The sequence below is a fragment of the Erpetoichthys calabaricus genome, chromosome 14, assembly GCF_900747795.2.
Source record: "Erpetoichthys calabaricus chromosome 14, fErpCal1.3, whole genome shotgun sequence".
Classification (NCBI taxonomy): domain Eukaryota; kingdom Metazoa; phylum Chordata; class Cladistia; order Polypteriformes; family Polypteridae; genus Erpetoichthys; species Erpetoichthys calabaricus.
This window is the reverse complement of record NC_041407.2, coordinates 79,167,360-79,239,448: the sequence shown is the minus strand read 5'-3', so window position 1 is coordinate 79,239,448 and position 72,089 is coordinate 79,167,360. Positions and strand designations below refer to the sequence as shown.

General features: G+C 38.5%; 1 protein-coding gene across 1 annotated transcript; it reads left to right on the top strand.

Annotated features, from left to right (window-relative positions):
- Positions 1 to 14,324: 14,324 nt before the first annotated feature.
- On the top strand, positions 14,325 to 53,086 carry LOC114664642 (platelet-activating factor acetylhydrolase 2, cytoplasmic-like). Its single transcript, XM_028818832.2, has 12 exons — positions 14,325 to 15,083; positions 27,888 to 28,102; positions 32,968 to 33,068; positions 33,926 to 34,076; positions 35,385 to 35,478; positions 36,185 to 36,253; positions 36,845 to 36,998; positions 40,872 to 40,985; positions 45,733 to 45,824; positions 48,323 to 48,493; positions 49,311 to 49,459; positions 50,895 to 53,086. Exons 3-12 carry the CDS (start codon positions 32,979 to 32,981, stop codon positions 50,987 to 50,989), a joined length of 1,179 nt encoding a protein of 392 aa, XP_028674665.1. The 5' UTR covers positions 14,325 to 15,083; positions 27,888 to 28,102; positions 32,968 to 32,978; the 3' UTR covers positions 50,990 to 53,086.
- The last annotated feature ends 19,003 nt before the right edge of the window (positions 53,087 to 72,089 follow it).

Sequence of the window (72,089 nt, the reverse complement as noted above, 5' to 3'; positions counted from 1 at the left end):
GTCCCGCAAGAGACACTTTAACTTGCTCCCAACTCTTAAAACAACGACAAGCAACAAGCAAAACACACAGCTTGCCGGCAGCAGAAACCCAGCAGATGATCTGACTGCTTCTCCTTGCGTGCGTTCAGCCACCCTAACCCCCGCTCCCACCCCCCTTCACAACACGAGCAGCAGAGACACGAAGTGGCAGAAGGACAGCTGCTGTACAGGCTTTAAAATGATCGACGGGCAGCATGACAGCAGCAACAGCAGCAGAAAGATAGCAGATGATCCAACAGCATCTCCTTAGCATGCATTCAAAAACAACAACGTAGCAGCGTTATACATCCTGCGAGAAAGAGATTTAACCACACCCAAGTATTGTTTTTACAACGGCACGCGAGACAAGGCATTGAGACATCATTTAAAACAAGTCCATGGACATCTAACCTAGCAGTTGTTGGATTGTTCTTGGAAGACATGCTTCATGTGCTCCCAGCTCTTAAAACAACGACATGCGACAAGCAAAACATGCAGCTCGCCAGCAGCAGAAAGCCAGCAGATGATCTGACGCTTCTCCTTAGTGTGCATCCAGCCGCACCCCTTTGGTAACGCGAGCAGCGTTATACGTCCTGCGAGAAAGAGATGTAACCACGCCTGGGGCCAGAAATAAAGGACAAGTATTGTTTTTACAAAACTTTTAAAGTAAAAGTGAAAATAATGCATATGCAACAATTCCCATGAAACTAACCATCTCTTTAAATTGTATATCCAGTAAACCAAACCCGGGGGGGTGGGCGAGCGAAGCAAGCAGGGGGCAGAGCCCCCTAGTGTATACGGTCATGACCGTAATTCGTTCCAAAACTCTGGTTGCAACCTGATTTGATCGTGACCCGAAGTAATTTCCCCCATAGGATTGTATGTAAATACAATTAATCCGTTCCGGACCGTATGAACTGTATGTAAATATATATTTTTTTAAAGATGTTTAAGCACAAAAATAGTTAATTATCCATATTACTAACCGAGAATGGTAAACCGGATGGACGCAGGGACATCCGGCCATGGGCCGTAGCCGCAAAAGACGTACTGCGCAAGCGCCCCCACAAAATCCCCCTTCCAAGCAACGGAAACCGGATGCAAAGCCCCTGCTTGGGCTCACTGTCCAGCTGCCTACCTGCGAGCATGCGCTCGCTCGCTCACACTGATTATTTCCACACTGCTTCCTGCTTACTTCCTCACTCCGCAACTTCCATCTTTTTTTTCTTTTTCCCCCCTTTAGCCGCCTTGCGCTTCTATTTATGAAGAGGACATGGCAGCTGGAGCACGGCGATTATTTATTTAAAACTGGCCTCTTGACGTGAACTGTGGACTCGCTATACCACAAAGTCCCTCTGCGTGATGCACGTCTGACTGAGGACAATGTACTGTACAGGGAGAGACTGAACACGTGCGTAAATCATCGGCGTGTACGAACCGGAAGGGAAGGGAAGGGAAACTGGCTTGTTCTTCACCCGAGTGTGTGGTCGTGGACAGATGCAAAAGTTTGGCGAACTTTTTGGTCGTAACCCGATTTGTACGTGGTCCAAGATGTTCGTGACCCAAAGTTCCACTGTATATATATAAAAAGATTAGTGAAATCATACGTTTTCATGTGACGTTTTCATGCAATGCTCACTTTTCTTGAAAACCATAAGTCATATAGTATACATCTAATATCATTTTTTTGTCTTCATTAGGAGAGTACAACAATGATTTATCGCACATACATCAAACAAATTACCTTATATACATCCGCTAATCACATTAGTAATTCAGTTGTGTGCTAGCAGTTGATAAATAAAGCCTATGTAATAGAATACGCTTACAAATTGTAAAACTGCATAAACATTTAATTGCCGACAATATCATGACTGATGATCATGCAGTAGAAGGCATATTCCTACCATGTATTAAATTAGATATTGATGATACATCAAGTAGATTACCATTCATCTTGCATAGATGACAATTTCCAATAATTTTGGCATTTGCTATAATTATAAGTAAATCTCAGGGCCAGAGTTTTGATCATGTTGGAATATACCTGTAGACTGATAGTGAGCAAAGCGAGCTATCGAGATGGGGCTGGGCTGTCATAGGCGGCCGGGGGGGGCACACCCCCTTATATATATCTTGTAAGAAATCACAAACAATCATAAAGGTTTGGGGTTTTTAGCCCCATATACTGTAAAGCAAAAAGGTCAGTGTTCTTTTTCCAAATTACAACAGACACATGAGGATTGGCAGACGGACAATTTATAAGGTGGGACCTGAAGTGAAACGATGAGATGCTGGGAAAAAATCGTGGTGGTGGATGGGAAAATGACGTCATCAGGAAGGGACCAGAGGGTAGAAAGGTACCCGGAAATAGCTGGTTTCCTTAGGCGTCCGGGTAAAATCACGGCGGCAGTGCTTCGTTTTTTCTGAGAAAATAAAAAAAGAGAGGTTAGTACCCTGCTGTTGTCCCCTGGCACGACTTGTTGCGGTGCGCGTCGGGTCCTTAAGCTGCTCCCCATGCACTCGTGCATGACAATCTATATATTTGCATATATCCATCTTCAATTATCCTTATGATATACAGTATATAAATTGTATTATTTTGCTTATTTTAACATGCATCTCTGGGTTACTTGTGAAAGCAACTCTTCGGCCATGTTTTGAATCACAACAGAGAAAGTGAAAGTATTAATGTAGACTTTCACCAGTTTATGAACCTCGCTCATAAATTGTACAGATCTTTTCACATTTCTGACCTACTAGTCCCAGAATGTGAAACAGAGATCCTACACCCCATTACCTGCATTAATTTTATATACCAGGGTGGATGTCTTGTTGATTATTAATCAATCAAAATCCTGCAGCAGGAATGCTTTACTCATAGACAATTACTGTATATGTAGCATATTCAAGAGTAAGCAGCTCCAGTGAACTACAGTAATAATATTAGCCCTGTTTAAAAAAAATAAATGAATAAAGCACTTGGTTACATTATACTTCTGATACAGCTGATTAACCAACAGCATTATATCTGGTTCCCACTGTTATAGGGAATTTCCCTGGCAAAGCTGTGTAACACAGCTAGCCCCTTATAAAGTTAAGTTAGGTTACGTATGGTGACAATTAACTGAACTGAATAACAAAGGAGTATATCAAAATTCCTTTGACTTCAAAGGGGCAGAAATTAAACTAAGGTTTCTGGATCTATGAAGTAGACTTGCTAACCATGGTACCCCCATCCATCCATTATCCAACCCGCTATATCCTAACAGGGTCACGGGGGTCTGCTGGAGCCAATCCCAGCCAACACTGGGCGCAAGGCAGAAAACAAACCCTGGGCAGGGTGCGCACACACACACACACACACACACATACTAGGGACAATCTAGAATCGCCAGTGCACCCAACCTGCATGTCTTTGGACTGTGGGAGGAAACCGGAGTACCCGGAGAAAACCCACGCAGACACAGGGAGAACATGTAAACTCCCCGCAGGGAGGACCCAGGAAGCGAACCCAGGTCTCCTAACTGCGAGGCAGCAGCGCTATCCACTGCGCCACCGTGCCGCCCTATGGTACCCCATTCTACCTGAAATACAGATGTCTTTTAGAAAAATTGTTGGTTCACTTTTTAAACCTTAGCAATGAAGGTGGATAAGGACCAAGAAACGTTACTAGAAATGCAGGTTTGTGCTCAGTCCAATGCCAGCTCACTATTGGGCCAATGTTCATTACTCAGAAACACAAAGCTACATGGGTCGCAAAAAGACCCAGCAAGCAGAAGCTTGTGTCCAATAGGATATTCTCGAGCATCCATTACCTTGAAACAGATAATGTGAATTTGATAGTGAATGGAAGGATGAATAAAAGCAGACAAAGGATCATATTTGGGACCTTGGCTATTTTCATATTTACTTAAGTAATTTGAGATGATGAAGGAGCACAAGCCTATCTTAGCAACAAATGGAGCAAAACAGGTTTGACTTTAACTTTAAATCCTTCCTCAGATGTTTTGAATTTTAAAAGAAAAAGATTTGTGGAATGGTATCAGGAAAAAACAAATCTGGGCAAGTAGAGTGAGCTTTGTAGAGCTTGAGCAACAAAAACGTTTCAGTTTACAGAAGGCTAACCAGGTGATTGCCATGTGCTGGCTTATCACAGTGACCTGTTTCCTGGTGTGGCCACACTCATTAGATTAGCTAAAACTTTGATGTTTAAAGAGACACAAGAAGCAAATCAAATTGTTTCAATAATAAAAGGTATTTTAACACCATTAGCAAATTCAAAAGTAAGAGTTGCTGTATTCCTAATATCTATGGATAATTGCTGTGGACATGCTAGAAACCTTGTGCAGACTATACATACAATAGTCTACAAGCAGGATCAGGTTATGAATCAGGTTATGAATGTTAATGGTACAATGTATACAAATGAGATGTAGAAGACCAGACCCATAGTCACTGCTGAGATCTAGAACATTCTAAGCAATGCTCATGCTCATTCAGGCTACAAGATCATGCACTCTTAATATAAGGTGGGATATTATCATCTTAAAAAGTGATGAAAAAGAATTTAGGGAGTTACGCAGACATGCAATTCTGAACTAATCAACCCCATGGTGTTTGTCTTGTATGGTACATATTAGTCAGTGGTCCACAAACAATACAAAGGACCCTCCCACCGCTATATATTTATCTGAATAATTTCTATTAAGGTACCCTTCACCCATAATTGCCCTTCTACTGTTTCTGTGTGCTGAAGAAACTACTTCTGAGCTCTGTTTTAGTGTATTATGAAGAAATGCAGAAACAAGATATAAAGGGTTGGGTATCAAAAAATACCCCATTTAATGTCCAGTTAAAAATAAAAGAAAATGAGAAATGATCTACTCCATTGTTATTCCGGGCTTCTCTGAGCTAAAAAGTTACCTTTCAGAGGGGGAGCTCTGTCCATTCAACAGCACATACACGATTGAACAAGGACTCCCGGTGTGGTAATTTAAGTACCTTGAGGAATCTATGAGGTGGGGCTAGCTGCGTCAGACCCGGAATTGATGTCACATGTCAGCTGGTGCCAGCTTCGCCTCCATTCTAGGGGAAATGGAAAATGTGTTAGTGGTATGGCTTCACCCTTTCTCTTACCCCTGTGTTGCCCCAACCCAGTACCCATTAGACACTTCCCAGGCTCATGAGTATAACAATATACAACCTTAATTGGGATAGCTTGATGAGGGGTTGGGGGTACCTCCACAGCAAACTCCATTGAGCATTGTCGCAGGTGTCAATCAAGCTCTCATGAAGAGAAAGCTCTCCCGAACTAGAGCTCTTTATTCCACAGATAGGAGTTTGTTATTGAATGCTGACTTTTGGTCTTGTGTGTTCTTAAATACCAAAGGAGACATAAGGTGGGACTATGGGAGTAGGAGGTGACAACTTTTCCACTGCACGCTTTGGAATTACTGACCTTACTTTAGTAGATCTCTGAAGATGCCCTCTAGGTGTTTGTGTCTGAAATATATTGTAACAACCTGGAGGTGTGAGACATGGAGGATTGGAATGAGTTGCTTTATGACTATTGCTGGTGAGCAGCCCTAACAGGGCTTTTGTTATCTTCAGTAGCCACTTCTGCCACATCACTCAGGTCTTCAACAGTGGCATGTGCTCCTAGCTGCTTTGTCCCTTTGTCCTCCAATACATGTTGCCCAGCTCCACCTCACTCTCCTCTCCCTGCTTGGGGTCAGAGGTAACCTGCATACCACACCTTCCCCTGGCTCTGTGAGCCCACCAAGGCTAGGGTCATTATCTAAGGCTTGCCAGTGGCCATGCATCAAGGACAATGGGCTTTGGAAGCCAGAAGATGTATTCAAAGTGCTCTCTAAGAACTGTGTCTGTGCTTTTATGCCAGTTGTTCCAGGTCTTGGCCACCTGAGAAGCATGTCCCTCTCTGGTCCAGACACAGGGATGCTACATGATATTTATAAAATGCATATGTACATATAATGTAGATTATATATTAATTACCTCATAAGAGCATGCTGCTGTGTTATATTACCCCCTCTAGCCTGCAATCCTAGTCCCATTCAGGCATCTCTACCATTAAATATAACCCTTTATCTTTGTGAAATGATCGTCTCTCATACATAAGGGATGACAAACTTGTCTCAGCATTTAAATAAAAGCTGAAGATTCTTTAATGAAGAATAATCTGATTATAGCAGCTGATTAGGCTGTCCACATCGTATCTTAATTTGGTGGTCATTTGTACAAAAGTTCTAGCTTGCTAATCATTATGAAATGTTGTGGACCGTACTCTATTGTGTCTACATTGTCACTACTCCCCAAGGAAAGTAACAACAGACATACTAGGAACATCTTCATTATATACAGTGCTCAACATTTAGTTATGATATTGCAGAATGGCTGGTGGGAACAGTGGCCAATTGTCTAGAAATGTGATTTTGTCTGATAAAACTGGTCAAGGCCCCCCATAGGTTTATTTTCTTCAAGAATGCTGTCGACCAGAGTTTTTCTTTTCCTCTCCTCTGTTGTCAACTGCCCATATCTCAGTTGTAGTGTTAATGCACTTTTTATTGTCATGGTTTGATTGTTTTAATTAAATAATTTATTATTTGTGCACATGCTCTGAGGCTGTACTCTGAAGAGTGCTACACAAAAATAAACTACAATGAACTAAAACATTGAATCTTTTCCATCAATGTAAATCATGTCATCTCTAACTGTGGAAGTGTTTCATATGTTAAAAAAAATAAAAGGACATACATTGCATTTAGAAAATATAGGACACAAAAGGTCATCTTCAGTTTTGCAACATTAATCATTTTCAGTGAATTTAGATGTTAAGTTATAAATATTATAAATAGTGCCAAGCATTTTCAAATGCCTTACCTTGATATACCAAATCTCTGTGCTAGTGTCTCAGTTCTTCTTTCCCCCAATGGCTGTTGCTGAAGATTGAATTTCAAAACACTAAACTTGTCCTAGTGCTTTTTAATTTTTTTTCCATTTATTAAAAATTGTCTCACGTTTCCATTTGTGAATTTGGGATCACAGATACCAACATCTCTGATCAAGAAAATCAAATTATTTCCTTTTATTACACCACATATTGTAACTCATATGACATTTTATGAGCTGAATGAGCCCAGAGGGACTTGCTATAACTACTGCTCCAAGGGAAAGTCATATTTTAGCATGAAATATTTGAATGTGTTTATTTTATTTCTTCATTTTAAAAGAAGATTAAGATAATCTGGACTGTGTTTGGGACAATTTTGTAAAAATTATGATTTTTATTAATTTTGATTACTTTCTTACCCAAGATTTTAAACTTTTTACATTTTATGAATAAAACATCTGCTCATGTATGCAGTTTTTTTTAATGTAATTCAGTATGCAATTTTGTGAATTTCCCCTTGGGATTAATAAAGTATCTATCTATCTATCTATCTATCTATCTATCTATCTATCTATCTATCTATCTATCTATCTATCTATCTATCTATCTATCTGGTTTTGACTGTGTAACATTTAGTTTAGAAAAGGGAATTTGCAAGTAAAGAAGAATTTATGTTCTTCAGTTCTGTTGAATATTTTTGAATATTTCACTGGCAATAAATATTCAGATTTTTGTTTCTGATGCACATTCTAATACAATTGACTTTTAAGGAATAAACAACATGTATAAAATCAGGCTTTTCAAATCCACCCTTCTACATTTTATTCAAATACAACTACTTCCTTCAAATCTTGATGCTTATTTTTATAGACAAAAAATATGAACTTAGATAATCCTTTACAAGTTAGTGTCTTCAACAATGAGAGTGCAGTGTGAATAAATCATAATATTTTCTGTCTTAAAACTCTCTACAACCCAGGCAATTCCCTTTCAAATCAATTTGTGAAGAATTGTGAAGATTTTTTTTTCTTTGCTGTACATTAGGAATTCAAGTATTACTTTATTTTAATGTCTAAATATTATACACAATCATTCAGTTCGATATTGTTAACTGTATGTTTAGTTGCATTTATTAAGCAAAGAAATTTCTATTTGCAAATACTAAACTATTCTCTGTCTTCTGCTCATGGCTCCAATGATCTTTTTCTCTTCCACGTTCCTTCCCTGCACATTCACGCTTCTGGTTCTGCCACACAACACTCACTTGTTGTCAGAGGCAACACCATCTGTGCTCACTTTCCCAAACTCCGTAAGCCAATCTAAGCCAGGATCCTTCGTTAAATCACTGACAGCCGTGTACACAGGCCAACAGATTTAAGCAGAGAAGCACACCTTTTAAGTTCCCCTCTTTATGTGTTATGTGATGACCTTTCTCTCTTTCATTCATTCACTCATACTCACACAAATAGAAATATATAGCATTCAATTGTAGGAAGATATGAGTAATACTGTACATATGACATGAGGAGTGAACCACAGCATGTGAACGCACATGCCAACCTCACTGCAGCCTATGGATCAAGCCCAACTTTGTTTGGCAGGCTGAAGCCCATGGGCTTCCACAGTGATGGCATCTGAATGCTGTGGTATCAGCAATAAAAGTCAAGTCAAGTCAAGTGGCTTTATTATCATGCCATCTCTACACAGTACTGCAGCATACAGTGGCATGAAAAACACAAAACAGGTGTAAGAGAGGTAAAAACCTATACTATAAATAAATGGATAAATAATAGGCAAGTGAATACATAGTAATAATTAAAAATAGATAATAAATAAATAAAAAACAACAACTAATCATAAAAACAAGAGTAGTAGTAAGTGTAACATATGTACTGCATATAAAAAAGCTACCAGGAGCAGATCTGAGGGCAGACGGGCAGCACAAAGTTCAGAGTCCCGACAGCCAGGGGATAGAAGCTGTTGCAGAACCTGGCAGAACTGGTTTGGATGCTTTTTCTGCCACTTTTGGAAGATGGAATAGGTGAGAGCAGTCCTTCACAATTCTATAGGCTTTGCTGATGTATTACTTCATAAAAATGTCTTGAAGGGAGGCCAGAATGGTCCCAGCTGAGACTGGAGATTGTGTATCACCAATGTTCAGCGCTGCCCCATTGTGAAGGCCGTGGTGAGGTGCACTTGGAAAGACTGATTGATGACTGGGTGTTAGCACCAGAAGCACACATTTGATTTTTCATACAGTATGTGCAAATTTTCCTAAAGTGGGAGAAACCTGGATTTTAGATAATTGACTAAGCATTGAGTGCATTTGCTTAGTCTGTTTGCTTTCCGGTTTATTATTGCAGTAATAAATGTGTCTAACAAAGCCTACCAGAGTAAAAGTAGCTACTGTATTTGTGTTTTAAAAAGTATTGAAATAAATTTGAAAATAACAGAAAACCTACACTCAAGTAAAGCAGAAATGTTCTCAAGACATACCCAAGTATGGTAACAAAGCATTTCTACTTTACAACATTGCTTTTTTGTTGGGGAATTTTGAAGAGTGGTCTTAAATAACCAATCAGTAATCCATGAATTGTATTCAGAAATAGTTATGTTGAGGCCTCTGGCTCAAGGGAAACTGGACATTTTAGGTCAAAACATAGTCTATCATCTTCCCTTCTCGACATAATTGAAAATCTTTTGTGCATGACATGTTTACCGGTTCTCCCCTAACCCCAAACACACACAGCATACAAAAGATAACGTTTCCAGGTGAAGTGCACGCTTGCCCCTATCTTGTTACTGTGTATTTTGGATTGAGAAATGGTTTATGGCTTTCCAGCGTAAACCAATGCATCTCCTTCCGAAGTTTTTCTGCCTTTACTCAGATAGTGACCGCATGCATTATGAAGTAACAAGAATGCTCGAAAGCATTTCAAGATAGTTAAAAAAATTGCAGTTTTATTTTTTTCCTTCTGGTCAGTACAAATGTGCCCCTAAAGCATCCAGCTTTTCAGCAAGGATCAGGGTCTTAGCTCCACTCTGTGATTGTTGCATTCTGCAACACGGATAAAAATACATGTTTGTTAAATAAACGCATTACCATTCCTCATGGATAAGAAGATCGGGGCTACTATTTATTGTGTATATATGGGACTGAAAGATCACGGACTGGGCGCCAGGAACCAGGCACTTAAAACCCCTGAAGCCCCCATTCCTGAGGTCACTGCATCTCTCCCCTAATGTTTCATAGGAAAGACATGGAGTAACCAACCTTCATTGTAGAATCTGGCAAATGTGATTGATTTTAAGGTAATTTAGAATTTAATAGTTTTGTATCCTGCGGTGGGTTGGCACCCTGCCCGGGATTGGTTCCTGCCTTGTGCCCTGTGTTGGCTGGGATTGGCTCCAGCAGACCCCCGTGACCCTGTGTTCGGATTTGGCGGGTTGGGAAATGGATGGATGGATAGTTTTGTATCACTTTACACTTGTACCAAGTGTGCTTTGCACCTGATAGCTGCTGAGATTCCTGAGCCATGCCTACCAGTCCAAGTGCAGTTATTCATGTTTTGGCTCAGCAGTTAAGCTGTAAAGTGCGACATGGCAAGTTTTAGTATAGGAGGAGATCAACTGGTGCTAAAAATTAATTTAATCTATTACAATGTAAACGGACCTGAATGGTGTCTTTCTCTCTTGAACATCAAGACAGTGGCATCAGACCCAATAGTGCCTGGAGCACCACAGTGGCTGCAAGTTTATGATCCAACCACTTTCTCCTTTAGTTACCAATTACTAATGCTAATAGAACTTACCATATTGACTTGACTTTGATTGACTTGCACTTTAATTGTTTCATTTTTTTTTCTTTAACAAACAGCAAAAGATTAATAACATACAAAGAGATCCAAAAGATGACCAAGTTAACTTAGATCCCATTTTCACCTACTGTATGTCTTTGGTACTATTGTCTCAATACAATATCTGAAAAGAAAAAAGTACAAGTCTAAGGATATTGATCTGCAGTGGTCTGCAAAGCCTTTGACTCTCTGAAAATAGAAAATCAGTTTTAGAAATGACCATTGTGGCATAATGAGAACACAAACAAGCCATAGAAATACAAAACAGGCTTCATTAAGAGCTAAATAAGAGACTGGGTGGAATGAAAATGGTGACCCTCCAGGACTGTTTGAGACCTCAGAGTTAGGTGGTCATCTGTTGGCTTGTTTTGCATCTAATTATGGCTACCAGTTAAGGCAAAAACAATTAAACAAATCAATTATAATTTAGGCAAAAGAGGTGTGCTAAATTAGCAGCATTAGCATTAATCCTAGTGAATAACCTGAAATGGTACAAAGGTAAGTGGTAAACTGGCAGAGGTTACAAAAAACAAGAAAAACTATGTCATTTTTAGAGCTGAACCAAAAGCCCTATCACAGCATCTTGCAGTTCCATGCAATACCCTCAGGTCTAAGGCTAGTTGACCAGGGGTTCAACCTACTGTAATATGAAGACCCAAACATACCTCCAGGTTATGTCAGATTTACCTTAGAAGAAACAATCAAGATGGTAGGCATTCAAAACATGGCTTGGCCAGCACAGTCTGTAGACATAAACCCCTTTGAACTGCTTTGGGAAGAGTTGGACAGAAGGGTGAAAGCAAAGCAACCTCAAACTGTAACACATTCTTGGGAACTTCTGTAACAATGCTGGGAAGAACTTTCAGATCAATATTTGTGTATGAGCCAATCTTAGAATGTTTAATATTAATATTAAAATGGACATGAATCATTGCTTAATTTGCTTAGAATGTGAGTTTCTCATAACTATATAGATAATGGATGATTCTGTTTAATCCCTAAATCTAACTTGTAATGGAATTTTCTTAGTTATCAGTTTTATCGAACTCCAGCAATAGAATTTTAGTCAGTCTTCAATTAGCTAAAAACATAACTGTTTGATTTACCTTGTTTTCAATGGAGTAACAATGGCATACAGTTTTCTGCCAGTTCATGTATCAATCATGTCTGCAAGTCTGACATATGAACATATGACTGTATGTTATACAAAGAACTTCAGAGAGACATAAGATATACAAGACTTGAACAGAAACATCTTATATAAGAACTTTTCATTTGTTTTATCCATTTTTCTCCTTATTTTTGTGTAAAATGTTTTGCTCTGAATTTTTACTAAACCTTTTAAAACAAAGACACTTGATATGTGGAATTATCTGCATATGTGCCGATGAGTCACACTCATGGCCTGAACTCCATTAGAAAGCAGTGGCTGCGAAAATTTTGAAAACCAGGTGAACACAGCTATATTTTGAATTCCATTGTAGAAAGAATTCTATAAGTGTGTTTGGCTTTTATATTTGCAAAAGTGGCTAATTTAATGAGTCAAAAATGTAGAACATATTTTGTTAAACAAAATGATTTCACAGGTTTTTTTTTATCTCAAGTTATTTATTTGTTCTATGCTTTAAATTTTGGAGTACAATGAAACATGAAATAAATTTCAATAAATACCAGAAAAATGACTGTGTTCTAAAACTTTTGACTAATGGTGTATGTACTGTAATTGTATATTATATACAGTATATATAATATATAAATACACATACTAGCTTGTAAACCAGTCCTCATATATATATATATATATATATATATATATATATATATATATATATATATATTATATTTACAGTATATATATGGATACAGTATGTATTTTTAAAATAATAACAATAGTAGAAGCCACATCATGCCTAATCTAATCTATCTAATTTGTACAACTTTGAATGTTGTGCTTGTAGTGCCCCTTGGTGGTGAAGAGAAATATTTTTATTTAGTTGCAATACTTCAGAATGATTTTTTTGTAGACCACTTCAAATATTGGCAGAGTCTTTTATTTTTTGAAGTATTACATTGCTCGCTACAGACACATTAACGTTCATCCATTAATTTTCTGAACTGCCTTTTTCGATTATACAGTCACAAGCAAAGTGTACTCCAGCAGTATCGGACATAATCTGGCACACTAAAAAGGTAATGTATGAAGAAAGAATAATCTGATCCTAGGAATTCTCAAGCTTTCAGTCATGATGTCATAGCTGTATACCTTGGAAAATAAAAGGAGGTGAATCAAAAAAATTTATGTTAGTGGAAAATCTTGCATGAGTCCAAGAACAAGCCTTCTAAACCATCTTTATGCCTGAGGTCATCCCCTGTGCCAAAGTTCTGTATACAGAGTAACCAATATGACTAAATACCAGGGCAGAGTCTGAGAAGCAGGCTTTATGGGAACAAGCTCAAGAAAAGGGTGCACCGGGCAAGAGGAGCTGAGACATACAAGGTTGCTGAGGAAATGCACTGAAGATACAGGTAGGTGCAACATTTGTCAGATATTTTAAAATGTATTCTACTATCTGTCTTCAGCATGTGACATGGCTAGTAAATTAAAAATGTTTAGACAGCATAGCGATGCCTAACTTTCCAGTCCTAGCCTGATCACTTTCTATATGGAGTCTACATTTTTTCCCCAGGTTTGCATGGTATTTCCTAGGAAGCTGATAGTTTTCTCCCAAAAATGTGCATGTTACAGTAACAGCTCATAGTAACTAACTCAGGACGAGTAAGTGTGCCTCACTTCTAACGTTGCAAAAGCTCCACATGACACTGTAATGGAATGAGTAGTTTCAGAAAATAGATGGGTGCATATTACACTTCTGTAAGCTGAGTATTTTCCTTCATAATACTGACACTTAGTTTCTGATGTTTGTCTTCTTATGTTGTCTGCTCAAAGACATACAGTATACAGTGCCCCTAACCAATCAACCGTAGCCGGTGTCCTCATAGATTTATTGTACTTGAGTGCAGAAGCAGAAAACTGGCACAGCACTGGAGTTTTAATTATTGTATTAAAATGGTGAAAGGGCAAGTTGGTGTTGGCTCATAAATTGATTTTGTATTGTCCCAATAGAGTCTTTCTAGAACGGACCAGCAATTTAGTTCTGATTGGCGGTTCCTACCGTCATCATTCTGTAGAAGACAATTTACATTGCCCAGGGCTCCTCACCTGAGTTCACTAGCTGTCCTCCTGAGGCTGACTTAACGCGGACTACAGTGCTAATTCCTGACAGAGGTTTATGTGACACATTATTTCTTAGACATATTCAAATAATAATAATAAAAAAAGCGCAGCCAAATGTCAACCCCATATAATCCTCGTTTCCTGCCAATCATATCATACCCCGCCTTTTTACTTGATTTTATTTTGTTTGTGGTACTTGTAGTTCGTTTTCTCCATCTTAGCGTATACTTAAAAGGTTGTACAACTACATTTCCCAGCGTGCCTTTCGCGAACTTCAGCTCGCCGCTTTCGGTGCAAAATCTATAGTGATGTGTGGTCATTTTCATAGGGTGGAAGTAGAGTTCCGCAAAAACGAAAACTTATATGTACAGTACTTTGTGGCAAAAACTGAAAGAACTGGCAAAGGCTTTTACAGTTGACCATTTATTTACTCGTTTAATTTTTCGTTTTCTTGCTCGCCGGTCTTTCCTTGTTCGTGTTTGGAATATAAGCAATCTGCAGAGCAAATGAGGTTCGCGGTTTAAATGCAGAAGGTGCACTTCTACGGTAAAGTCGGCTGGGGCACCGATGTCATCGTATTCTTTTGCTGTTTCACCAAAGGACCCGTCAGTCTGTTCTTTTATTTTGTTATAAAATAATCCATATCTTGTTTTGACCTGACATGAACTTTCAAGAGGATGCTTCTGACTCTCGATAGCTGAACATCTGGCGGAGGCTGCACACTTGAGGTCCTACTTCTAAGCTACTGTGCTTTTGGGGTGAAAATTGATAATTAACATTTTCTAATTGTAGCAGAATACGCGTATTTTTAATTTTCTTTTTAAAAGTTCTTGGTTGAAAAGAAAACATCGATTTTTAAGAGCATACCAAAGCATAATACCGAAATAGGTATCCAGGGACTTGCCCCTGAGTTTTCTTGATTTGCTTTTTCTCGTGTATATAGCGAGACAACTAGTTTACGTTTTTTCTAATGAACCCCTGGACTTTGTTCAGACCTAGTAACCTGCTACCCGGCAGTTTATTACCTTGGAGCAGCGCTCTGCCTGAGGATCCCAACAAGGTACGTTGAAGTGGGTGTTGCTTTTTCCTGGGGGGGTTACTTTATCTGTGACACAGGAAATGATTCCAAACACTGCTTGGGATCATCGCCTTCTTTTTCAAACTTTTAACTTAATATCTTATTGATCTGGAGCTCATTCGTTTTATTACATTGTTTCTGTTGTACAGTTTAGTTCTGAGAGAGACGTGGAAAACAGATTAATATTTCGGGCTTTCTGCCTGTGTATGAAACCATAGTGCCTCTTTTAATATTAAGCGTTAGGCTACATTTTAATATATCCAAAACGTTATTTGTACATGAATTTAATAATTTTTACCAAATCATACGGGCCAGTTCCTTGTGATAGAGAGCTTTAAAATATTGTTTAGCATTGGGAGTAATGAGTTCTATAAAGACTACCAACATTGAAAATCACAGGGCTACTATCTCTCCAGCATAACACTACAAAGCATCGAACTCGCAGGATCGAGTAAAGCCTAGAGATGGAGGATCCACGGTTTGCTTATGTTCTTTGTAGACGACCTCATTAAGTACACCCAAACAAGAGAATGATTATGAATGCCATATTGCTAATTAGAAGATGCGATGAGAGATTATCAATTGGACAATTTGCTGTGCTCCACCCGGTAGAAAGTGAAAGCAGCTCAGCTCACAAAACTCTCCAAAAATACAAAACACCAGGATCCCCTTGGTGCTTTCTTACTAGACCAGTACTACAGCTGTACAGGCTGCAGATGTAGAAAATTTTTATAATTCTAACTTAGGGCGCAAATGGTATGGTGGCTTTTAGGCGTTGATAGTTTGTGTCTTTGATTGCAGCTTAAGCTTTATTTTCAATCAGCAAAAACACTACTGAATTAAACACAAAAATGAATAATTAAAGTTAAATGTAAACTTAAAAGTGTTCTGTTAATTCTCAAACAGAGAAAGTTTTGGTTAAACCTTGCAAGTCCAGATCAAATAGTAAGTAAGGAAGATTCCTTCCCTCTGTCTTGATTGGAAATTCTTTGTAATTAATTAGACGTTAAATGAAAATATACAAACAAACATGCAGTATTATGCAGACATCTGGGCATGCCCAGAAATGTTCGTGTTTTTGATAGAAATTGATACTTTTTTATCAAGATACTGTTACATTTATTTTAAAATACAGCTAAGAACTAACTAGTTTTGCAAATGGTTATTCCTACTTGAAATGCCTTATATTAAATTTATTTTTCACTAGTAGGATACATATTACTGCAAAACCCCATTTTCAGTAGCTATTCCTTCAGTGTCTTGATGTTCAGCTCCTTCAGCGTATCCTTAATTAAATGCTACTTGGTTATTAGGGAAACCTTTGTAATTGTGTCAGTACTGCTGAAGCCTATTATTCTGTTCACTTGGTTTGCAAGGTACTGGCATTCCTAAAGTTCAGTCCTGAGTTCAGTAACGGCCAAAGTGAAGCAACTTTCTCAAGGAACATATCAGTCTATTGCTTTTTTTTTTTTTTTTTTTTTTTTTTTTTTTTTTTACATTTTATAGATTGCCAAAAAACTGAATATGTCATGCTGAAGATGTTTATTACTGTCATTAGAGAAAAGGGCAAGCTAGATCTGACCACAATAGGGAAAAAGGGGAAGACCTATATGCACAACTGAGTAAGGAGAACTGAGGATAAGGTCATCAGAGTCAGTATTTTGAGGAACAAATGCCTTACAGATTGTCAGTTGGCTTTTTCCTTAAATACCTGCCAAATACCAGCGTCGTCTGCAACATGGAAGAGATGAATTCAAGATGCTGAGCATAATGCACTATTCCAGTCATCTTTTGCCCAATCTCTGTGTTCTTTTGTTCATTGTAACCTTTTTTTTTATTTACCAGTCTTTCTTTGAATTTGTATGTCTTAAGCCAGCATCACAAAATTGTGTTTTCTCTGTTGCAGATGACACTGGTATTTGGTGTGTATTTATTGCATTCAATTGGATTCCAAGTGAATAACAAGTTTCAGCAGTGTTAATACACTTACAAATGTTTCTATAAATATCCAATTAGCATTTAAAATGCTTAATTTAAGATAAACAAAGGGACTGAAGATTAGGACAATAAAGGAATGGCTTCTGAAAATGGGGGATTTTTTAGTCATATCTGAATAATAATATATTTTTAAAAATCACTTATTTCAAACAGTAATAGACTTTAGCAACACTAGTAATGTTGGCTGTATTTTTAAATCAATTTAATGTAATTAAAGAAAGTATCAATTCAGAGTTCCATACCGGATTGGTTGAAGCCCGGGCTAACCACAGCCACGAACAGGGTGCTGGCAGAATCTGGGCTAATGTTGGCCGAAAAAGGAGAAGGGTGGGGAGGTGTGTCCAGAGGTGGAGGAGAAGAGGGGAGAGGTAAAGAGAATGGCAGTGAGGATAGGTACTTTGAATGTTGGCAGTATGACTGGTAAGGGGAGAGAGTTAGATGATATGATGCAGAGAAGGAAGTTGTGCATATTGTGCATGCAAGAGACCAAATGGAAGGGGAGTAAGGCCAAGTGTATCTAGGCGGTTTCAAATTGTTCTACCATGGCGTGGATGGGAGGAGAAATGGTGCAGTGATTATCCTGAAGGATCAGTATGTCAAGAGGGTTTTGGAGGTGAAAAGAGTGTCGGACAGAGTGATAATTATGAAGCAGGAAATTGAAGATGTGATGATGAATGTTGTTAGTGCATATGCCCTGCAAGGTGGGTGTGTAGTGGATGAGAAAGATTATTTCTGGAGTGAGTTGGAAGGAGCGGTGGAGAGCATACCCAAGGAAGAGAGAGTGGTGATTGGTGCGGATTTCAATGTACATGTTGGTGAAGGGAACAGAGGAGATGAGGAGGTGATGGGAAGGTATGGTGTAAAGGAGAAGAATGCAGAAGGTCAGATGACAGTGGATTTTGTGAAAAGGATTGACATGGCTGTGGTGAATACTTATTTTAAGAAGACGGAGGAACACGGGGTGACATACAAGAGTGAAGGAAGATGCACACAGGTAGATTATATTCTGTGCCGGAGGGTCAGTCCATAGGATATTGGAGACTGCAAAGTGGTGGCAGGGGAAAATGTAGTTAGGCATCATAGGATGGTGGTCTATAGGATGATGATGGATATCAGGAAGAGGAGGAGAGTGAGGAAAGAGCCAAGGATCAAACGGTGGAAGTTGAAAAAGGAAGACTGTAAGGTAAGACAGGCACTGTGTGGCAGTGAAGAGTGACCAGAAAGCTGGGCAACTACAGCAGAAGTAGTAAGGGTGACAGCTAGAAGGGTACTTGGTGTGACTTCTGGACAGAGGAAAGAGGATAAGGAAACCTGGTGGTGGAATGGGGAAGTACAGCAGAGTATACTGAGTATGAGGTTGTCGAAGAAGTGGGATAGTCGGAGAGATGCCGAAAGTAGACAGGAGTACAAGGAGATAAGGGGTAAGGTGAAGAGAGAAGTGGAGAAGGCTAAAGAAAAGGAGTATGATGAGTTATATGAGGGGTTGGACACTAAGGAGGGAAAAAAGGACCTTTAGCAATTGGCTAGACAGAGGGACCAAGTTGCAAAAGATGCGTAGCAGGTTAGGGTGATAAAGGATAAAGATGGAAACATACTTGCAAGTGAGGTGGATGTGTTGAGCAGATGGAATGAGTACTTTGAAAGGCTGATGAATGAAGAGAATGAGAGAGAGAAGGTTAGATGATGGAGAAAAAGTGAATTAGGAAGTGCAACAAATTAAAAAGGAGGAAGTAAGGACAGCTATAAAGAGAATGAAGAATGGAAAGGCCGTTGATCCAGATGACATACCTGTGGAAGCATGGAGGTGTTTAGGAGAGATGGCAGTGGAGTTTTTAACCAGATTGTTTAATGCAGTCTTGGAAAGGGAGAGGATGCCTGAGGAGAGAAGTGTATTAGTATCAATTTTTAAGAATAAGGGAAATATGCAGAACTGTAGTAACTACAGAGGGATAAAATTGACGAGCCACAAAATGAAGTTGTGGGAAAGTAGTAGAAGCTAGGCTAAGAAGGGAGGTGATGATTAGTGAGCAGCAATATGCACTACAGATGCAATGTTTGCTCTGAGGATGTTGATGGAGAAGTATAGAGAAGGCCAGAAAGAGCTGCATTGTGTCTTTGTGGACTTAGAGAAAGCATATGACAGGGTGCCTAGAGAGGAGTTGTGGTACTGTATGAGGAAGTTGGGAGTGGCAGAGAAGTCTGTAAGATAGGTACATGATATGTACAAGGGAAGTGTGACAGTGGTGAGGTCTGCGGTAAGAGTGATGGATGTATTCAAGGTAGAGGTGGGATTACATCAAGGATCAGCTCTGAGCTCCTTGTTATTTGCAATGGTGATGGACAGGTTGACAGATGAGATTAGACAGGAGTCCCTGTGGACTATGATGTTTGCGGATGACATTGTGAATTCTAGCGAGAGAAGGGAGCAGCTTGAGGAGACCCTAGAGAGGTGGAGATATGCTCTAGAGAGGAGAGGGATGAAGGTCAAGTAGGAACAAGACAGAATACATGTGTGTGAATGAGTGGGAGGTCAGTGGAGTGGTGAGGATGCAGGGTGTAGAGTTGGCAAAGGTGGATGAGTTTAAATACTTGAGATCAACAGTGCAGAGTAATGGGGAGTGGGGAAGAGAGGTGAAGAAGAGAGTGCAGGCAGGGTGGAATGGTGGAGAAGAGTGTCAGGAATGATTTGTGACAAATGGGTATCAGCAAGAGTGAAAGCGAAGGTCTACAAGACGGTAGTGAGACCAGCTGTGTTATATTGGTTGGAGATGGTGGCACTGACCAAAAATCAAGAGAAACAGCTGGAAGTGGCAGAGTTAAAGATGTTCAGATTTACGTTGGGTGTGATGAGGATGGACAGGATTAGAAATGAGTACATTAGAGGGTAACTCAGATTAGATGGTTGGGAGACAATGCCAGAGATGTGAGGTGAGTTGGTTTGGACATGTGCAAAGGAGAGATGCTGGGTATATTGGGAGAAGGATGCCAAGGACAGAGCTGCCAGGCAAGAGGGAAAGAGGAAGGCCTAAGAGAATGTTTATGGATGTGGTGAAAGAGTATATGAAGGTGGTGGGTGTAATGGAGCAAGATGCAGAGTACAGGAAGATATGGAAAAAGATCTGCTGTGGCATCCCCTAACAGGAGCAGCCAAAAGAAGAAGATAAAGAAGAAAAAAGTGTCAAAAGTAAAGTAAAGTATCAGTTTCTAACAAAAACATGAACATTAATGGGTGTGTCCAGACATTTGACTGGTACTGTACATCAGGTTTTATATGTATTAGTATGACACATATTTGCATCCCAGATTATAATTATTTTAGGTTAGGTGGCTCTCAAAAATTTTGAAATGCATTACAGTACAGTGAATTAACAATCATTCTAGCACAGTACACCAGAGTTCATTAGTGGCACTGGACAAAGAAAAGAATGGAAAATAAAAATAAAGGACAGTTATTAAGAAGCACAATGGACAGTTCAGCAGTTCTTTTAATTCTTAGAGTTGATATTAAATGTTAACACCCAAGGAAGAACTTACAATCCCTGCTACAGTATGGAGTGCCACATAGTTAAAGGCATTGCACCTTTCTATTTGTTTGTGTACAGCTGGAACTTTAAAGAGGCCTGCATCTTAGAATTGCAGTGCGTGTGTTGGAGTATATGTAGCAAGATGCAATTTATTGATGACTTTATATGTCCAAGGTAACAATGTGTAAACCCAATTGTAAGCCAGTGTAATGAAGTAAGACTTGATATTATATGCTACAACTTTGATTCTATTTATGATCCAGATGAACTCACCCATTTGTTCCTTAAATAAAGGTAAATTGTCAAGGAAAGATGCAGTGCCAAATAGATTTTATGTGATAGTTTAGGACCTCCTAATTAATTGTTCCAGACATTTAGTCTAGGAGAAAAATTGCTCCCCTTACTACTACTACTTTAGTTAGAGAGTGCAAGATCTCCTACCAAATGCAATTGCACTGAAACAATTGAAAAAGCCATCAGTCAGTTACTAGTTATCTTGTCTTGGTTACAGATATTTTCTGATATACTGAAGAAGAAAACCATCAGAAAACCTCATTTGTGTGTATTAAATCATAACCAAGAGCTGTGTGTATTAAATCATAACCAAGAGCTGCCAGTACTTCATGCAGGTTCCAGATTCTTCAGGGTATCTGGACAACACTGGTAGTCCTGACTTCTGCCTTCTAAGAGAATTGTCCATTGAAACTACTCTGTTGCTTCATTTCTTTTCACCACTCTCCTTTATTAGAAAAATGACTCTTGAAAGAGTCTTGGAAAAGGACAGGTCTTGTCTTTTTTAAACCTCTTACACTCTGAGGGCATTTCTCGGCAATCTCCACCTGAGGGGGCTACTTCAAACTAAAGCCTTATTATTCAAAAATAAAGGTAGGACAGCCAATTTTTCACTAATACATGACAGATAACTTCTTAAATGTTATAGAATCTGTGTTTGTGCCAAATTTAAACATTCATTTACTTAGAAACTGCTGCTAAACTAGAAAAAAAATAAATGCTCAAAGTAATTTTTTCAAATTTGTGTTTTCTGATACAGTATATCTCATGTACAAGTAATGCTAGGTCTTTTTTTTTTTTTCATCACTGAGCTGTACCCAGACATGTCAACTGTACATGTCTAAAGTTTCATATTGATAACACAAAGAAATAAACAGTTACAGCATTTGGCACCATGGGTCCCCCTCCCTTATCCAAAACCTCTCCAAATGGATATTCTAAGAGCCTAAGGAGGGAGCGCAAAAAATAATGCTTTATTATTCCAAAAATAAAGGACAGTCAGTTTTTCACTAGAACCTAATATAATTTTCCAAATGTGATTCATTTGTTACAAAACACAAATTCGAAAATTCCTTTACTTGGAAATTGCTGCTAAACTAGGGAAAAACTAGGTGCTTTGTTAATTTTTTTTTCTTCAGATTTTTGTTTTGTGATAGTCTATTTCCATGTACTAGTAATGACGCTAAGACAGCACACTGACAGCAATTATATATACACTGTGACAAATAGAGGCACTGTCGACCCCTTGAACCCTCAGACCAGACGTCAGACACCAGACAAAAGTCCAAATATTGAATTTATTAGGACAAATACGTGCACAAAGATCCCTCCTCTCCACTATACTCATATAATACACAATAATACAATCAATAATTAACCCTCCACTCCCAGACGCGTTGCCACCCTTCCACCCAGCTCAGCTCAACGTCTGGGATTTCCCACAATCCTTTTATAGTCCTTGACCCAGAAGTGGTTCTGTCCCTTAGTCCATGTGACTTTCTATCACTTCCGGGTCATGTAAAAACTTCTCCTTTTCTTCAGCCCAGAAGTATATCATTTCTTCTGTTCCCATGACTTGGAAATACTTTGGGGCTATACGGAAAGCATAAATCCCTGGGCCTCCCTGTAGCGACTCCTGGCGGCCCCCATGGTGTCCAGCAGGGCTGTGCATTAAAACTCCACTGTCCTTGAGGCCCTGCTGGAATTTGGGGCACCTCCATGTTGCAGGGAGGGCTCCATCTAGTGGCTTGGGGGTATTGTCTGGGATGAGCGGCCGGCCATATCCCACAACACACACACACACACACACACACACACAGAGTTGTGCTAGTTTAGCATTGGTTTACTGTTTAACAGAGTGTCAGTGTGCAGCTGAAGGTGTTCCTGGTGGTGGGAGAGAGGAGTATGCAGCATACCATCTACCAAGTTGTCTACGTGCAGCTGGCATTACCGTCAGAGATGGCAAATCGGTGGCAACATCAGACACAATATACACACACACGTGTACATATAAACACAAAACAGTTTTATGTAAAAAAAATATCAACACCATTGTGTAGATAATTTCATGCAACACTAATAAACGGAGACGAATGCATTGTAATGTACATACACATTATATATAATATATACATATTATGCATTATAAAATGTACATTATGGCTGCTTGATGGTGCCATTGTCAATTTAACATTACATGTAATGCACTGGAGTAACAACAGTCTACACTAATCAAAACAAAACAATATACGATTACACAGAGTAACTGTTTAGCAAACTACTTACTCAGAAAATTTTTCATTTAAACTCTTGTCTGTGTCGGACTCAAAATCAGGTCTTTATCTCTGTCTTTGGAGGTAGCTTCCAAAACCTTGCTCAAAGTGCGTTTTGGTTGACTTGAAGCCATTATTTTCAGGACAATAAGCGAAAATAGTGCTCTGCTAATGTTTTCTGTTGATGCACCATGTGTCTTTGAGAGACTATATAGTTGATTATGCACAACCCCAGATGTGTCTCATAATGTTCATATATAGACATGCATATGTTTCGAGACATCACAGTCGCTGCTATCCAGTGGTATAAGGTTTGAGAGTGTGTGACCTATTGAGTCTGTGCTAATGACCCAGAAATGTCAGGTGGCACTTGGCAAATGTGGCTCGCACCTCCTCTTATTTGGAGAATATCTCATGATTAGTGCATCATACAATTGTGTGCTTAGACTTTTTTTGATCGTGAGAATTTGCTGTAGGTACTGATGTGTAACTTCTAGATTTTTGCTGTTGTTTTGGGAAGTAATATGCAAGAGCACTTGAAAAATTAGAAGAATGGTGTAACGCTTTTTTCAGCCTATAGCTCACGTTTACTTGGTCAGTGGGAGGGTTCATTGCATTGGAAGAAATCTATTGGTAGGGACAATTTCATTGATACATTACACTTAGTAATTATTCTGTATAAGGAATACCCCTGATTCTTTTTCAGATAGTTTTTGTGTCAATTTATGAAACACCCCATGTATGATTTCATACCAGATTAAAAGTCAACTGTAAATTTTGATTACTAGGAGTGTAAAGTCAACACCTGTTGTTTGCAAACGAGGGATTGTTTGTGTCGGTGTGTGGCATAGTTCACATGTATGATATAGCGAAAGATTTTTAAACGAATGCTTGGCCTGGTACTGGGTTGCTTAAGGTATAAGCTGTGGCAGAATTTTGCAAAGGGGGTGTCCCTAACTATTTGTAAAATAAAATAGGTAATATTTATGTTTATATGTAATATTTAACTACTTTAGTATATGGTTTTATTATATTTAAAAAATAATCGTACAAAGGGAACCTGGCTCTGCAAAATACTTGTTATGCCTGTTTCTGTGAATGGCAGAAGTGCAGTTTGATGCATATAGTTTGAGTTAACTGTGAATTGAGATTTGAATGAGAGTCTTTATAAATGAGCAAGTGGTTGTATTTAATGCAGGGTTGTTTCGCCACATCTGTTTTGATACTGTATAACCTTGGTTAGATAATTTAGGATATGTTAAAGTGATTGTGTTGAATCACTCAGTTGACCAGATATGGAACTTGTACTTCAGTCAATCCATTAACAAATGAAACACTGGATTAATGCTATGGGAATAGTCTTTTGAAGTACAATCTAAAGCTTAATGTACAGTTCTTTTTATAAACAGTTTCCAGGAGTCTACAGGACCATCTAAGATATTCTTTAATGAGGCATTATATCATATTTGCATTTGTAATAGGGGTAAGTTCTTTCCCCCTTTTTCCCCTCTCTGTCTGCCTGTGATGTACTGTCTGATGAACTTATGGTCCAGCCTTGTATCTTTGGTTTAGGGTCAAGGGACCTGAATAGGCTGCACTGTCTGCTCTCTGTAAGTCCATCATTAGGTGGTCCTTTGGCCTTTCATTACCTGTGTCACTCCTGTGTGTGATGTGCTGTGTCAGGTTTTAGATTCTTACATGGGGAGGGAAAAGAACATGAACTGAGGCATCTGAGGTTCCTTGTCTAATTCCACAGATTTCCCTTGTGTTCCCAGCCCAGATGTCACAAGCAGAAGGAGTGAACTGTGACATAACTTACCATTCCAGTTCAGATGTTGTGGTTATATCTGCTTGTGATGAAAAGCAGTGTATCTGTGACAGGGCATCAGCATTTCTGTGGAGACAGCCCTTATGATTCTTGATAGTGATGTGATATGGCTGAAGGTTACAAAACTACCTGGTCACATGGGTATTGGTTTCTTTGTTTCAGACCATCTTTAGAGTAGTATGATCATTATGAAAAAGAAATCTCTATCCAATGGGTAATACTTGACCTTGGTCACTGGCTGCCCATTTCATGTCTCAGAACTTGTTTTTTTCAACAGAATGCAGAGTCTCTGGGGATGATAGTGTCCAGGTGACATACTGAAAGAAGACTACACTGAGTTGTCTCGGGGCTTTTCATCTAGATAATATATAGCCATGAGAAATCTGGTGTTCATAGTATGAGGTCAGAATAAGATAGCCACAGCTTGTAAATTCCAAACCACAGTAATGGGTGCCCCTTGGTCAGTTCAGTTTAGGGTGTTGCTCTTGCAGCATATTGGAGAAAAACGTTTGGTAATATTCAATTACCCAGGAATGCAAGCAGTTGACTTTTTGTTTTAGATCGAGGCCACTACATGATTGATTGAATCTTCCACAAGAACATAGCCATAATACTTACTTGATGTAGACCAAACCTACACTTAGCAGAGTCGATGTGGATATGGCTAATATGTTGCTTGTTCTTCCACTTGATCTCAGTTATTTTGCCTTTTTTTGTCTTGTAGCTACTGTCACACCACGGTGAAGTTTAATGTGACTGAATTCACCTGGTATAATACCACAGTTCTGTCATAGAATGCCATGTTATTAATCAGTTCCAATTTCCCTGTGAACATCCAATTCACATCATTATCACTATCGCTGAATTTGAGCAAAGGTTCAGTTTTAGTTAATTTTAAAGCTGCCTTTACCGCTTTTCATTTGCTATTTTGTATTTTGTTGGAGGCTTTACCCCACTCATTAATATTGACGAGTTAGTAACCTTAGAATTTCCATGAAGTGGCAGAAAGCATAGAAATATTTTTTTCTTTTTTAAACATAATGATGTTATATCACCCAATAAATGGCAATAGAATACTGTCCCGAGACTGATTTTGGCCTAACGGTACTACAGTATAAAGCATATCCTTACATGTCACCCGGAGCCTGGCTTAAGTTTAACCATAACTTCATAGAATTCTGAGCATGAGTCGAGTACTGAACAACAACATTATCAAAATGTTCATCTAGAAGTCTCAAGTTACAAGTGTTACATAACCCAATGTCAATGATATATCATAAGACACATCTTCTTATCATTGACCAAAATAAAGTTTTATCCCAGAATTAGATGTCATTCCCCAATCTAGACGAATGTACTAACTTTATAAAGTTTATAAAAAATCTGTTTGTATAAAGAATTAAAAAAATAGAAAATACTTAATGCTTTTATGTTTTTAAAATGACAGAAATGTTGTTTTATTATTATACGAAAGCTAGATAGAACAGATTGATATAATCAATACTATACCTTAGCATTTATATAAAAAATATAGTGTGTATTTAACTGGTGGCTTTAAATTGGCCCATTGTGAATGAGTGAGAGGTTTGAGCATGAGTATGCCCTGCACTGGACTGTTCTGGATTAGTAAAACGTGTTTTATTCTGTGTTGTCAGGTTAGGCTCTGTTTCTCTACACCTTTGAATTGTATTAAGCAGGTTAAAAAAATTAATGCTTTGTGGGGTTAGTGAGATTGTTGTGGTTGAATTCAGAGGCAATCGTTTTGTCATAGTTGGTTCTGAATTGAACATATTACGACTTTGTGCTGATCCATCTGCTGTAGATGTTTGACTTCCTAATGAGTTGGGAAAATGTTTAAAGGATTGATGGAAAAAAACATAATTGGCTCTTATTTTGAAGGCTAAAGGTCTTGAGCCTGCTGACTCAGCATCACATTTTACTCACACTTCATCCATGACTGTACAGGCAAATACAGTAACAACCACATTATCACAGTTTCTGATGACACCATGCAAACTTCACTATCAGCAGGAATGTGCACTTTGAAATGAAGAGGCAGATGTGACAAAATGCTTTAGTCATAAGAAACTGGCCTCAAATGTCACCAAGACAAAACAATTCATTGTGAACTTCTGTAGACACACAAACAACCACATCCTGTTTGATACCTAAACATATGAAACACTCCGTATATCCAAATGTAAAGCCTTGGCTATTAAAATCATGGTGCCAGGATGGCCTTCAGCACTGTTTGAAAGTCTGTTAATGTCCACAGTGAAAAAGACAGGAAATTAATTTTAAAAGCAAGCAACATGATATTCATAAATAGTTTAACATTATTTACTGTATGTAGCATAACACTGCATTCAATAGATGTGGTTAAGCAGTCTGCTTGTCAAATGAATTTTGTTTCCCTGAACTTGAGAAGAAAGTTGTGGAAGTATCTCAGGTGGGCTCCATCTAGGATTGGTCATCCTTAAAAATTAGTGTTTGCCAGTTCAGCTGCCATTATATAAGTTTTGCATTACTATATATTTATGGGTGCAGGAATATACTGTACTGGTAATGTAAGTGTTTTCCTCAAACTTGTAACTAATAAAATTAATGAAAGCTTTTAACTAAAAAAAGAAAATGGTAATAAATCCTATTTGCAGTTGTTACATTGATCACATTGCCTAAATCAAAGTTTGAATGGAAAGTGATATGCGTGGCAAAAATTAGTTTTAAGTACATCATATGTACATGAAGCTTGAAATACAGTACTATAGTAAGCAAAAATAGTCTTAGAAAATTCTTGACTTTTCTAACTTACAATACTGACTTAATGCCCAGCTTTTTGAAAAAGAAAGTAATTTTTTTTATTTCTTTCCAGGAAAAACGACAAGATCTTTTCTCTTGCTGCTGTTACTGTTACTGCTCCTGCTGTTCCCCATCCCCTGACAGAACCACACTTCCTAGCTGTGTACAACCAGAAGGTCACCCTGCAGATATCTCACGCTATCTCACCTTAGCGTAACTGGTGCTAAATTTTGCCTGTGGTGGCCAGATCTGTCAGTCAAGCACATCCATTCATAGTTGGGCTATAAGGTAATTTATATGGCGCATTTTTGTATAGCAGTGTATTTTGTATATTTATTTTATAGGGCTTAACTGTTTAAATTAATTGCTACTGTGATAGCAAATCTAGTTTATATTCTGGAGGAACCATAACTAGCCTCGTGTTACTGCAGCAGACAATGTCACCTTCGATGCATTTAGCTTTTCTTACCTATAATTTCAATACATTCAGTGTTATCAAAGTTGGTAGTATAACAATTGCATGTGGTCATTTAATTTATGACTGTAAGGAGGTCTGATTTTTGTTTCCTGTCATTCCATGCTCATTATTATTATTATTATTATTTTTACAATTATTATTTAATTTGGTGTAAACTCCTTGTTTAGTTTATAAATGTATTTTTTCAAAAACAAATGCTTTTTAGTCATACATCAATTTTTCATTGTTAAAACTGAGCCTTGTCTCATTTAGGTGACTCCAGATTGGACCTTTGTTAATAGTTTTCAGTTTGTTAGAAAACACAACCACAGATCATTCGCATATTTGAAGCAAACAAAGATTATGAAGTCATTTCATATATCAGTAACACTATACATTAAAGACAAAAAGACCAAGTATTCTTAGTTATTACTGTATTTACAAACCTGGCCTGGTGCTAAACTGAAGGAAGACATGGATTTAGAAGCCAATTACATCTAACAGGTTAGAGGAAAACTAAGGGGAGGAAGAGAGGAAATGCTGCAATGAATGCAAAGCCATACAATATTATTTTTGAAGCCTGCTTAATCCTGAGCAGAGTTCCTGGGGATGGAGCCTATTTTAGCAAGTATAGGCACAAGGCAGGAACATTCCCCTGGACAGGGCACCAGTCCATTGCAGGGGAACACACTCATATATACATTCACACCACACAATGACTAGGGCCAATTTAGAGTTGTCCGTTATACTTAAAATGCATTTTGATTCTTAATGATAAGCAGGTTGCTTCTAGTTTTACCTATATGATTTCTTAATTTGTTTTATACCTCATGTTCTAAATTTCGACCATGCTGAGTAGTCTAACTTTGAACATGTAGTAGCTCCCATCCATACACAGTCATAAAAGGAACATTTTTTTCCATTTAACCTATCATTTATTTATGTACACAGAGATAACCCCCATGAACAGGGAGAGTTTATATGAAAGTTACAGCGAAGGTGATTTAATAAGAGTCTCTGAAATTATGAGTCTAATCACAATGCTGTCACAACACCCAGCTTTTTGTTAAGTACTGTATAAGAAAATTAATTGTAATGGTTATAACTAAGGGTGGGAATTGCCAGGGACACCAGTATTATCTTATCATGATACATGGTTCATGATGTAATAATATTATGATTTTATTTTTTAAACTATTTTACAATAGTCATATTTTGTGATTTCATTCTGTGAAATATTGCAATGCATTAGTCTTTTTATTTGTATGACTGAAACAAAAATTGTAATTACATTCCCATGGCTGAAAGTGCCATCAATCTGCTATGCCTAAAACTCTTGAGATTATTCATCCCAATTTAATCTTTTTTTGAGGAAAATGGAATGTTACTGTTTAAACAGTCCCCATAGTAAGATGAACAATAAACAGATACTTCAATGCATTGTCTGTTCTTAGTTCTTGTGAAAATTTTCTGGAGCTCTTCATTTTCATAAGGCAGTCTTTTCCAAGTGCATACAAGTCCTTTCTTTTCATGTATTGTTGTGAAATACATGTATGTGTAAGCAAAAATGATCCTAAACACAAATGTTCTGTTTTGTATCATAACCCTTGCAGGAATGAAAATGCTACAATTACAATAGCATCTTTTACACCAAAACAGAAAAACTCACAGGCTTTTTCTGTTACTCATAATGGATAAATTGAAGAGTTTCGGGCACCCTCTAGGGAACTTTAGAGACAATGAATTGTGTTCTGCACTTTTCCAAAATGGACAATAAAAGGCATTACTTTAAAACAGAAATAAAAAGAAAATCATCAATCACCTACACACAGGGATCACCCAGAAAATAATCTGAACTTGGGAACAGTTTGACAGGGTGGGTGGAAAGACAAAATAATGCACTGGATTGTTTTGTGGGAAATTAAAACCTGAATTTTAAGAGTCATGAATAAAGTCCCTATTGTTATGGGTTTCCCCAAAATTCTCATTAAATGTAATATATAAACATATCCATCCATCCATCCATTTTCCAACCCGCTGAATCCGAACATAGAGTCACGGGGGTCTGCTGGAGCCAATCCCAGCCAACACAGGGCACAAGGCAGGGAACCAATCCCGGGCAGGGTGCCAACCCACCGCAGGACACACACAAACACACGCACACACTAGGGCCAATTTAGAATCGCCAATCCACCTAACCTGCATGTCTTTGGACTGTGGGAGGAAACCGGAGCGCCCGGAGGAAACCCACGCAGACACGGGAAGAACATGCAAACTCCACGCAGGGAGGACCCGGGAAGATATAAACATATTATAATCCTATATTTAAATGTAAAATAAATGCATTGTATTTTGCGGCCCACAGTCACTTCATAATAGAGATGGAAAGATTTTAAACTAGACTTTGCTCATTAGGTTCGTATATAGTATGTCATTGCTTTTGAGGAAGGATCTAAAGAAGATGGAGATGATTGCTTCTCTTACTTCTTATACACTAATGTAAATGCCTTTTCAAGTTATAGTTGCACACATGTTGGAAAAAAAGTTTGTCATTATGAAATAAAGAAAGAAAAAAACTTACCTCAGTAAACTATGTTATTTCATTTACAAAACTAATTCTCATGAGATACATAGTGCTGTTCTACAGTCAAAATAAATTCCTCATACACAGAAGACTGCTAGTGAATAATTTTATTGTTGTGTTAATAGCATAGACATAAGGGTGCAAATGCAGCATAACGTTTTTATTTAAAAGAAAACAAATTTAAATTAGCAAAAATCTATTAAAATTATATATGAAAAGTGCCACTGCCAGTTGATTCAGTTTTTCCATGGGGCTTAATTTTTTGCTCAATAACTTAGTTGAATACAATTTCAAGCTTTTAAAAAGATTTTGCACTGCAGAAACTACTTTTTTAAAATAAATACTAATTACATTCTTTTTTATTTTCCAAATTAAGGTAAATTTTGCATTTATATTTAAATAGCACAGTTCTTCAGAGATTAGCTTGCATCCCTTTATACTGTAGATAATCAGTTTCAAAAAGATTATCCTCCTTATACAAATATATGCAAGTAATGTGTAAGATGCATTTTTATTTAAATGACTGAATCTGTAGTTGAATGAAATTATGCACTTTAGAGTAGTATGGCTTCTAAGACAAGTTGATTCTGGAAGCCATCTGACCTGAGCAGCTTCTAGATGTTATACCGTATATTAATGTGCATCTATGGTTTGTTACTAGAGAGTGAATGGTTGTTATGTATATGTCCTGTGATGGTGTGATACCACATCCTGGGTTGTTTCTTATCTTGTGTCAATGCTTCTGGGATGGGCCCCAGCCTCTCATGACCCTAAAATGGATTAAATGTGTTTGCAAATGCAAGTATGTATATAATGTAACCAATATCAACTGCATCAGTTATGTCTTTTCTTTTATAAGTGCTTGCTTGAATCGTCAGTTATTTTTTTTTTTTTTTTTACATAGCCTTCTTCACAAAAGGCTATCTTAAAGTGTAAGCCTAGAAAAAAATGTCAAAATATGTACTCTACTGAAATATGTGCACTCGGAGACAAAAAAAGTTGTGCCCAGAAGCTCCGATTTAGCATGAAGGAAAATTGGGAATAGAGGTCAGCGTTGGCAAATAATTAGGTTTTCATGTTTGTTTTTCTCATTACTGCCAGTGATGGTTTACACATCAGATTTGTAATAAAATTCAATGACAAAACAGGCTACAATTATTGTAGCCTGAAGAGGCCTCTCAACTCAGTACAGCATAACTACAAAGCCCCAAAGTTATATTTATTAGCTTTAAAAACAACTGTGAGAGTTTCATAGACACCAGGTTGTTATAAAGGTTTTGCCTAGTTAGCATTTTTTATTATTGCACATTAGGTCTATATGTATGGAATGCTTGCAGGAAAGCTTTCATGCCTATCAAGAAGGATCAAGAAATATAGGCATTAATAGTTTGCCTAGTGTAAAGGGCACCAAAGCCATTTATGGTTGTATGTGTTGAAGTAGGTAGGATTTTAAAGTCTTCTCCAAATTTCCCTGGAAACCTTTTTCTCTTTTATAAGTTGCTTTGGATAAAAGTGTCTGCTAAACAAATAAATGCAAATGTATATTTCTCTGGAATCCAATTCAAAGATGTAAAAGCTGTTCTTAGATACTGTAGATATTGTCATTATGGCAAAGTATACAGGTGTGAAAAATAGAGTTGTTTGAATTTTGAGTGAGTAAAGAATTTTATTAGTTAATTAAAATTGAAACATATTCGTAGTGAGCTACAATCTCTGTATCCCACATAGAAAGAAACAATACTTAGAAGCTTGAGAAAATAAATCTTAGCCCTTGTGTAATATCTACAGTATGTGGCCAAAACAAGAGAGAGGGGGAAACAAAAAGATTTGCTCATCTGGATGCATGTAATCTTTGTCCACTTGTGTTTCTATTGTGGAATAGCTTTGTTACATCATGTAAAAATGACGGCTCCACTTGTTTGCATTTGTGGCAATGTATGAGAATAGTATTTAAATTCTGGTGTTTTCTGTTGTAGAGTGTGTGTGTCATGCACAAAAATATTGGCTAAATTTGACTCCACCCATAGCATGTGCTTTGTTGTATGAGCCAGTATATATTAATATTTTTTTCAGAGGGTATAGAATGAATACGTTTTCATGTTTTCTTCACAGCTGCATCTGTAATGGGTAACAGGAGTTCTCTGGGACTTCCCACAGGATCTGGACCTCATCTAGTTGGTTGTGCTGACATTATGGCAGACCACACTAGGAAGGTATGTGACATACAGATTTACTGTTGTTGGTGACGGCTCTTCTTCTGACTACAATATTTTTATGTTCTGTTTTTACATCTGCATAAAATATGGAGAGTATTGTGATGGTATGAAAATTTTGACAAATTTTTTTTTATAATGGTAGATGCCTATTGATTTTGAGAAAAATCTGTCTGGTGGATTTTTGTGTGTTTTCCCCTCTTTCTCTAATTCTAGTGCTAAGTTCCCAATTTTATTTTGGAAAGTCATGTTCTGAAAGCACCAGATGTTTTTATGTAAATCTTAAGTATGGGTAGGATGCCTTTTTTGTACTTAACATGTACTGGTTTTCTGATAATTCTGCAACTTCTTAAATGTAGATATTTTGAATATGTTCAAGAAATGATTTGCAAATTATGATGTATATTGAGGAAATTTTCTGTCTTTGAAAGGCCTGCAGTGTTTTTAGTGTTAAAGCAATGATACGTTTTTTTGGCAAGATCAGTTTTCTGGTTCCTATGATGTTCCAATTATTGTAACATAGTGTTCTCTGAATGTTAGGAGCTTACCGTTGATGTCAACCTTATATGTTTTTTTTTTCATAAATGCAAACATTTCAGCTAGATTAAAATAAAGCTAATATGCTTATTTACACCATTTATGTCATGGTTATTTCAGCATATATAATGGATTAATGTTTTAGAATACTCTTCTCCCATTTCACATAAATCAATATATTGGGATCTGCTGTGAAGGGTGCTGCTATGAAACTGCAGCTAACACTGCTTTTTTGCCACCTTGAAATATTGTTTCTGAAGATACTTTAAAATTTGAACTTTAAAATACTTAATTGATGTAACTTTCTTTGTAATTCCCAGGGGACATTTTTCAGACTTTACTACCCATGCCAGGCTGCAGAGGACAGCGAACAGCCACTGTGGATCCCTAGGTCTGAGTACTGCAATGGTCTAGCAGACTATATGAACCTCAACAAGAACTGGTTCACCCCACTTCTTAAACTTACTTTTGGTAAGGTAGCTTCCCACCATGTATGCTCATAAATAAACTTTGCTGAAAGTAAATTCCAAACTTGTGTGCATCAGAAAGACATTACTCTGGTTAGAAAAAGTCCAAAGAAGAGTGGCTAGACTGATTCCAAGACAGACAGATATGAGGCAAGAGGAAAGATCAAAGGAACTGAACCATTTCAGTTAAAGCAAACGGAGATTAAGAGGTGACATGTTTGAAGGTTTTAAAATTATGAAAGGAATTTGCACAGTGGATCCAGGCTATTATTTTAAAATTAGTTCAATAGGAACATGGGGACATAGTTGGAAGCTTGTTAAGGGTAAATTTCACACAAACATTAGGAAGTGTTTCATCACACAGAGAATCATAGACACATGCAATAAATTACATGGCAGAGAGCTACCTTCAAATCTTGATTTGATGTTATTTAGGAGAAATTAGGTGGATAGGATTGGCAAGCATTGTCGGACAGAATGGCCTGTTCTCTTCAAATTTTTTAGTATTTGAAATGTTATAAAATCCTCATAAAGCCTAGTTTTTATTCTTTCTTTCTTTCTTTCTTTCTTTCTGAACTGTGGTACTCTTGTCATATTCTTCCTGCTAGATTTTATTGAATCACAGGTCTTAACTGCTTAATAATATTTTAAATTAAAATAGGTCATAGACACCAGTTCTTTTTGATGTCACACCAGAGATATTTGGTTGCAGATAAACTGAGAAAGAATATGACATATTAGTGCATAGAGACACATGCTGCAAACCAGTAAATGTAAACTTTATTTTTTTTTTTTTTTTAATAATCTTGAGTCAAAATGAGACTAAATTCCCAGATGACATTTCAGTTAACACCATTTGTAGGGCATGTGTATAACTGAGTCTCCCAAGTCTTGTGTACGACTGACGTTCATGTCCACTATAGTGGTAGTGTGCTTGCTATCAAAAGGAGTACTGCCTCTATGCTGCTAATTAATTATGTGTGAATAATACTAATCACTTGAAATATCTTATTCAGTAAAGTATTATTTTAACTGGTCAAGTTATTCAATAGATAAGCAGTAAACTGCAAAGAATACTAGAAGAAATCAGCTCTCTGTTTTAGCACTGTAGTTTATCCAGAGATAATTAATTTTTGTAGTATATTTAGCTTTATTAAACAGAAAGAAAACAGATAATTTTTACTTAAAAAAAAAAAAAAAAATCATCCCCGTGGCACATTGTGAACCTACTATGCACAGGAAGCAAAGCTTTTGTTTTGAACAAGTTCAGATGTGTATATATTCAATTTAAGCACGCTATTCTTAATGACAGGTTCATTTCAAGTCCCAGTCAGATGGTGCGCTCCTGTTGTTCCTGGATTAAAATTTCCACTCCTCATTTTTTCTCATGGGTTGGGTGCCTTCCGGTAAGTATTAAGACAGTTTTTTTAAAAAAATCAAGTTCTTTGGTTCTTCTATGATCCACTTTGCCCTGCGGCATAATTTTAATGTTTTATTAGAAAGGCATAACCTAACTAAAAATGAAGTCTTGCCACAAAACGTATCTCTACTCTGGATTTTCCGTTTGATAAAATAAAGCTGATTTTAGGTAGACTGGTTTGCTGTGTCAGTGAGCAGCATTGTACATAAAAAGATTCTTCTTGATAATTATTCTTGTGTTAGGAGTATTGCACTGAGTATAATGGCATATGAGAGTAAATACAGTATATAAGAGACTGGACCTAAATTTAATATTGTCATATGTTTGTTTTGATTCTCTCATAAATTTGATTTATAGAATGAAAATTAGTTCCACTCTTATTGTCATGAAATGTGTGTTTTTCCTTTTCAGCTTTCATTGTAGATTGCTTAATGTTTGTACAATTTGTAAAAAGAAAAATGCTACAGTATTTATAAGTCATTCATGGGGTAAAACTTTAAAGATAGAGATAATATATTTTTATAAACATGTGCAAATAATGTTCTTCTAATTCTATTTTACTTAATGTTTTGTTGCCAGAATGTTAACATCACATTTGTGAACGTCCAAACACTTCTTATAGCTTTTTTTAAATTTTTCTATTTTAATACTGTGATCTGGCTGCTTTATGTGTATTGCTTTTCTTACTCTAGGACCGTGTATGCTGCAGTCTGTTTGGAAATGGCCTCTCATGGTTTTCTTGTTGCTGCTTTGGAGCACAGGTAAGATAAAGTAGACCTATATTAAATTGTTTTCACATAAATGGACCATTTACCACCTTAAGGTGATGGGATTGTCCATTGGTCAGACCTGTAGCATAACAGTAATTTAAATAAACCTTAAACAGTGAATAAAACAAAGTACAAATTAAAATGGGATTTTCAGGCTCACTGTCTTGTCTCATGACTGATGATTTAATCTGTTATCAAGTGTATCTCAGCAAGTCATCTATCCTGTTCTCATGCAGCTGCAGAAAATAAAATGGCAGTTGGACTCTACATTAGAACCAATTTAGAATATGTAGTGTTCACTTTTAAAGGTGCAATATATTGCATATTGCTGGCAATTGAAATCAGATTATTGTTTTGCACTCCCCAGTCCTTTGAATAAAATGGGTGCAAATATAGTCCAATTTCAACAAATAATTTCAAATCATAAAACATGAAGTTGTTTAAACTCTGCTGAGATAGAAGCTAAACTAAAGCATGTTTAACATCTCTTTCCAAACTACTTAGTATTTTTGTAAGCTTTCTCCCAAATCTGCACCCCCAATTATCTATGTTGTCTGCAATTATGTTTCAATCTTTACCTAGGGACTGCTCTGCTAGTATTACTTACCATTACAAGGAAACATCTTCGTTGAGCACTGAGGATTCTGTGCTTCCAAACTGCTACCTGCAGGAAGAGTGGATTAATTACCGTAAGATTAAGCAAGAAGAGAAGGAGTTCAAGGTTCGAAACTTGCAAGTAAGTCGAGTGTGGGAGTTAAATTTCTGAGCATTCATTTCCATATTATTTACTATTTAGTCTTTTTTAGTTTGTATTTATTCTTATATATGGTATGTAGGACTATGTAATATGGCCAGATATACCTCGATAGTTGTTGCCATAACGATATTTACTAGCAATGTGCATTCTGTCTAGTATTAATGTTTAAGTATCTGTAAGGGTTAATGAAAAGGATATTTGACCTCTTATCGAAACATTTTTTCTGTTTTTCATGTCTGGATATTAGAGTACAATATTAATGGACCTGTTCATACTCTAATATTCAAACTTTCCACTTCACTGTTGCCACTTGCTGGAAACAACTTGCACATTATAAAGTTAGCAATAATCATATCCTTTTATTACAATTTTTGTCTTAAAACAGCAGTTGGAAATCACCCTGTATCTGTTTGACTGTGTAGGGTGCGTACATAAAATGCATGCTTGTCATAATCCCACACTACTGTTCAAGCCCTGGTAATTTAAAGCAGATAATTGACTAAACAGATTTGATTGAGCTATTCGTTCAAGTGAGAATTTATTTCAGTACATTTATATTGGACTAGTAAAATAAAGTTTCCCAGCCCTTTTAACTGTAGTCTGTACATTGTCACTTGAAGCCTCATTTTGTGCCCATGGTTATTATCTTAGTACTGTTGTATCCTTTTAGTGTTGGGTTCATGGGAGGAGACTGCATATTTTGGCATAACATAGCTCGTTACTTCTCTAAAACTCAAAGGAGCATCATGTTTTCTGCTTGAAAATTTGGTAGTCTGCTTGAAGTGAATTGCATTTTCAATGTAGTGACCACAAATATTGAGGTTTGCTTGCATTCTTCTGTTGTTGAGGCACTTTACACAAACATAGCTCAGACAAGATTTCATCAGACAAGGTTACACCCCCAAAACAACAGACACTCAAATAAGAAGGGCTACTGCCTTACCCAGAGACAACCTTATGGAATATAAAAACAAAGACAACAAGGACCACACCCCCCTTGTTGTCACCTACAACCCACATCTTGAAACACTTAGAAAAATTATAAAAGAACTTCAGCCAATACTAAACAATGACCAAACACTGAAAAATGTATTTCCTGAACCTCCCCTCCTGGCATACAGACAACCACCAAACCTTCAACAACTAATTGTCTGAAGCTCCCTAAGTGAACCAACAGAAAATGGCACATCTCCATGCTTACAGAAAAGATTCAAAACATGTGCCCACATCTATGATACAGACTGTATAGTTATACCACACTGCCGACTTGAACATCACATAAAGGGATCATTTTCCTGCAGATCATCTAATGTAGTCTACCTAATTTTCTGCATGAAATGTCCTGACACTGCACTCTATGTGGGAGAAACTGGACAAACACTCCGCCAGAGAATGAATTTACACAGGTTCCACATTAAACATGGCAACACAGATGTTCCTGTAGCGGCCCACTTCAACAGCCATGGACACTGTGAGAGGAACATTGAAGTCACAGTGCTTATGGGCAACTTCAAAACACAGCAAGAGAGAAAAGAATGGAAAGTTAAACTCATGCTAAAATTTAATACATTACAACATTGATTGAAGTACTAGGGTGTTGTACCGTGTTAGATTGAATAAAGACAAGAGTTTTATGGCCAGATATGAGGATTGTTTACATCTCTCAGAATGACAGACAACCTGTCTACAGATCCACATTGTTTTGAAACAACTCATTACAAACTTCAAAAGACTTCGTTGGACAGTTATCTTATCCAGAGATCTTGACCATACATTGTTCTTCTTGCTCTTGTTAAATTAACCCTAGCCTGAATGAATCTATTAATCTTTTTACATTTAAAATTTCTCATTTAAAGATTGTTGTTTCTTGTCCTAGAGTGTGTATATAAACATTGGGAACTCCAGTCTCTTGCCTGAAGAAGGGGCCTGAGTTGCCTCGAAAGCTTGCATATTGTAATCTTTTTAGTTAGCCAATAAAAGGTGTCATTTTGCTTGGCTTTTCTCTACATTACACACATGTAAGCTGTTAAATTATATTTGTTATATAGAATACAGTTATTTTCCCTGAAATTCTCAGCAACTACAAGGCTTGTGCTGTTATCAGTCTGTTTGCACATTACAGCCAGTAGTACTGTGATTGGCACTGTGGGAAAATAAATAGTTAATAAAAGTCTTGATCATTCATTATATATGGGCTCAAACATGGATGTCTTTTATTTGAATCTACTGATGGAGTCCCACTTGCTTTTGTTTTTGCAGCATGGCAGACTGAAGAAATCTAACTGAAAGCTTCCTTTAATCAGCTCAGTTCATTTACATATAATGACTCTTAAGCCTTTCAAACATACTAATCACCATACATTTGAATGGCATAATCCAAAAAACACCTCTGCTTTTAATTGTTATATAAAGTCCCAAAATAGTTAATAAATAGGAGTCATGGGTGGATACTTTGATTAAAGAAATAAGACTTCTTATATGTAAACTGTTATCAGAAAGCAAAATATGTAAAATGTTTTATATAATACCATTTTCTAATTGGAATGTATTGGTACAAAAGTCAGAGTGTCATAGTTAAACAAGTAGGTGGTTTCAAATATTTTTTTCTCATACATTGGATAACCTATTAGAGTAAATGAATTGAGCATCCCATACCTAGAACACTAAACCACAGCCTTTTGAAATACCACATCACCATTACAGTGTTTCATTTTTGAATATTTAATTGTGTTCCAAATAGTTTTATAGTTTTAACATTCCAGTGTTATTGCCATGTACTCATTCATTCAGGTAATTGGGATAAAGTAGTGCTAGCACTCACAGTTGATTTATTAGCGTGGATGGCTTGGCACAGTTTCCGGGGCAGACAGTATATAGTGCACTTTCATGGCTTTCTTTTAATTCAGAAAAGTCCAATCAGTGGTGTACAGAGCATTATGTAATGTTCATGATAATGCCATCCAGTTTGTTATACACAAAACAATATTGATATTATAAAAAATGATATCTACCTTTCAGTTGATGCTTTTACTTATTGATCCCAAGAAGAATTTTCAGTGTGGTAGTAGCTGATCCCAAAAAATTTGCAGCCTAATGTTAAGATGACAAGTAAAAATAATATGATTTGTGCATAAAATAAATAAAGTTGTTGAAACTGATGAAGGAAAAACAGTGTTGTAACAAAAATGGAAGCAGGTAAGAAATCGTTGATAAAATTCGCCTCATGATAAAGTTGTTCACCAGGTTGATCTGGGTGTCATACATTGATAGCCAGCAGCTTAGCCAACATCTTTCTGTTTCTCTCTGCTACTGCCTCAAGAGAGTCTGGACTCGGAACAGAGATGGCTTTCTTCTCTAAAATACTAAGTTCATTGGCATCTTCTTTTCATATGAGACTACCCCACCATGCCACAGCACAAAAGAGAATAATTGTAACTACAGATACAAATTCAGAAATACTTCATCTATTCTAAATTAACTTAACTGCCTAAAGTAATAGCTGCCTACTTTTTATTTTAATATGTTTACAGTGTTTTCAGCCCAATCCAGGTTTCTATCCAGGTGTACCCGTAAGTATGTACATACTGTACCTGAACTAACGTAACTTCTGTTCACTAAGTCAACTACAATCTCATTGGGTTTAATAGTGTCTAATTATTGATGATGCAATCTGCACATCAACAAAGTCATTCCAGGCCTCTATATTCCACCTTCTGTCCACTGTTTATACAGGGCATTATTGCAGAGTCACTGAAGAACTTCTGTAGGTGGCATAGGACCTGAAATTTCATGGTATTTAGTGTTAATTGTCATTTTGACTATTTTTAATTATTGTTTTTTTTATATTTAAAGTTACACCAACGTGCTAATGAGTGTGTGAGAGCTCTTAACTTCGTGAATAAAATCAATGATGGAAGGAGCATCGTCAATGTTATGAAGTCTGACTTTGATATTGAAAGTCTCAAGGTAAAATAGATGTCTTCTTCTTAAAATGCGGATGTAATTATTTACTTTTGTGTGATAACATCCAAAATTATGCACATTATACTGTATTGTTACCTGTTCAGTAAGAATTCTTATTTCCAGCATTAGAACACCAATTAAATATTCTACTTTATCCCGTACTATTCTTTGTTACACATCATCATACATTAAATATACTGTACATAGACTTACACATGAAATCAGCTTATCAATTTATGATTGCAATAATGTATTTCATAGGAGAATCCATAATGAATATACAGTACTATCTGCATGTGTTGTAGAAACCACCTCTTGGATGATTTTTTTAGCACATGCAAGATAGAGGATACTTTTGATCAAAGCAAGTGAATCTGTACTACAAAAAAATTGTATTAACAATATATTTCCTTTTGAGCAGCAAACAGTTTGCCTCCCCAAATTTTATTGAAAATGTCCATCCCCAAACCACAGTTTAAAATAAAGTGTTTAACATTTTAAAGTGCTTAGTTTAAAGTGTCTTGCACACTTTTGAGATGTACTACTATCAATCAGTCCTTATTGTCAAATATAGTACAAATTAATTTACTTTAATACTGTTTACTTTGGAACATATTAGATAGGAGAAGCAAATCTACCATGTTTATCATAATGCTAAAATATGTAAAATGAATTTTTTATCAATCAGTACAATTTTACGTTCAATAAAAGCATTCAAATTGAAGGTTAGAGGTCTGCACATTAGATTTTTGCACTTTATTCCTTGAGGGATTTTTTTTTTTTTTTTTGCTTGTTTGGTCGTGGGGTACTTATTCTTTTATTCTACTTATTCTATTTCTTGAGTCATGATAAATCGTTCTTTTGGGCTTTTTTGTGTTAATTTCCTTTTAGGATTATCAGTTTTATTTATTTATTTTTCTATTTACAGTTTTTCACCTTTATGTTAAAATACTTTTTACCATGCTTTTGTCTGTGCTTTTTAATTTTCTAATCTCTTAATAAAAAGAGAATTATGATATTTACTAAAAAAGTACAAAATGCATATCCATTTTCAGCTGTGGTAATTTACATTTGTCCCCATGTGTATACAGTGCAGTGAGATTCTTATCTGCATGTTTCCCACTAACTGATAATAGTAGTATAATAGAAACAACTGATATTGAATTCTGCAGCATATACAGTGGTGTGAAAAACTATTTGCCCCCTTCCTGATTTCTCATTCTTTTGCATGTTTGTCACACAAAATGTTTCTGATCATCAAACACATTTAACCATTAGTCAAATATAACACAAGTAAACACAAAATGCAGTTTTTAAATGATGGTGTTTATTATTTAGGGAGAAAAAAAATCCAAACCTACATGGCCCTGTGTGAAAAAGTAATTGCCCCCTTGTTAAAAAATAACCTAACTGTGGTGTATCACACCTGAGTTCAATTTCCGTAGCCACCCCCAGGCCTGATTACTGCCACACCTGTTTCAATCAAGAAATCACTTAAATAGGAGCTGCCTGACACAGAGAAGTAGACCAAAAGCACCTCAAAAGCTAGACATCATGCCAAGATCCAAAGAAATTCAGGAACAAATGAGAACAGAAGTAATTGAGATCTATCAGTCTGGTAAAGGTTATAAAGCCATTTCTAAAGCTTTGGGACTCCAGCGAACCACAGTGAGAGCCATTATCCACAAATGGCAAAAACATGGAACAGTGGTGAACCTTCCCAGGAGTGGCCGGCCGACCAAAATTACCCCAAGAGCGCAGAGACGACTCATCCGAGAGGTCACAAAAGACCCCAGGACAACGTCTAAAGAACTGCAGGCCTCACTTGCCTTAATTAAGGTCAGTGTTCACGACTCCACCATAAGAAAGAGACTGGGCAAAAACGGCCTGCATGGCAGATTTCCAAGACGCAAACCACTGTTAAGCAAAAAGAACATTAGGGCTCGTCTCAATTTTGCTAAGAAACATCTCAATGATTGCCAAGACTTTTGGGAAAATACCTTGTGGACTGATGAGTCAAAAGTTGAACTTTTTGGAAGGCAAATGTCCCGTTGCATCTGGCGTAAAAGGAACACAGCATTTCAGAAAAAGAACATCATACCAACAGTAAAATGTGGTGGTAGTGTGATGGTCTGGGGTTGTTTTGCTGCTTCAGGACCTGGAAGGCTTGCTGTGATAGATGGAACCATGAATTCTACTGTCTACCAAAAAATCCTGAAGGAGAATGTCCGGCCATCTGTTCGTCAACTCAAGCTGAAGCGATCTTGGGTGCTGCAACAGGACAATGACCCAAAACACACCAGCAAATCCACCTCTGAATGGCTGAAGAAAAACAAAATGAAGACTTTGGAGTGGCCTAGTCAAAGTCCTGACCTGAATCCAATTGAGATGCTATGGCATGACCTTAAAAAGGCGGTTCATGCTAGAAAACCATCAAATAAAGCTGAATTACAACAATTTTGCAAAGATGAGTGGGCCAAAATTCCTCCAGAGCGCTGTAAAAGACTCATTGCAAGTTATCGCAAACGCTTGATTGCAGTTATTGCTGCTAAGGGTGGCCCAACCAGTTATTAGGTTCAGGGGGCAATTACTTTTTCACACAGGGCCATGTAGATTTGGATTTTTTTTTTCTCCCTAAATAATAAAAACCACCATTTACAAACTGCATTTTGTGTTTACTTGTGTTATATTTGACTAATGGTTAAATGTGTTTGATGATCAGAAACATTTTGTGTGACAAACATGCAAAAGAATAAGAAATCAGGAAGGGGGCAAATAGTTTTTCACACCACTGTATTAAAAATAACATCAATCAATATATATATAGAACACACGGGGGTAGGCTCATGCAGTTGTTAGTTGTTGAGTAGCCCTATGGCTGGCCTGACGATAAAAACTGTCCCTGAATCTAGCATATCAAGTTCTAACTGTCCTGTATTGTTTACCAGAAAGAAAGAGGGAGAAAAGTGCAGAATCACTGAGGTCCTTAACAATACTTTTTGCCTTACTAACACACTTAGGTATGTTATGTATGTATGTATGTATGTATGTATGTATGTGTTATGTTGCCTTGAACAGAAGGGAGCTGCTTACTAGTAGTAATCTGAGCAAACTTCACCATCCTCTTCAGGGGTCAGAGCAGGTGCTGTACCAGGAGGTTAATGTAGCCAGTAAGAGTAGACTGAACTGATTAGTCGGCTCAGGTGAAGATGTGCTCAGACATCCACGGAAGACCTGGAAGTGAATGTGTTAACAAGCCTTTTTTACGACAGGAGAGATGCACTGTAACCAGTTTAGGTCATTAGTGATGGTGTGGCTCCAAGAAGTTAAAAAATGCTGACTCTGTCTATTGTATCCTCACTAGTGTACAGGGTACAAATACCTGCTTTCTTGAAATCTATGAGCATCCTCTTTGTTTCCCTTATGTTTAGGGAGAGATTAGTGGTAGTGATATTTGTCTTGTTAAAATTACTGTGTTAAAGGATGAGCTATGGTTTATTAAAAGTGTCAGTTTTTAATTATCCATGTAGACAAGCATAGTATGAAATGCAAGGGATATGGAATTCTCTCTGAGCCAATTGTGGCTATAAGTGAACTTGAGCTGATCCGCTGTATCTGGAATATTATTTTTCACATGCCCTAGCATGACTCTCAAAGACTTTAATCACAATGTGAAAGAGTGACACTGGTCTTTCAGTGACGCAGTAATGATATGGTCAGTACCGTTTTTGAAGCCTGCACCAACATTCTGTCTAGACTGGTTTATTTAAAAAAAACTAACTTATTTAAAAACTCTCCTTATTCTCTGGAAAAGAGGATGAATTATGTAGAAATTCAGGAACTTGCAAGGGGGAAGTATAGAAAACATGAAGTTCATCTAGAGAGAGGAAATTCCAATGCAATAAAATGCAACTTTACTTTCTAATTTGTATCTGTATCTCCATCTACGGGCGGCACGGTGGCGCAGTGGGTAGCGCTGCTGCCTCGCAGTTGGGAGATCTGGGGACCTGGGTTCGATTCCCAGGTCCTCCCTGCGTGGAGTTTGCATGTTCTCCCCGTGTCTGCGTGGGTTTCCTCCGGGCGCTCCGGTTTCCTCCCACAGTCCAAAGACATGCAGGTTAGGTGGATTGGCAATTCTAAATTGGCCCTAGTGTGTGCTTGGTGTGTGGGTGTGTTTGTGTGTGTCCTGCAGTGGGTTGGCACCCTGCCCAGGATTGTTTCCTGCCTTGTGCCCTGTGTTGGCTGGGATTGGCTCCAGCAGACCCCCGTGACCCTGTGTTCGGATTCAGCGGGTTGGGAAATGGATGGATGGATGGATCTCCATCTACATGTTCTGTTACATTTTATGTGCATTATGGATGCTGCTGTTTTCAGTTTCTTGGAACTCTGGTATTAAATTTTAACAACTTTAACTGGTTTTGTGAGCCAATAACTGCACTTCCTGTGTGTTTTCATATTCTTAACACTCCTGGTGTGTGTTTCTGTAAATTTTAAGAAAGTTATGAATGTTACTGCTAAAGAGTAGTTTCATAGTCTAAAATTCTTTTCTTTTAAGAACACTTGTTTCTTCTCGAATATTTTATGTGTAATGAGCTCAAAATCCTTTAGTGGAATCTCTCCCAATGATGTTAGACAGAAGTTCTAAATTAAAAAAAATTAATTTATAATATATATATATATATATATATATATATATATATTTTTTTTTTTTTTTTTTTTTAATTTATATTTCTTATTCTTTCTTTTTTAGAATAGAGTAGACATGGAGAAGGTTGGGGTCATAGGACATTCCTTTGGAGGAGCTACTTCTCTGTTAGCCTTACTCAAAGATGATCGGTTCAGGTTTGTAACAGCTACAGTTTCTAAAAAATATTTTTGACTTTTGGCATGGAATTTACATCTGCTTTATTTGTTGAGTTCATAGGTTTTAGGTACTTCTTGGAATGGCTTTAAGCTCATTAAGGAACAAGTACAGTAATCCCTCCTCCATCGCGGGGGTTACGTTCCAGAGCCACCCGCGAAGTAGAAACCATATGTTTATATGGTTATTTTTATATTGTCATGCTTGGGTCACAGATTTGCGCAGAAACACAGGAGGTTGTAGAGAGACAGGAACGTTATTCAAACACTGCAAACAAACATTTGTCTCTTTTTCAAAAGTTTAAACTGTGCTCCATGACAAGACAGAGATGACAGTTCTGTCTCACAATTAAAAGAATGCAAACATATCTTCCTCTTCAAAGGAGTGCGTGTCAGGAGCACAGAATGTCACATAGATAGAGAAAACAATCTCTAGCAAACAAATCAATAGGGCTGTTTGGCTTTTAAGTATGCAAAGCACCGGGCACAAAGCTGTTGAAGGCGGCAGCTCACACCCCCTCCGTCAGGAGCAAGGAGAGAGAGATAGAGAGAGAGAGTTTGTTTTTCAGTCAAAAATCAATACGTGCCCTTCGAGCTTTTAAGTATGCGAAACACCGTGCAGCATGTCGTTTCAGGAAGCAGCTGCACAAATGATAGCAACGTGAAGATAATCTTTCAGCATTTTTAGACGAGCGTCCATATCGTCTAGGTGTGCGAACAGCCCCCCTGCTCAATCCCCCTACATCAGGATCAGAGAAAGTCAGCACAAGACAGAGAGAAAAGTAAGCAATCTAGCTTCTCAGCCATCTGCCAATAGCGTCCCTTGTATGAAATCAACTGGGCAAACCAACTGAGGAAGCATGTACCAGAAATTAAAAGACCCATTGTCCGCAGAAATCCGCGAACCAGCAAAAAATCCGCGATATATATTTAAATATGCTTACATATAAAATCCACGATGGAGTGAAGCCGCGAAAGGCGAAGCGCGATATAGCGAGGGATCACTGTAATTATATTTTATACTGGTCAAAATGAACTTAGATATGTCCTAAGGCTAATAGAAACACTGTTTGTTTATTAAAAAGGTGGCAGAGGGAAGTGGACCAAATTGAACAGTGATTCCTTAACTATACACCGCCCGTGAGGGTGTCCTACTGATATACCAAAGATCCAGTGAAGCAAGTTGGTCCTTTTTGGTTGTGGTCTCTTTCTCTCAGTCTCAACTCAGGTTCAACTTATTCATTCACATTATCCTTGTCATTTGACGGAACAGTTGAAAATCTGCAATCTCCGTTGAGAGTAGCACATGGGGTGCCACTAGTTCTCCGAGTGTATTCTGCTTTTAAGCAGCAGTGCCACCACTTGGTGACTCACTCAGATCTGCCCCATTGACAGAATCTAACTGTATGAAGTTTTCAGGTTTCATCTGACAGCATTTCTTTCTAATCGAGATCTTGTGACGGTAATCCACTTGACTGACTTTATTGTCATGTTTCTGAAACTACCCTATAACTTTAATTAGCCTTGAGGCTTGGAGAATTATTCTGATTAAACAGCACACTGCTACTAAAATGAGATATACTTCACTGACTTTGATCAGCAGATACTGTACATCATTCACATTAACCGGGTAACAGTAAAATGCTGTGCATAATCTAATTCTGCATCAAAAGGGGGGCTAGAGCCCTGTGGTATCCAATATAACATGCAATTTTCTCTGTTTCAGGCCTATGGAAGGTTAGTTTGCCATAACAAATAACCAAGTCATTGCCAATTTGATTCTGCAGGACCATGTCACTTATGATAGTTAAATACCTATTAAAAATGTCTCAAACATTTCTTGTTGTTTTGGATTGTTGTTTTTAAAAGTACATAAAAAGAAAACTAAAGATTTATCAGTTTTTGCCTTGTGAAATCTACTGTAATGCACATCATAATAAAAGAAAGAACCCCTGAAGGATTACATACCTCTGAAGAATTTTATTGAAAAAATGATTTTAAATTACAATTGGGTAACAGAATATTATCTTTTTATTAGTTTTTGATAATATTACACTAATCACCAGTAGTGTAAGCCAAATCACCGGTTGAAGTTGGCCTCTAAATCAAAAGGGAAACAAGTGACTGACAGAGCAATCAATTTAAGATGGCATCAGATTCCTTCTAGTAAAGGAACCTGCATCAGTGGCCCAGATTAGATAGATAGATAGATAGATAGATAGATAGATAGATAGATAGATAGATAGATAGATAGATAGATAGATAGATAGATACTTTATACTCATTTACATAAGTTATTTTCAAACCTGACCAGTCTTATCAATGTCTGAATCCAAAGAGAAACATAGCTTTAAAAAAGTAATTTTTTGCCCAGTTTGGAGATATACCCAATGACAGTATTTTTATGTTTGGTGTTACATCCTCCTTTCAGAACTGAAATTCAATAAAAATGATGCAATGTTTTATGTCTTTTGTGGCAGGTGTGCCATCGCTTTGGATGCTTGGATGTTCCCCATTGAAAATAATCTGTATTTTCAGATGAGAAAACCTGCTTTTTTCATCAATACAGAAACCTTTCAGACTACAGACAGCATTGCAAAAATGAAGAAACTTTTCCAGAATAATAAAGAAACCAAGATGATTACAATCCTGTGAGAGAATTTTCCATTCAGCTACTTCCAATAAAGTTAAAGTTAATTTTCTATATAGTTTCTAAACTCTTAATTCCGTATTTTAAATATTTCTGATGTTTGTGTCCTGATTGGAAAACACTGTTTTACACAGGTAGAATAAGTATTCTCTTCTAACTCCTAGATGTTCTGAGGAGAATAATTTACATCTTTTCATTGCTTATAATCAAAACATTCAGCGTGTATAAGTATACTGCTCTCTAGTAAAGTAACACATATAATTTAACAGAGACTGGATTATCTAGGATTGTAATGTAAAATAAAGGGAAGTAATGCTGAAAGTGTTGTTTTTTTGCCTTTTTACAAATAGAATACAGTCAAACATCAGTAAATCATCAACTGAAAAAACTATAATTAGCAAAATCTTACTACAGACTCCATATAGAAAGGCTGAGCCATTGGGGAGCAAAGCGAGTAGAGTCAGGAACCTTTGATATGCACCACTTTGACCTGCTGTCATTATGGTATAAAAATATTAAATCTGAAAATACACTCTCTGGTCATTTTACTAGATATCTAATACCGGAGGATAACCCTTTTGCCCTCAGAGCAGCTTGAAGTGTTACAGGCATTAATATAACATGGTGCTGGAAACATTCCTTAGAGATTTTATTCCATATTGACTCAATAGTACTGTATGTTTGGCCACACTTTCATGATGTTTACCGCCTTTTCTACCTCATGGCAAAGGTGTTTCTTTGTTGGATTAAGGTGTGGGAACTGTGCGGTTACAAAGTACTAATTTATAACTTTTCTTCCCTGTTTGTTCTCCTTTTAGAGGGACTGTTCATCAAAGCCACTCTGACTTTACATTCTTGATTAGTCCGTGGCTGAGTCGTATTTATGAAACCAGGGGCAAGCTACAGCCAGAGAGAGCCTTGGAAATTACAGCCAGGGCAGCAATGGCATTCCTCAACAGACATTTAGGTGAGAAGAATCTCTAATACAAATTTATATAATTACTAGGTGAAGTATCCGATGGCCAGGGAGGACAGAAAAAACAAAAAAAAAACTCCAGATGGCTAGAGAAAAAAAATAAAATCTGCTGGGGTTCCGAGGTCACGAGACCACCCAGCCCCCTCTAGGCATTCTACCTAACATAAATAACCTCAATCAGTCCTCATTGTATTCAGGGTTCACATGGAAGAACTTGATGATGATGGTCATGTGGACTTCTGGCCTTTAATTCAACAATGTAGGAACATCACAGTGCTTTGATCAGGTGGTGGTGGCACAGATCGCCACCACAGAAAACCGGGAAAAGAACAGAAGAGAAAATAGGGGTTAGTACGGATTTCGGAGCCACCATGAATGATAATGATAATTAATTGAATATACAGAGCATCAGGATTAAACAAAATTGAAGCTATGAGAAAGCCATGTTAAAGTAATGTGTTTTTAGCAATTTTTTTTGAAGTGCTCTACTGTATTAGCCTGGCGAATTCCTATTGGCAAGCTATTCCAGATTTTAGGTGCATAACAGCAGAAGGTTACCTCACTACTTCTTTGAAGTTTAGCTCTTGGAATTCTAAGCAGACACTCATTTGAAGATCTAAGGTTATGGTTAGGAGTGTAAGGTGAGAGGCATTCTGAAATATAGGATGGAGCTAGATTATTTAAGGCTTTGTAAACCATAAACAGTATTTTAAAGTCCATTCTAAATGACAAAGGTAACCAATGTAGTGACTTCAAAACTTGAGAGATGTGTTCGGATTTTCTTTTCCTAGTTAAGATTCTAGCAGCTGCATTCTGCACTAGTTGTAATCGATTGATGTCTTTTTTGGGTAGTCCTGAGAGGAGTGCGTTACAGTAATCTAGCCGACTGAAAACAAAAGTGTGAACTAATTTTTCAGCATCTTGCAATGTTATAAGAGGTCTAACTTTTGCTATATTTCTTAAGTGAAAAGATGCTGTCCTAGTAATCTGATTAATATGTGACTTAAAATTCAGGTCAGAGTCAATAGTTACCCCTAAATTCTTTACCTCCGTCTTGACTTTTAATGCTAATGCATCACGTTTATTTCAAATAACTTCATTATATCAATTTTTGACAATCACTAAAATTTCAGTTTTCTCCTTATTTAGTTTGAGAAAATTACTACTCATCCATTCAGAAACACAAATAAGACATTGTGTTAGTGAATCAAGAGTGTCGGGGTCATCAGGCGCTATTGATAAATACAGCTGTGTGTCATCAGCATAGCTGTGGTAGCTCACATTATGCCCCGAGATAATCTGGCCTAATGGAAGCATGTAAATCAAAAAGAGCAGCGGACCCAGGATAGGATAATTTTTGGAGGTTCAATTACTCATGCCTTTTTTGTTTTCTTTCTTTTTCTTTTTTTCCTGTTACTCCCTATAGATATAAATGAGGAATTTAATTCCTGGGGCAACCTGGTGGAAGGCAAAGGTACTGATATTATTCCAGATGCCCCACCTGTACTAAGTAACCTGTAAGGAAACACCTGGAGCCAGCCCCACCTCCTACCCCATCATCAGGCTGCAGTTGTGACAGGTATTTGGACATGGAACGGGCAACAATGCCAGTCCTGTCACACAGCTGAATCTTTGGTGCATTATCCCAATTTCCAATGTGCTTCCCATAGCAGAGGTGACACTGGAAACCTCCCTCTGTTTTTGGTGCTGAAAACATTTCTCATGTCATATGCTGTGGTGTTGAATTCATGTAACATGTGCCTGTCCAGTATGTTTTTTATGAGTAGTCTGTGCTACAATAACATTGATACAAAAGTAATATTATTTTTATAGAAAACCGTTGGTGATAATAAATAACCTGTTTCTACTGCACCCTCAACATATTGTTTTCCACTTTCAGATTTTCATTTGTTTTTACTGGTGCACAGACTTCTCGGCTTTTGTCTCTAAAGAAATCTGATGTTATTTATGAATCTGAAATGTACAGGTGATACAGAATGCCAATATTCTTAATCAGTGTCAAACTTTATCTCTTAAAAAAAAAAAAAAAACATTGCACTGCAAACACTTAGATTCTATGCCAGCTGTTTATTATGGTCCCTTATTAGGAAATATTATTGCTCCTAATAAATGACTCTATGGAAGGCTGTATTTTCTTCAGGCTGGCAATATGTAGTAGTAATATTACTACGATTCGTTTTGTGAAAAATAATCAGCACTGAATAGTTAGTTCAGATTTCATTGTTAAAAAAAGACTGTTAATTTAGCCAGAGGTGACTGGCAGCAGGAAAAGAAACCAGTCACTCGTACAGTATACTATTTTGTAGATCTATTTTAACAGTCCTCAAACCTGCCTCGCCCAAAATATTATTATTTAATCTTTATTACAAACTGTAGTAAGGGCTGATGTGCTGAGGGTAAGTAATTACAGCTTCTTGTAAAGATTATCTGTAAAATGAATTATTCGTGCTCCAGTATATACACAGGAATTTAATGTTAAGGTATCCTAAGAATGTTTTAGGACTATGATCTGAATTGCCTTTTAAAGTTCTTATCTGCCTGCAAACATTGAAGATTTCATTTCTGAGTCCATTTGCTACTGTGTGTTATCATTTTCTAATTTAACGGATTTGTTTATTAATTGGACAGTGATGTCATTTTGACACCAGTCCAGCTTGCAGTTATTGAGAAATTCAAATATTGTGACTATAGTAGCTATCCATTTTCCAACCCGCTGAATCCAAACACAGGGTCACTATCAGAGCTAAATTAGGCTTAATGGAACACATGATTAAAATTTAATTATTTATATTGCCTGCTTTTTAATTAATTGTCTAAAACAGACTGATATATATTTAAGTTTGCCTGCCTGCTTGAATGTTTCTTAATGCAAAACAAAGCAGTTGTAAAGTAAATATGGGGTTATAAGAAGGGAGCATTTATTTGCACAAATGGTTATGCACTTTGTAACTTAAATCTGCTGCTTATGTAAATAAGAAGCTCAAATTTTATTTCTTAACATGTTATATCAGAAGAATGATGGATTATGTATGGCTATTGCAAAAGAAAGGTGCCAAACTCAATTTGTAAAAATTACAAAAAGATGCCAAAATCAAATTTGTAAAAATTACATTGATATTTGTGTGGATCCCTTGCTATTTCAAGAGTGACCATAAGGTGGTGCCCAAGCTTGTTTATAGACGCAATCTGTTTTTTCTTTAACATATAAAAAGCCAAATTTGTTAATGATGGAAAAAAATATTTTCTCTATCATATATAGTAAAATTTCTGTCAAATTAATTAATTGGAAAATGTGTTTTAGAATTGTAAAGGTTATTTATGTAAAAGTGGTCTTTCCCGAAATGGGAAAGTAATTTATGTGTATAGTATTAAATTATCTTAAAGATTTGTGCTCAAGTGAACCTTTGAGAAAATTGAAGGAGGGGTGAAGAGAAAGTATTATACTTCAAGCAGATGCCAGTTTTCTTAATATATACTTGTTTTTGAGATGATTGGAATTGGCTGCCTTAACATAGACATCTTTAGAGACATTGGTTTCATTGTCAAAGCCAGCAGTTCTGTAACACTTCTGAGACATTAAAATAGGAACTTTAAACAGTCCTGTCTTTGTTTCTTTTTCTGTTTTGGATGCAGTGTACACAGTATATTTACATTTTTAGATTTAACTGCTTTATTATGTGCTTTGCCTAAACACAATCTTTTGAGTTGTATTTGATTCTTGCACGTAAAGGGTTATAAACCTCTTCTGTATTATAGGTTAAAATAATTTTGAATCAATGTGTCCTTTCTCACTCATTTTCACTTTAACTTTGGGTTATCAACAATCATTTTCAAGCTTCAAGTCTCCCACCTCTTTAGTTTTCCAAAATGTCAGGAATCTCTGTGTTCGAACTACAAGGGTAGTTGTTATTGTCATGTATTCTAGATCAAAGCCACCTCTCAGCTGCTCACCTTTATTGATAACAGTGGACTCTGATATGACATCTGTGTAGTTGAGGGGGGTGGCCCTGACTAAAAGCCCACTTTGTTTTTTCAAGCATAACATAAAAACAGATTATGGCTTAGCAGTACTTATAGAAACTTAAGTAAGTGTACAGTATCTGGTTTGAATTCTTTGGTGAGTTAGATGCCTACAGGAATCTTTTCACTGTTTCCAGCATGCTGTATCAGCACAGTTGTTGAATATACTTCTCTTCTTTTTCTGCAGGATTGTTCTGTTTTTGTCAGCAGAACTGGTTACTTTAAACTTTTCATTTATTGTCCCATAGATGATCAACCAAGCTGACTTAAAATAATTAAGATATTTAAAATTGAAGTACTTGTCGATTGTCTGTGAACTTTGCACTCTATTAGCAATAACAATTTGACAATAAAAGTAGCAATGACAATTTAGTACTGTAGTTAGTGCCAGGATTAAGTGACAGATGAGCAAATTAAAAATCTCAATAACAGTGATTGTGATCTGAAAGATACTGTTAAATATTCTATTCAAAGATGGGTGGCCTTTAGAAGACCTCCCTAAACTGATACCCAAGTGATGCAGTTACTAAAGTAGTCAGTCTTGCTGTACATTTGAAGTTTGTGACAGCCATTCCATGACTGAAACATAATTTTTGAACTGGATGCTTTTTTATGTCAAATGTTTTACTTTTAGGAATTTAAAAACCTTTGTCATAGCAAATGCATGTGTACATGGTTTATTTTTTGTTTATCAATTCTTGTATGTAAAGATCAAATTTAATTATGGCAATGGGATTAATGTAGCATGATGAACTTATTAAATTCCTTTAACTAACTGGAAGAAACTGAGACACAAGAAAGATTGGGGAGAGAGAACAAGATATAAATAATATTATGTCCTCCTTCATCACTATGGAAACCAGCTTTGACTTGGCTCTACCTGTTGTGCCGCCCTGAGTCCCAGTCTGTACCTGCCCATCTGTGGCTTCTCTTTCTTCTGCCAAGGTACTGTAGGTAGGGCTCTTTATGTTGCTAAGCACTTGTTACCAGGGGAACCAGCTTTTATAATGAATTTGCTTCTTTAATATGGCGTGTTTTATTCCTTCAAGGTTCCAATGTCTGTTCAACTTTTAAACAGTAGAAATTCAGTTTTCACTAGATTGTCTTTCGCATTTTATGATATTACAAATAGTCATAGACTTACAACCATGTCGACCTGCGGTCGTAAGTCAATCTGAACGTAACACGGTATTCAAACCTAACCATATGTATGGTACTGTGCAATAAGTCCCTTAAATCATATTGTTTGTTTTTTTAATCATCATTCTTAGAACATTGTGTAGATGTTCTATCATTTTTTTTTTTTGCAAATTATTTTTTTTTATTTTGTTTCATTATTACTGTTCCTCGCCTGGTTTCCGAACCTTTAACAGCTTCACAATCCTTTGTTTGTCTGTGTTATGTTACGTCATCATTGTGAGCCTCTCCCAATTTTCAATTTGTTAACTGTAAGAAGAGTAATTTTACTGGCAGAGTTTGAGCACTCATGTGTTTTCAGTTTTAACATTTCAGCCTGTTAATAATAAACATTAAGAGATGAAGGAGTTCAGTGTGGTTTCATTACCCCTTTGTGGCTGTTTGTACGTAACAGCACATCGTGAGTCAAAACGCAGAACCTTTGGTGGTTAACCGGATTCAAAGACAGAGTGCAGCAGTAGAGCGTGTGTAGCTAACTCCGGTTTTAATGGAATAACTTAAAGTCACTTGCAATCTCATTCGCTTTTTTCCTTCCCTGGTACTGCTTGATCACCTTCATTTTTATGTCGAGATCAATTACCTTTTTTGCTGTAATTGTACGACAAATATAACTGAACATATTCAAAACCGCTGCAGTTAATAAACGGAGATTGAGATGAATGAGTCACAGCTTGCAAAGCTTACGTGGCAAAAACTGTCATTTACCTGTGTGATGCGGTAGCGGTCATAAGTCAAATGGTTGTAAGATGCATAGGTCGTAAGTTGATGACTACCTGTATTTACCTCGATTTTTCATCAAGCATTTGATAAGTTTCCACATTAGAGGTTAAGCATCAAATTAAATAAAAAATGGGAATTTAGTGTGTAGGTTGGTGTAGAATTGGGTAAAACACAGGAAGCAGAGTGCTATGGTTCAAGAAACCTTAACAGAATTGGGTGATGTTAAAAAGTGGTGTCCCTCAGTTCTGAGGCTGCTGTTCATTTTAATGTATATAAATGATATGGACAGGAATAGAAATAACAAGATGCTTTAGTTTACAGATGAAACCATACTAGGTGGAATGGCAGGTAATCTGGAGTTAGTTGAATTATTACAGAAGGAGTTGGAAAACAATATAGACTTGGATGTTTTGTGGTAGGTAAGATCTAATGTAAATAAATGTGAGGTATTACAAATATAGTAGGGAGGAGATATGTTAGATCTGAGTACACAATGGGCGATCTGAAACTTGAAAATAACCCTTATGAGAAGGACGTAGGAGTTATAGTGGACTCATCACTTTCTACACCCAGACAGTGTCCATAAACCTTTGAGAAGGCTAACAGAATGCTGTGTTATGTTATATATCAGAAGGGATTCTGGGATTGAGAGGTATGAGCTATGAGGAGAGACCGAAGGAGTATAAACAAATGGAGATTAAGATGTGACGTGATTACAGTGTTTAAAATTATGAAAGAAATTATTACAGTAGCTGTACTGTAGGTTGTTCTTTTAAAATGAGTTCAACAGAAACACAGGGGACACAGCTGGAAACTTGTTAAGTGTAAATTTCACACAGTTGTTTTTTTTCTCTCAGAGAAACACAGACATGTGGAGGGTTGAACTTTAGGATCCTTTACTTGATGTTGTTTTGAAAAAAAAATAGGTAGACATGATTGGTGAGTTTTGTTGGCCTGTTATTGTCAAACTTTTTTCTGTATGATGAAAGAACTGGGGTTTGCATCTCGGATGCTCCCTGTGTGGTGCTTGCATGTTCTCTCCCGTGTTCATGGTGGTTTCCTCCCACAGTCAAAAGACATGTAGATTAGGTGAATTGGCATTACTAAATTGACCCTAGTGTGTGTGTATCTCTCTGTTCACCCTGTGTTGGACTGGCACCCCATCTAGTGATGGCTCATTGGGAATGGTTTAAAAATGGATGGATGGATGTACTTATAAGAATGATGAGATACACTTGACGTTGATTATAAATTTTTGTAAATAATGGTGGTGAGTTGGCTTCGATGGTGGGGGAGGATGCCGGTCAGGCCTGGTAGGCCCAAACGTGTTGTGAGGGTCTGCTGGGAACGTCTGGCAGAGCCCCCTGTCAGAAGTAGCTTAAACTCCCACCTCCGGCAGAACTTCGACCATGTCCCGAGGGAGGTGGGGGACATTGAGTCTGAATGGGCCATGTTCCGTGCCTCTATTGTTGAGGCGGCAGACCGGAGCTGTGGTCGGTGCCTGTTGTGGCGGCAATCCCCGAACCCGTTGGTGGACACCGGCAGTGAGGGATGCTGTCAAGCTGAAGAAGGAGTCCTACCAGTCCCTTTTGTCCTGTGGGACTCTGGAGGCAGCTGATAGGTACCAGCAGGCCAAGCGGAATGCGGCTTCGGTGGTTGCTGAGGCAAAAACTCAGGCATGGGAGGAGTTTGGGGAGGCCATGGAGAACGACTTTCGGACGGCTTCGAGGAGATTCTGGTCCACCGTCCGGCGTCTCAGGAGGGGGGAAGCAGTGCAGTGTCAACACTGTATGTGGTGGGGATGGTGTGCTGCTGACCTCGACTCGGGACGTTGTGGGTCGGTGGGGGGAGTACTTCGAAGACCTCCTCAATCCCACTAACATGCCTTCCAATGAGGAAGCAGAGCCTGGGGACTCGGAGGTGGGCTCCCCCATCTCTGGGACTGAGGTCACCGAGGTGGTCAAAAAACTCCTTGGTGCAGGGCCCCGGGGGTGGATGAGATACGCCCGGAGTTCCTCAAGGCTCTGGATGTTGTAGGACTGTCTTGGTTGACACGTCTGTGCAAAATCGCATGGACATCAGGGGCAGTGCTTCTGGATTGTCAGACCGGGGTGGTGGTCCCCCTCTTTAAGAAAGGGGACCGGAGGGTGTGTTCCAACTACAGAGGGATCACACTCCTCAGCCTCCCTGGAAAAGTCTATTTGGGGGTTCTGGAGAGGAGGGTCCATCAGATAGTCAAACCTCTGATTCAGGAGGAACAGTGTGGTTTTCGTCCTGGTCGCAGAACAGTGGACCAGCTCTACACCCTTAGCAGAATCCTGGAGGGTGCATGGGAGTTCGCCCAACCAGTCTACATGTGTTTTGTGGACTTGGAAAAGGCGTTCGACCGTGTCCCTCGGGGAATCCTGTGTGGGGTGCTCTGGGAGTATGGGGTACTGGACCCCCTGATAAAGGGCTGTTCGGTCCCTGTACAGCCGGTGTCAGAGCTTGGTCCGCATTGCCGGCAGTAAGTCGAACCCGTTTCCAGTGAGAGTTGGACTCCGCCAGGGCTGCCCTTTATCACCGATTCTGTTCATAACCTATATGGACAGAATTTCTAGGCACAGCCAGGGTGTTGAGAGGGTCCGGTTTGGTGGACTCAGGATTGGGTCACTGCTTTTTGCGGATGATGTTGTCCTGTTTGCTTCATCAGGCCGTGATCTTCAGCTCTCTCTGGATCGGTTCGCAGCTGAGTGTGAAGCGGCTGGGATGGGAATCAGCACCTCCAAATCCGAGACCATGGTCCTCAGCCGGAAAAGGGTGAAGTGCCCTCTCAGGGTTGGGAGCGAGATCCTGCCTCAAGTGGAGGAGTTCAAGTATCACGGGGTCTTGTTCACGAGTGAGGGAAGAATGGAGCGTGAGATCGACAGTCGGATCAGTGCGGCGTCCGCAGTGATGCGGGCTCTGCATCGGTCTGTCGTGGTGAAAAGGAGCTGAGCCATAAGGCAAAGCTCTCAATTTACCAGTCGATCTATGTTCCTACCCTCATCTATGGTCATGAGCTATGGGTAGTGACCGAAAGAATGAGATCGCGAATACAAGCGGCTGAAATAAGTTTCCTCCGCAGGGTGTCTGGGCTCTCCCTTAAAGATAGGGTGAGAAGCTCAGTCATCTGGGAGGGGCTCAGAGTAGAGCCACTGCTCCTCTGCATCGAGAGGAGTCAGATGAGGTGGCTCGGGCATCTGATCAGGATGCCTCCTGGACACCTCCCTGGTGAAGTGTTCTGGGCACGTCCAACCGGGAGGAGGCCCCGGGGAAGACCCAGGACACGCTGGAGGGACTATGTCTCCCGGCTGGCCTGGGAACACCTCGGGATTCTCCCGGAAGAGCTAGAAGAAGTGGCCGGGGAGAGGGAAGTCTGGGCATCTCTGCTCAAGCTGCTGCCCCTGCGACCCGACCTCGGATAAGCGGAAGAGGATGGATGGATGGATGGATGGATTAAAAATAAAAACTGAAATATCATGTCTATACTATAGGCACTGCAACCTTTTTCTGTGACACTCAAAACTGACTCCAGGTATATCCCATTTACCCTTAATCAGCCTTGATTAAAATTCACTTGCAGTAAATGTAATTGATTGGACATGATTTGCACATCTACTTATACAGCTGGCCTTGAAATGTTGGAGGAAACACCAAGTAATAAAGTCAAAGGAATTGTTCATAAACCTCTGGGACAGGATTGCATCCAGGTGCACAGCTGGAAAAAAGGCACTGAAAAGTTTCTGTAGCATTGAAAATCCTGAAGATCTCAGTGACTTCCAACCATTCTTAACTGGAATATGTTTGCCATCACTAAGACTCTTCCTTGAGCTGGCCACTACCCGACCAAACAGAGCAAAAGAAGAACTAGAGCCTTAGTCAGGGAGGTGACATGAAGTGGAAAGATAAAACTCTAGAGGTTTTCTGAGGAAATGGGAGAAAAGACACCTAAAGGGCTCTGATTATCGTAGCAAAAAAAATTTTATAGTGTGACAAGACCAATTTTTACCTCTTTGGCTTTGAATACCAAGTGATAAATCCATAGGAAACCAGGCTCTGCTCATCAGCTGGCCAGTGCCATTATCATGCAGAGTTGTTTTTCCAGCAGCAGAGACTGGGAGGCTTTACAGGATCGAGGGAATGGAGAAATCCCACCTCTGGATGCTACTTTGGGGTGAAGTTTCACCTTCTAACAACAAGTTAGTGGTTTCAGAATTAGTGTATGAATGTCCTTTGAGTGGTCCAGTGAAAGTCCCATTGAACAATTCTGAGACCTGAAAACTGCAAATAGTAAGTGTAGATTGATGGGCAAAAGTTGTATATTTGTCCTTTTTAAATTAAAGCTATAACACAATGCAGTTTGAAAAAAGTGAAGTGGTCTGAATCCCCTGTGTCCATGAGTGGCACAGTGCTTAGAGCAGCTGCTTAACCTTAGAGACTCGGGTTTGATTCCTGGGTAGGTCGCTGTCTGAGTGCAGGTTACATTGATGAGACAAATACAGCTGAGTGTGGGTCTGGGTCCAAGTGTGTACCCTGTAATGAACTGGACCCCCATTCAGGACTGTTTTCTGCAGAGCTCCCATTGCTACCGGTAAAAGGTCCATTCATTGGGACCCAGAACTGAATTAAGGTGGTGTTATGATCAGTAGATAGATAGTCATAAACTGTATCAATTGAGACTTTGGATTTCTCTTCTGGTTTGTCCGCTGTCTGTGTGCAGGGTGGGTTGATTGGCCCGGTATGTGAATAAGTGTGCACTGAGATGTCCCGGAACAGTGTCTAGATTTGTTTCATGACCTGCACTTAAAGCTACTAGACTAGACCCTGACCCTGAACTACATTAAGTGAGTTTCATAATGGAGGGGATAAATGATTGTTATACAAGGGTGACACAGTATTTTTCACTGCTTCCTCACAGCTAGAAAAACATGAGGCTGTGTGCAAGTTGGATTGACTGGATCAGTCTGAGCTGGGTGTCTTTTGACTGTGCACTGGTATCCATACAGGGCTGCTTCCTGCTTTGCATCAAATGCTGCAGAGACAGAGTGGATCTTGGCATCTTTAGAAAGGAGGATAAATGATCAGGATGTGTTTATCATGAAGGGTGCCGTATAGAATAACATTTAAATAACAGAGCGGCATAATTAAAATGTTTTGTAAGTAAAGATTGGTGATTATTCTTCCAACATGTTTTCACTTTTTAATTATCTTATTTAGAAGGCCAAGCTGTTAACATTTATCTCCTGTGGCCATATTTGGGGAAAAAAAATACTGAAGGTAAATCAAGTGATTTGAGTAGAGCACTTCAGTTCCAAAGTGCTGCTTGATTCACTGAATCTTCATGAAATTATTGGATGCAGACTATAATGTTCACAGATGCTAGCATATGATGATATTAAAACTTCACATGCAACAAGACAAATGCATCTGTGCTAGACCACAAATAGACAGATCTTAACAATGGAGAAGTAGCCAAAATGTAATTTTGTAAAGCAGCAGAATCAATTTTTTTAAATTTTATTTATACCTTTATTTAACCAGGAAGTCTCATTGAGATTAAAATCTCTTTATAAGAAAGACCTGGCCAAGATAGCATCTATATAAACTCATAACATTTATAATGTAATATACAACATATATTCAGTGTAAACATATATATTGTAACATGCAGCATATACAATATACAATCTCCACAATTAAGTAGCTATTGTACATAAACACAAGAAAAACAATTACATGTCTACAACTACAGTTAATTGAGAGGAGTTCTCATTACAGATTTAATGCATGATGGTGAGCTAAGCTGTTAGTAGACCACACAAAGACTGTCCCCAAGTGTTACTGTATGTACCTTGTACAAGTGTTGAGTAATAGCTAAGTACCTAATTACTTCATTAATTCTTTAAATTTCAAAATTTTCCAGTATTATGAAATTTGGCAGTACCTACCATGTTTAAACAATGCTCGGTAGATCAATCGCAATGAGGTATGAGTTGTCATTCTACTGCGGATCGGTGACTGTCTGGTTAATGGGGACTGACGCCAGTGATTTCCATGTCACATTACTATGTTATACTGTTTGTTAAATTTTGTGCATTTTATGGTTGTTTCACATACAGATTCTGTTTGTGTGGTTTGTTTTGAATTTTCCTGCATTCTGTCAACGTTTATTTTGGATTACGTCGTCTTTGTTTTAAGCAATGGCATTTGGATTTGTTATGTGACTGTGATTGTCTCGTGGCAGACATCATGGAAGTAATAATATTTATACGCGACTTTAACAGCTTGCATTATCCCTTGATGGATATACAGTGGACAGTGTCTTTCTAGGGTGTAGTTAGTTTCTAAATCAAGAGGGCCTAATGCCAGGTTTGTGTCACTGAATTTAACTTCAGTTTGCTCCCAACTTACGATTAATGTGTTGGCCCATTTTTTGAGTTTAGTTCTGACTCCTGGCTTTTTTTAACTACTTCTCTATTTCACATTAACTTTCTCCTGGTTTATTTATTCTCATAACAATCCTCAAGACAAATTCATATCCCCAGGTGTGGAAGCCATTGTACTGTAAGCTTTAGGTTTGCTGATTGGATTGTTAATTAGTGTTAGTAGCTCACCAGTTTTGATTCAGTTTCAGTTGCTGCACTGGGTGGATGCTGGCTTGACAGCTGTCCTAAAATGGACAATGTTTCAAAATTTCTCATTGTCTTAATTCATTATTGATGTGTTTTGAGCTTTGTCCAAATATACAGAGGTGTAAGAGGGTGGAAGGTAGTAAGACCCCTTCACTTTTTACACATTTTGTTATGTTGCACGATTAAATGTTTTCTCTTATCAAGCAACACTCAACACCCCATAGTAACAAAGCAGATAAAAGATTTAGAAAGATTATTAGAAATAAAAAAATAAAAAAAACCCTGAAATATCACTTTGGCCATAAATATATAAATTCTTTGTTACGTCTCTCAAATTTAGGTGTGGATGCACCCCATTCTATTGATCATCATTGACATGTTGCTACACCTTTTTTGGAGTCCACCTGTGGTCGATTCAGTTGATGGCACATGGATGGTTAAGAAAGGCTGTCTGTAGAAGGCCTCACAGCTGACAAAAAAACCAAAGGAGGTTTAAGGGTCATAGAAATTGCATTCAGAGCTTAGAGACAGGATTGTGTTAAGGCACAAGTGTGTGGAAGGCTACAAAATTTCATGCTGCATTGAAGGGTCCCAAGACCACAGTTACTTTCATGATTCTTAAATGGAAGAAGTTTGGAACAACCACAACCAAACTGAGCATTTGGGGGAGAAGAGCCATGGTAAGAGAGGTGACCAAGAGCCCTATGGTCACTCTGGCTGAGCTCCAGAGAACCTGTGTGGTGATGGGAGAAACTTTCAGAAGGTCAGCCATCACTGTCACGTTCTACTGATCTGTGATTTATGGCAGAATAGTCTGACAGAAGCCTCATCTCAGTAAAACACACATGAAAGCTTCATTGGAGTTTTCAAAATGGGATCTAAAGGACTGCCAGTCTGTGAGAAACATGATTCTCTGGTCACCATGTCTGGGGGTAACCAGGCACCTGCACATCACCAGTGCAATACCATTCCAGCAGTGACTCTTGTTGAACTGTTTTTCAGCAACAGGTTAATTGCAGAAATATCCCTAACAAAACCTTCTCAAGTGAGCTCTGGACCTCAGACCGGGCCAACAGGACAGTGACCCTAAGCACAAAGCAGAGACGACACAGGAGTGAATTAGGGACCACTCTGGGAATGTTCTTGAGTTGCCCTGACTTGAACCCAATCAAATATGTCTCTGGAGAGACTTGTAAATAGCAGTCCACTGACAGTTTCCTTCCAACCTCACAGAGCTTGAGAGATCTACAGAGAGGAATAAGAGAAAAATCCCCAAATCCAGGTGTTGGAAGCTTGTTGCATCACAGCCAAGAGGACATGAGGCTGGAATCGCTGCTGAAACAATAAGCAAAGGTTTTAAAAACTTGTGTCAGTGAGATATTTCTTTTTTTTTATTTTAATATTCTGGTCTCGCTTTGTCATTCTGGGGTACTGTTTGAGGGGGAAGAAATGAATTTTAATTATTATTGCTGCCGCAAAGCAAAATGTGAAAAAAGTGAAGGGGTCTGAATACTTTATGAATCCACTATATGTAATTTTAGTATGTCAGTCTCACAGAGTACATCATTACTGTGCAATTACTCAGTTCAATGTAATACAGTACATTAAAAAGTCTTCAATATATGATAAACCAGAAGGGTCTCCCCAAGTAAAAAGATAACACATGGCACTGATGTTCATGATATTGTGATAAGGCTTTAGAAACAGGATCTGTTTGGGGAGGGTAAATTAGCGAGTAAAAGTTTACGTCACGTAATTGTGTCCATTTGACATGTGGTGGACTTGTCACTCTGTCTTGTCTTAACTCTTGCTTTGTGACCAATGTTTCTGAGATAGGCTCTGCTGCCCTGCCGCCCTGAACTGAATCAAGCCAGTCTGAGGACTACAGGCTTAAGTGACTAAAATTAGAGGAGAATTGCATCCTGTACAGAGACAGAGACAGAGAGATAGATGCAGTTTGGAGACAAAGTCAGAGAGGCGATAGGGCATTGGTTTGGACATGTGTAGTGGAGAGATGCTGAGTATACTGGGAGAAGGATGCTAAGGATGGAGCTGCCAGGTAAGAGGAAAAAAGAAAGGCCTAAGAGGAGGTTTATGGATGTGGTGAGAGAGGACATGCAGGTGATGGGTGTAACAGAACAAGATGCAGAGGACAAAAAGATATGGAAATAGATGATCTGCTATGGCGACATCAAACTGGAGCAGCCGAAAGAAGAAGTAGTAACATTTTGGGTTAATGACAGGCTTTGAGTCTTCAACCGTGATTTTTCTTGTTCAAGTTTTGATTTCAGCAGCAGTCTACTTGATTCCTTGTTCTGTCTTTGGCTTATTTTTGAATGCTTCTCATCCTGATGTCCATTTCTTTATTTTTCCTGCACTGCTTACATTCTGTAGTACAATGCCATGCAGTGAGGCCAGTGTAGTATGAAGTGATAGGCAGACAAAGCCACATAAAGCTTCCTGATTGAACCTGAAAAAGAGCCAATGCTTCGAAAATGGTGATATCTAGTGATTTACAAAAAAATAATAGCCATGAGTTTGAGGCAGCCAGTGGAGGAAGTGAACATACAGTACAAAAGCCCTTGTTGATCGTGCAGTTTCAGTCGGAAAGGCCCACTACATTAAAAACAATCTGTGTGCTCATTTTGATCTTATGATAATCATGTTGTTCCATCAATGTTTTAGTAATAATTGAAGTAAGGGGCAGATAGAATCATAACCGGGTTTAGGGAATGTGCTTGGTGAAATGAGCATAGATGAGGAGGTTTAGAGAATGTGCCTATAGTAGGCTACAAGAGAGTATTAATGACACATTATAAGAGAACCCTAAATACAAGAGAACCCTAGACACAAGAGGACTATTTCATTTATGTTAGGTAGAATGCCCAGAGGAGACTGGGCGGTCTCATGGCCTGGAACCCCTGCAGATTTTATTTTTTCCTCCAGCCGTCTGGAGTTTTTTTTTTTTGTGTGTGTTTTCTGTCCCCCCGGCCATCGGACCTTACTCTTTTCTATATTAAGTAATGTTGTCTTATTTTAATTTCTTATTTTGTCTTTTATTTTTCTTCATTATGTAAAGAACTTTGAGCTACTTTTTGTATGAAAATGTGCTATATAAATAAATGTTGTTGTTGTTGATAAGTTCCTGTACAGAACAATAGTATAGCGTGGTATTTACGTTATTGTTTGAAAACAAGTGCCACACCATTGGACTTCCTATTTACTTCAATATCTTCTATGTTTAAAATACGACTGGTAGTTCCACATTCCCTTTAATAGGACGTGGGACAGTGTAAACCTTCAAAGCTATCAGTCTGCTCCTGGTGCTTCAGCGATGTTCAAAGCTTTAGACATCATCAGTCGTGTGGTGATCAAGGTTTAATACAGTACATTGTTCTTCATTAAAGCAATACAAACGCTCAAGCCTCAGTGTCAAATGTCCCATCCCTACCACTAAGCCCAGTGATGGTCAGTAGTCGCATTTTGAACTTGTAATTTGTTAAACAAGAAAAACCAGTGAAGCGTTTCTTTTTCGTGAAAGGCAGTTGTTGTGATCACCCATGGCACTTCAATGCGTACTGCCATGCTAACGTCTGGGAATTGTGAGACATTAACAAGGGTGGCAAACAGTTTCACCCCGTAAAGAAACACTTCATAAACTTATATTTTAGACCTAAAATAGACTTGCGTATAAATTTTGTGTATCTAAAGCTCTGCCAACTCACGTTGTTGTGATGGTAATCAGCCCAAGGTAGACACGGCCCAGTCCCATCCTCCAAAAATGACCATCTATCTGCCACAGCCAAGTGTTATGTGTGCATCCCCTTGGCCGCCTTGGTTCAGCAGCTTGCTTCAGCCCAATGAGGATCCTGTGAGCCAGATCACCCTCGGGGAATTGCGTCACATGGCTGTAGTGCCCCCCTCACGATTCAGGTAGTGTGCCTCATTCAGGACTCCATGAGCAACCGTTCATTCTACACAAAGTCAAACCAACGGTACCCAAGGATTCCCCGAAGAGAGACAGTACCAGTGGAGTCCAGTCTTTGTCTCAGGTCACTGGATAGTGTCCAAGTCTCGCAACCATATAGCAAGACAGGAAGCACCAGGATTCTAAAGACTTTCGTTCTTTTGCATAGATATTGGGAGCACCACACACCAGTGACCTCATGACCCCCCCCCCCCCCCCCATGCTCTCCCAATCCATCCACTGTCTTCATAGAAAAAGTCACCAGAGACATGAATGCCGCTGCCGAGGTAAGTAAACCTCTCAACAAGGTCGACACTCTCTCCACAGACAGACACACTGCTGATGGTTGTGCCCAAGAGGTTATTAAAGACCTGGATCTTGGTTTTTATCCAGGACACTTGCAAGCCCAGACACTCAGACTCCTCACTCAGTCTCTCGAGAGCCACGATCAGAACCTCCATTGACTCTGCGAAGATCACAGCATTGATGGTAAAGTCGAGATCAGTGAATCTTTCTTCGCCAACAGATGCCCCACAGCTGCTGGACCCCATGACCTTGCCCAACACCCAGTCCATACAAGCACTGGACGGTGTAGGAGAAAAACATACCCCTGGCGAACCCCAGAATCGACTGGGAAGAACACAGAGGTTCTGCCTCCACTCTGCACAGCACTCACACTACCAGTGTACAGGTCAGCCATGACATCCAGCAACTTTGGGGGGACCCCAAGAACTCTCAGGATATCCCACAGAGCAGTGATGGTAATGCTATATATAAAAAGGAATATCAGTGCAAGATTTTGTTTGAGTTTAATGTGAAGCGTCCAACAATGTGCTTCAATCTGTCTGACTCTAATGTGAAGCGACACCTCGGCAGGACACCAAAAACACATTCTCTGTATTTTAGGCTTTATGGGCAAAGAAGACAGGACCTGAACCACTTTTCTTACTTCATTTTCTTATTTGAAACTGCAGTGCACTGAACTTAAGGGCTGCACATGTCGCTGCACGTGTAAGAATGTCATCCATGTGTAAAATTACCATTTACAAGATTTATCCTAGAAGTATCGCGGGAAGGTTATTGTCATACAGAGCTGTCAAGGATAAATATAATTGCTTTAAACAGTGCTGCACATCGGTAAAAGGCTGATGTGATGGGCAGGGCTTTTGCAAAGCTTTTAGTCGCGGGTTGTCAGTGGCGAGACTGTAACACGGATGAATCCAGACTTGTCTGGTTTGTCAAATTCCCAAAAGGCTGAGCTAGAAAAACAGAACACATGGATCCACTAGGTACAAGCATGTGTTTCACCCATGCTGAACATGCTCCCTGGAGAGGTCATGTGCCATCTCTGCCCAGGCAACGCTTTCATAGTCTTATGTAAGTACGATATTTTATTTAAAACAATTCATAGGAGAAATCTATTGGTCATGCATCATTTCAGCTGAAAAGCCAGAAGGAAGGACATGAGACATTTTCAGGGCAGATTTTGGTCTTAAAGGATGAGTTAGTTGGATTTTGACCGTAGTAAAGTAAACACAGTGGAGAAGATGAAGAGTTCAGGTCCTAAGAGAGAATCCCCATTTAATTAGTCAGTGACGCTTTCCAAACAGCAGGCACCATGGCATGTTAAGCACTTTTTTCCAATTCATTTTGTAGCACCTTCACTGAGTTTGCAGGAAAATGCAAACTTTACAAATTTTACTATTGGAAAAACAATAAAGATCCACATCTTAGCTAAAACACACCAAGCAATTTCATACTGAATGGATCCTAACTCTCTGAAGCAACTATTAGGAACATCTCTAGAACCAATGGGCGGCATGGTGGCACAGTGGTAGCGCTGCTGCCTGGCAGTAAGGAGACTGTGGTTTGTGTCCCAGGTCCTTCCTGCATTGAGTTTGCATGTACTGTACTCCCCATGTCTGCGTGGATTTCCTCCGGGTGCTCCAGTTGCCTCCCACCATCCAAAGACATGCAGGTCAGGTGAACTGGCAACTCTGTTTCAGCCCTAGTGTGTGGTCACCCTGCAAAGGACTGGCATCCTCTCCAGGGTTTGTTCCTGCCTTGTGCCCTTATCCTAGCTGGGATAGGCTCCAGCACCCCCACCCAGGACCAAAGAACACTCCAAGCAACTCCTGGTAAAGGTGATTGAAAAACATAAGTCAGGGAATGTAGACAAGAAAACCTTCAAGTCAATGAAGATCCCCTGGACTCGTGAAACCATTCAGTAAAAAAATGGAAAGAGCCTGTGAGATGGCCTTCCACAAAAACTGAGCGATGGTGCAAGCAGAAGATTTGTGAGAGGAGCCACCAAGAAACCTGTGAGGACTCTGAACAAGTTACAAGCCAAAGTGGCTGATTGACCATACAGACAATAACTGTGTCCTGGTGCTTCACCAGTTGCAGCTTTATGGGAGAGCGGCAAAGACCATAAAAAACACCCACAAGACATCTCAGTTTGCCAGAAGACACCGTTCTGTGGTCTTATAAGACCAAAGTTTTGCTTTTTGCCCATCATGTTTGGCATAAGCCAGATATGACATTTAATGAAACACGTACCATCCTGTCTTTGAAGTATGCTGGCAGCTGTATCGTCTTGTGAGGATGCCTCTCTGCAGGAGGCCCAGGAAGTCACGTGAGAGTAGAGGGGAAGAAGTCTGTAAGACACCTGCACCGTGGAAGAAGATGTGGTGTGGATCAGACACTGACATTCTACCTTCTTATGTGCAGCCATTAGAAAAAACATAAGAAAAGCGTGCAAAGTAACACGCTACTACTGTCCCGTCAGGCTGTGTGTTGATCAGATAAAAGACATGTACTAAATCTGCATCAGTACAGCAGCGGGCTCTAGACAGACCTCTCCTACTGTAATTATGTCGGGTTTTTGATATTTCCATTTCCTGTTACATGTAATAACATTTTTTCTTGTTGAACAAAATTCAACATTTTGGGCTCATTTCTCCGGAGGTTAACATCACACTAAGGAGGCCACACAGTTCCCATCAGTTCGATAAAACAAGACAAATAATTAGCTGAGTGCAGTGCATCACAGACAATACCTTTCAGTCTGCAAAAACTGGCAACTGGATGCACTGTTTGTCACAAAAAGAAAAAAAAATATTTGCCAATGTTAAAAGTAAATAATTACGGAGCCCAGTTCATCTCTGTATTTCCTCCAGATACAGAAACATGTGAGGGCTCTTCAATTAGTACAATAATAGCACTGAAGCTAAAAAGAACACTTTCTATTTTCAATGGCACATGCAAAATCAGTTTAAAAATGTATTCCTCTTTTTATATTCCTGAAATAATGTAGTGGCATGACACTTTGAAATAACTCTTCTTGTGTAGTAACTGCGAAGATGGAAAGCAAGAGGAAAAATAAAGAAATTAGCTTTTTGTTTGCATTGCACAGAGGCAGGTGAAGGCCGCTTGACCCCAAGTTAATGGCATTCACTCCCCCCAGGCCCTGCTGTGACCCTGCTGCCTCTCTTCATGTCCTCCTATTGTTGTGATAATTGGCTCTTTTGTGACTCGGCAGATCCTCACAAGATGACAGCCCGATTCGCCCCCCTGTTGCTAACACTTGAGCTGGTCATGGCTTTCTTTGTCAATTGTTTTTTTTATTTGTTTCTTTATTTATTTAAATGTCCTTTTTGAAGGTTATACATGTACAGCATTGAGCAAGGCTGGCATATAATGCAATTATTGATAAAATAGTTGTTTGTGCCAACTGTAAATATAAAGTGTGCTCTTTACATGTCACCATTTGCTGCTATCGCCTTTACCATTGTAGGTGTCTTCTAACTTGAATTTGACCGTCTAAGCTGCTTGTCAAAGAGCTGCCAGTCCTCAGAAGTCAAGTCACGCTCAATTGTAACAAACCACCTGTAAATAATAAGCAAAGTAGGAGTATTATCGATAGTGACGGAAACATTTTTGTTTTCTTTTACAGAGAGGACCACAGCCAAATGAGTTTAATCTGCTTGTCAGTGTTCGGTAAGTCCTTGCTTTTTGCATTTTTTTGGGTAGAATACATTTTTCTTTATTCTGTTCTAATTTTTCTTTTGGTTTCAGTTTTAGAGGAGCCTAATGGTACATTCTGTTTTCATTCATAACTTTTGTATACAGGTCAGGTCAGGTTACTGGTACACTGGTACGAAACAGCTCGGGATCCCAGTTGGCACCCCACCAGGCAGACACGCGGTCCAGTCCCACTCTCCGGAAATGACCATCTATCTGCCACAGCCAGGTGTTATGTGGGCCTCCCCTTGGCCTGGTCCAGCCACTTGGGTCCTCAACAATAAGGATCCTGCGAGCCGAATCACTCTCGGGGAATTGAGCCACTAACTGACACTCCCTCACAAATCAGGTAATGTGCTTCATTCAGGACTCCATGATTTTCTCAAACCCTGTCATAAGTTAATGTAGCACATTAAATGCTTTGTGTTAAATGTTCCCATGTTAATCGCTACATGCTTCTCAAATTAGAAGACAATATTTCAGCAGTTGATCAAGAAATAGTATTCTTATAACCTTCTTCCATCCTCCTCTGCATGATTTTGACTTCTTCAATGTTTACTTTCACAACTCCATGTTCACAAACAAACCAGTTTAAATAGCATAGTGGAAAGGGAGCACAGTTATTAATTCGGGGGCCAGGGTTCAGTTCTTCCATGATACATAAATATTTGACCAACACGGTAGCTTTTCATTGTTCTTATTAAGATTGTAATAAAGTAAGATTTTTCCCCAAATTCAAAAGAGAATACAATTTCACAACATGTTGCTCTTTTCTGGCCTTTCCTCTCATGCACTCTTCTCTTTGGTCACTTCTACAACTGTACAGACTGTCTCCTGTTGGATGACCCCATGCTTTGCCACCATCCATACCTTCTGCTTCTTCATCTTTTGGCTGCTCCCGTTAGGGGTTGCAACAGCGGATCATCCTTTTTGATATCGTCCTGTCTTCTGCATCTTGCTCTGTTTCACAATCACCACATCCATAAATCTTCTCTTAGGCCTTCCACTTTTCCTTTTGCCTGGCAGCTCTATCTTTAATATCTTTTTCCCAATATACCCAGCATCTCTCCTCTTTGTCATACCCAATGCAAATCTTTAACTCTGCCACCTCCAGCTCTGTCTCCTGTTTTTTAGTCAGTGCCACCGTCTCCAACCCATATAACATAGCTGGTCTCACTACTATCTTGTAGACCTTCCCTTTCACTCTTGCTGATACCCGTCTGTAACAAATTACTCCTGACACTCTTCTCCATCCATTCCACCCTGCCTGCACTCACTTCTTCACTTCTCTTCCACAATCCCCATTACTCTGTACTGTTGATCCCAAGTATTTAAACTCATTCACCTTCTCCAATTCTACTCCCTGCATCTTCACCATTCCTCTGACCTCCCTCTCATTCACACACACGTACAGTATTCTGTCTTGTTCTTACAGACCTTCATTCCTCACCTCTCTAGAGCATATCTTTGCCTCTCAAGGGTCTCCTCAACCTGCTCCCTACTATCGGTACAGATCACAATGTTTACACACACATATTTGTGTTATTTTTATAGGGTCCTAAATGGGTTCTCCCATCACAGCAGTGGGCTTCTGAAGCTCTGTTAGAGTGATCTTTGGGTTCTTGGTCACCTCCCTAACCAAGGCCCCTTTTGCTCTGTTCCTCAGTTTGGTTGGATGGCCAACTCAGGAAGAGTCCTGTTGGTTTCAAGCTTCTTCAGTGTTTCTGGGGTCACTCAAAGCTTTGGAGAGGGTTTTATGTTCTTGTCCTGATCGATGCTTCATCACAGTTCAGTCACAGAGGTCTACAGAGAGTTTGATGAAGTTCTTGGTTTGCTTGTTGCCCTGGCATGCAGTGTGAATTGGGGGACCTTCAACACCCAGGGGTGTGCCTTTCTAAACGATGGTCATTTCAGTTTGCCAAAGGGGCATTCTAATCGAGTTCTAAATGTATCTAGAAAGCCAAGGCAAAGGGTCTGAATACTTCTATGAAAGACAGATTTCAGTTTTTGATTTTTTTAA

Excerpts from the sequence above, each read along its gene's own strand:
- LOC114664642 (XM_028818832.2), top strand. The coding sequence starts at position 32,979 with ATGGGTAACAGGAGTTCTCTGGGACTTCCCACAGGATCTGGACCTCAT. Across the intron at positions 36,999-40,871 it reads TCAAGGTTCGAAACTTGCAA|TTACACCAACGTGCTAATGA; the intron begins GTAAGTCGAGTG and ends TTATATTTAAAG. Across the intron at positions 45,825-48,322 it reads CTCAAAGATGATCGGTTCAG|GTGTGCCATCGCTTTGGATG; the intron begins GTTTGTAACAGC and ends CTTTTGTGGCAG.